The sequence below is a fragment of the Leucopleurus acutus genome (assembly GCF_964270905.1).
Source record: "Leucopleurus acutus genome assembly, chromosome: 13".
Classification (NCBI taxonomy): Eukaryota; Metazoa; Chordata; class Mammalia; order Artiodactyla; family Delphinidae; genus Leucopleurus; species Leucopleurus acutus.
Window position 1 is genome coordinate 66,078,555 of NC_139155.1, and position 60,948 is coordinate 66,139,502.

General features: G+C 44.6%; 1 protein-coding gene across 2 annotated transcripts; it reads right to left on the reverse strand.

Annotated features, from left to right (window-relative positions):
* Window positions 1-6,227: 6,227 nt before the first annotated feature.
* SLC5A1 (solute carrier family 5 member 1) lies at window positions 6,228-58,419 on the reverse strand (the record flags this gene model as incomplete). Of its 2 annotated transcripts, XM_082852875.1 has the most annotated exons (15): window positions 6,228-7,067; window positions 10,226-10,331; window positions 11,853-12,068; window positions 16,368-16,536; window positions 18,336-18,486; window positions 22,253-22,360; window positions 23,763-23,898; window positions 24,145-24,365; window positions 26,038-26,118; window positions 27,203-27,308; window positions 35,090-35,194; window positions 36,368-36,427; window positions 37,032-37,136; window positions 56,518-56,589; window positions 58,285-58,419. In XM_082852875.1, 15 exons carry the CDS (start codon window positions 58,417-58,419, stop codon window positions 6,850-6,852), a joined length of 1,989 nt encoding a protein of 662 aa, XP_082709001.1. In that variant the 3' UTR covers window positions 6,228-6,849. The 2 variants fall into 2 exon arrangements, with proteins under 2 accessions (XP_082709001.1, XP_082709002.1); XM_082852876.1 differs by lacking the exons at window positions 37,032-37,136; window positions 56,518-56,589; window positions 58,285-58,419 and having other exon boundaries at window positions 6,228-7,064; window positions 36,368-36,409.
* Between the last annotated feature and the right edge of the window lie 2,529 nt (window positions 58,420-60,948).

The window sequence follows — 60,948 nt, forward strand, 5'->3', positions numbered from 1 at the left end:
GTTGAAAGAGAATTTTTTGTTGTTTGAACAACACTGCAGCAAAACACAAGTCAACGACTATATCTAGCTCTTAACTAATGAAACAATGAAATATTCTGACACTAGAGCAAAAACGGTTCTTTCCAGTTTTGTTTTGTTTTGTTTTGTTGCAGTACGCGGGGCTCTCACTGTTGTAGCCTCTCCCGTTGCGGAGCACAGGCTCCAGACGCGCAGGTGCAGTGGCCATGGCTCACAGGCCCAGCCACTCCGCGGCATGTGGGATCTTCCCGGACTGGGGCACGAACCCGTGTCCCCTGCATCGGCAGGCGGACTCTCAACCACTGCGCCACCAGGGAAGCCCTCAGCTACTGTTTTGATAGAGATTTCCTTGAGTGACAGAAGCTCTCCCAGTCTTTTAAAGTTGACTCTGCTGGGGGCCTCCTTCAACTCCTAGCCAGGCTTGCACTGGATCTGACCAAGGTGAAAGCTTAGGGTCTTCTCAAGTCTTTTCTAAGCATGTGTCTTACCCTGGTCATAAATATGGCTTTCTAAATTCCCCATTATATACAGTTGTTTTTGGATGTCTTAATTTCCCAGAGACACTTTCCCCAGATTTTGCCTTAGGCAGTCCGTTGTGTTTTGACAACACAAGAGTCTTTGCAAGTTTGGCTTGCAGTGTTTTCAAGATTTTCCAGTCTGAGTTCAGAGTTAGGTAAAACAGAGCTGTACCTAGTGTCAGTCCTTCAGGTAGCCTCCCAGACAGGTTAGAAGAGGCATACACAATAATTTGTGAACGTGGTCTGCTCTGCTCCCTCTGGAGCTAGGGAAATGGTTCCACACTGGGGACATGAGCTACCCCTACTTTAAAACTGGTGCCAATTTATGACTGGTGCTGCTTTAAAACTGCCACCACACAGCGAGAGGGTAAGGGAAGGGCAGTAAGATTGCCACAAAATCTTCCTACCATTTTGTAGTGACTTTTTCTTGATTCCATGCTTGTTTGGTCGCTATAAACTTTTATAAATCATTTTCCATAATTCTCACAAAATTGGTTCTGACAGTTTCTGCTCATTTTTCTTTCTTTTTTTTTAAACATCTTTACTGGAATATAATTGCTTTACAATGGTGTGTTAGTTACTGCTTTATAACAAAGTGAATCAGTTATACATATACATATGTCCCCATTCTGCTCATTTTTCAAAGTTTCTATTGGAGGATGAGAGTTTGGAGTGGCCTACTCCACCGTATTGCAGACATCATCGTTTTTATGATCTCTTCCTGATTTCTTTTTCTTTGAAGACTTTTTAAATTCTTTGTCCTTTTTTCCCTAATAGTTTCCTGCTATCTTTTCCTCGTTGATTCGCAGGAATTCTTTGAATAGTCTACCTACCAACTGCTTGCTATTTTTTGTATTACTTCCTCACTTCATGTTCTGCCTACTCTCTTTCTGGAACGTCAAAGAGATGAATGTTGGCCTTCCTGGGTCCATGTCTTCTGAATTTTATTTCACAGTTTCTATCACTTTACCTCTTTTTAGTACATTTTAGGATAATTCATGGGCTTCATATTTCCATCCACTAAGGTCAGTTCTGTCCATTCTGCTATTTAGCCCATCTTCCAAGTATTCTGTTTCAACAAGTTAAATTTCCCTTTTCAATATCTTTGGGTAGATAGTATAGTACAATATTAACAAACTGGAACTCAGAAGTCAGGACCCTGGCCCTGGAGCAGTCAGAGTTGTGGTGTGAGAATGAGAGACAAGGAATGTAAGCCTGTAAAAACAGCTTGTGCTAACTAACATCGTGGACATGGTGTGAAAACTTGTTCTCTAAAATCATAGACTGAGAAGCTTGGCTATTTGAAATGATATCAGTGAGAATGAAATAGTTCACTCTTGCCTGATGGCTCTGAGTCACACAGGTCACTAACAGAGAAACAGCCTCACTTTCCAACCCAGGCACAGAGCTTCAGATAGGGGCCTTCAGACATAATATTCCACATTTAACTTTGAATTTCCAAGATAACAGGAACCCTGGGTCTGTTTCTTAGACCAGCCTGTATATTAACCCCTTTACACACTCTCTCTGTTTTACTTTGAGCCAAACACAGTCTCACCTAAATTTTCCCTAAACTCCACACTTCCTCCAAATCCCCTGGTAACTCTATCTCTTCCTCTATTTGGTAAGAAGCTGCACTTCTGCTTGATTGTCTCCCTTGCTGAAGCAAGTTGAATCAACCTAGCTTTGTGGGGCCATAGGTGTGTTCCTGGCTTCAAGAGGGGTCAGAAAGTGATGAAAAGTGGTGTTGGGTTCACTGAGTAGAAAAAAATGGAGTCTGCAAGATGGCTGGACCAGGTGAATGACTATTGAGGAGACAAGAATGGAGACAGAGAGAGAAGAAGAGAGGGTGAAGAATAAAGGAGGGTTAAGAAGAAGGAAGGTTGAGAAGAAGACAGATAGTCTTGTAAGGAAATGGAAATGCAATTCCTGATCAAGAGTCTGTCTGATGGTGCCCTATAGACCTTTGAGACAGCTATGAGAAGTGGATCTGTTCTAATAATGTAGGTGTGGGGTATGGTATGGTGAAGTCGGTGCAGCCACAAGAGAAGAGAACCAGGCTTGAAAGGCAGAAGTTTATTATAGTCACAGATCCCAAAGAGGAGGGCACTGCATGCCATGCAGGGCCACAGGGGGAAGCACCACTGTCAGTCAGAAGGCAGAAAGGAGCAAGAGGAAGGCCTAGGCCACAGACTTTATTGGGGTTTCTGCAGGAAAGGCAAGGCAGGGCAGGTAAACAACTTAGGATTGGCCGGTTTGAGTAATTCTGGTGCGCTTTGGGCTATTGAGGTGGTCTCTAATTGCCAAGTACCTGGCCCTGGGATGATTTAGGACAGAGGAAATATTGCCTTGGTGTGTGAGAGTTAGATAAGGAGGTGACTGGTGTATAGACATGATTGGTTGATCAGTTTATGACAGATGTGATCCGGAACAAGCACTTTGCCATCTCTCCCCAGTCTGCAAGGCCTCCAAATGCCAGAGCATCAAAGTACAGAAAATAGGAAAATATAGTTAATATACTTGACCCTGTGATAAATGCCTATCAAACTGACAAATACAGAATCTAAGAAAATGCAGAACAGGATCTAATCCCCTTACAGATTATATTAGTTTGCTAGGGCTGCCATAACGAAGTACCACAGACTGGGTGGCTTAAACAGCAAAAATTTATTTTCTCACAGTTCTGCAGGCTGGAAGTCCAAGACCAAGGTGTCAGCAGGGCTGGTTTCTTCTGAGGCCTCTCCTTGGCTTATAGATGGGCAGTCTTCTCCCTGTGTCTCCCCATGGTCTTCCCTCTGTGTGTACCTGCATCCTGATCTCCTCTTATAAAAACATCAGTCATATTGGATTAGGTCCCACCCTAGTAATCTCATTTTAACTTAATTACCATTTTAGGGAGCCTATATCCAAATACAGTCACATTCTGAGGTACTGGGGGGGTTAGACTTTAACAAATGAATGCGTGGGAGAAGAAAACACAATTAAGCTTATAGCACAGGTAAAGTTAATTATGCATCTTATGGATTTCCAAGTCATGGGTTCCTGTGGAAAAAATAATCTAAAGTGGATGTCATGCAGCAAAAGGAAATAGAATTACAAACTGAACATATAGGGCCTGAGGGTGAAGGAAGGCAGGTGGGGCAGCGCCTTTGGGTGGCTGGATCACAGAGGTTTTCAACAAAGAGTTAATGAGAAAGCATCTGCTGCTCCCAGGACTCAGGCACCTTGACTCCTGGACTATCAGAAAATAAAGCGAAGCACCAGCATTCTAATTTGAATTTTCTCCAATCTGAAATATCTAGTGTTTAGTTTGACAATTTGGCCTTTGAGTGTGATCTAGGAATGCAGGTCCACTCAAGGACCAACTTCTCTCAAGCTGGGGGTGCCCTAGAACCAGAAAGCATCATTATCCATGTCCTGGGAGTCTTGGAAGAGCCCTCATAGAAGAGCAGAAGCTCCTCTGACAGAAAAAGCTGGCTGGGTCAGGGATGCAATGTGGAACTCGGGGACTGAACAACACTCACCTGAATCCTCCAGAGCTAGTCAAATAATGCTGCCCCATTAACCTCACCCACATCTCCCTAATTCCATCCCCACCAACCCATCAATGCAACGGCATCTCATTCAAACAACTTGGTTCACTGAAATCCAACTTGGAGTTTAGAAGGAGTACTCTTAGGGCTGAGTTTGGGGTAATGTTAAAAAAATCTCTCTCCTGCAACTAAGTACACACATGTTTTTCTCCCAAGGTTTGCCTTTGTGAAGCAGAACAAGCTGTAGCATATCTTTTAGGAAATGGTGATTTCAGTACTAGGAAAAAGTGGGTTCTAGTGAATTTCAGAGGTAGAAATTTTTTCACGTATACACCAATGCCTGACTCAGTTATATGGAAGTAAGAAATGCTCCCAGGTATGTCAAAGGCCCCAGGACCAACGTCACTCTGCAGAGAAGGAGCTTTATCTTCTCATTTTGAGAGATTCCTTTTAAAATGGTCATCCATACTTAAAGAACCTTTATTCCTGACAGTGCATGGTTTTTCAGTTCTAAAAACTGGCATTAATGAGCAATCACTCTGCACCATAACACACACCTTCCATCTGAGGAAACGAATAGCTCTTTCCTGCATCCCTGAAATTATTCTAGTATAGTTTATTACTTCCTGGGCCCTGGTTACCCAAGTGGTTCAATCTGTTCTAATGGGACATTGTGCATTGAAGGTAGTTACTCACCTCATGTTTACTAGTGGTTTTCAAGTGGAAATCATCTCCAAACTTTGCTACTTGTTGTTAAACTGTTCAAGTTGTTAGATTCTATTCTCAACTGTCCTGGCTCCTGCTTCCTAATCCATATCTTGTACCAACAAATGCTCACCACAGACAAGGTCAGTATTTGTCTAGAATCTCTAGAAAACAGGAAATCAGGATGTTATGGTTTTTTAATGTTTTTATTTTTTACCAAAGTAATAAATTTTAATGTACAGGACTAAATGCAGCTTAATATTACATCTGCTTGGCATCTTTCATGTATGTATCGCTCATCCTCTTTTCAAAGTGAACTCGTCACACCCAGAGGAGGTAGGCAGATGCTATGAGCACCAAGGTCCCCATTTTTCAAAGAGAAAAATACAGAGTTGAGACAAAATGATTTACCACAATATATATAGTGAATCATTGACAAGGTCAGAAACAGAATCTAGGACAATCTAGATACTTTATGATGCTCCATCCACTAGCTTTCAATCCTCTCCCTTTATCCTCTCAAAGCTCAAAAATATCACAAACTCCCCACAAAACTGAGTACTCTGAGTAATACTAGCCATGTGAAATTCTCCACTTTTCCTTGTTTTCTGCCTAGCTTAAGGGGAATATGAGGGCACATCAAATATTTTCTTTTCCTTTCACAAGAAGAAGCCATTCTTTACCTGTTGAACCATTTTTATACCCAAGGAACCACTCTCAGCTCTTTTCTAAGCTAGCCTGAAATCAGTCAATACTAACATCATGACTTCCACAGGATTATATTACAATATGATTAAGATTCCACAGGTGGAACTAAAATAAATAAATTAATTAAATTTAATTGTAATTTAAAACATTTCTCCCTAGGAAACAGGCAAAACAAGAAATAAAAGTGTTGAGTGCTACCACCTGGAACAGAGACCACCCACCCCAAACTTGGTCAATGGATGACCACCAATCAAGACACCTAAGAAAAGAAGAGCTGTGGTCACATGAACTCACAGGGAGGAGGATCTCTGGCTAAAAGTTTCAGTGTTTCAGGAGAGTGCGGCTGCTTTGAGATGACAGATGCCCCCAAGAGGCATATGTGCTCTATTTTGTGACACTGAGTCAGTTACTAAGCCTGTATGTCAATATCAGCACCATGAGGAAGAGGAGCCTCTGAAAAATGCACCCCAATTCATTATAGTCACCAGAGTGTGTACTCTGTGCAGCCATAAGGTTAACCAAAAATAAAGCAAGCATTTATTAACAAATACCCACATCATTCATTCAGTCCACAAACATTACTGAGTGGCTAAGACAGTCCAGGCACAGGAAATGCTAAAATGAATGAAATCTCAACACAAAGAACTGGCAATGGACACTTTTAAGAAAACCAGAAAATCCCCTTGACTCGGAATTATCTGCTTTCCCCGCTGGCCTGAGGCTGGAGCCTAGGTCCCTCCCTTTGGTGTTAGTACTGCCATGTCCAGGCCCCTCCTTCAAAGAGCAAACACCCAGGACAGGGACCCCATCAAGTTCACATCCTCAGCTTCAACGTGTTCATCAGTTTATCAGATTGATCTTTCCTGTGCCAGGAAAACCTTGACAGGGATATCATGGGGGGGGAGAGATTTTTCTTTTAAAAATAAAATGAAGGGGGAAGTTAGATAGGGAAAGTGGTAGGAACCAGGGAGACCACAACTCTTAAAATAATATTCAAGGGTCACAAACAATGTTGACGTGCTGAATCTACCTGAGACAAACTTGCATCAGACATCATGGGCTTCTGTTTCTTAGTCTGCCTTTTCCTAGACATCAGACTGCCTTTTCCTAGATATCAGACTGAGTGGAATTTCCTTCTGCAGCTCCGATATGTACAGATGATTGTATCACACTGGCCTCAAATACATAAGTTAACAGCAAAACAGCAATTTTTCTCTAGCTAGCCTGTAATTACAAATGTACACATTTATCAACTGGGCAAACTTTACAACTAGCTGGTGTCCCTTCAACACTGCAGAACGGGATTAAAAGGAGACAGAATAAAGATCCCAGCCTTCACAAGCACAGCCTGCAGCAGAAGGCAGGACTCAGGCAAAATACCCATGACAGAAAACGGCCACGGTCAGCAGGATAATGCCATTGATGTTCACTATCGTCCTCCACAAAGGCTTCTCCGAGGTGTCTGTCATCTTCAGCTTCATGGCTGCCTCCTCTTCCTTTGTCATTTTGGGACCCTTCTGCTGGTCCAGACCACAAAACAGGTCATAGGCCCGCCTGAAGCATCCTTTTTTCTCCTCAGGAACTTCTGTGTCAAGGGCAAAGCATAAAAAGATTGTTGGATACAGAAGTAGGAGGCACCAGAAAAGGTTTCCAGGGGAGATGCCATTCCATGAAACATCTGCCATTTTGCAGACATTTCCCAGTTTTCTTGTTTGCAGGAATGAAAATGGTACAAATTTATGTTTGTATAAACATAATTATAAGATGATGTTAATAGATGGATTCTACATCCTTATGATCAGCTTGCCTACGTTTTATCTCTGTTGGGCCCAATGTAAATACATTTTGATTTAGAACAGTCAGAATCAAACAGGAAATAATAGTTTATGAGAGAGAAATGTTAACAATTGGCTGGGGACTGTGACGTATGAAGAACATGGAAAACCCACCTCCCAAACACAGAAACTCATGTCTGTTTGCCACATCACTGAAAAGCAATGAGATTGGCATGACTCAGGAGTGCACTGGCTACACCTGGAAACTCCAAGGCTTCACAACAGATCCAGCCATGTGGTAAGGATTGGTCTGAATAGTCCCTGATACAAGGCAGCAGTGATCAACACTTCCAGGGCTTAAGATCTGATACTGCTGAGTCGAACCACTCAACTGACCTTGCCATTCAAAGTGGATGCCCACCAAGGGAACTAATTCTATCTGCTGAGCCCAGGTGTGGCATTAGAGGTAGGCAGACCTGGGTTAGAATCTCAGGTTTGTGACTCACTAGATACAAAATCAAGCCCACTGTGTTTTCAGCACCATGGTCAGGGACCACTGCTCTCCACTCTCCCAGTTCTAAGAATCACAGACTTACTGAATTGGAAAGAACCTCAGTGGTCAAGCACATACATGTGTCAGAACTGGAACCAAAACCCAGCTTTATGGCCTTCTTTTTTTTTTTTTTTTGCTTTTTTGAATTTTATTTTATTTATTTTTTTATACAGCAGGTTCTTATTAGTTATCCATTTTATACATATTAGTGTATATATGTCAATCCATTTTATGTCCTTCTTAATTCACCTCTCATATTCAAGTATACGTAAAGTTGGATAAATAACACCTTCTTCATTAATAAGATTTCCTGAGAGAGTGCCCAGTGTGTAGTAGGGGTTAGGAAGTGTTAGTCCCCTTCCATTCCCTCTCTTTTCTCTCACACACATAAAAAAGATAGACAAACCTCCTTGTACCCCTCCATTTCAGTAAACTCTACCAAAATAGGAGAATGGGGAGGGATTAGCAAGGAGTTGGGCTCACTAACCAGCCCAAGTGAGAAATGCCTGGTTATCTGGGTCAATAAAAAGTTGGGTGGCCTTGAGAAAGTCTTTATGTCTCATTTTCCTCATCTGTAAAATTGGAAGACTTATACTTGCATTATATGCCTTATAAGTATGATGCAGTGCTAAAATGTATCACTAGACTAAAGTATTCATAATTAAAATGTTATGATCATATCAATATCAGTCATGATGACAATGGTGCTGGTGGTGATGATATGGGGATGATGATGATGCAGCTGCAAGTTTCCTCATACTGCCATTTCTCAGAGAATGTTGAGGGTCACACCTATTGCCTGCAAAAGCCCTCAAGAGATCTTCATTTTCTGAACCTTAATAGGGCAGAGTGTTCAGTCTGATTTCACCATGAGTTCAAGAAACAACAGAATTCAAGTGCTGCCAGGAACCTCAGAAGTCACTAAGCCAGTTCTCTAGTCAGTGTAGGAGTCTCCTCTATGGCATCCCTGTTAGATGCATACTTGCTGCCCACCAGACAAACACAGTTAGAAAACTCTTCCTTAAGTATCAGTAATGACGGTGATAACTATAGCCAATTCTTATAGTGGAGGATTATGCTTATAGTGGAGGATTATGCTATGAAGTGTAGCCTATCATTTAGAATACTTTTGTGAGGAACTTGACCTTTAGAAAAATGGAATCTCTTGCCCAGGGTAGTAAGTAGAGAATTCAGGATTCAACCTCAGTTCTCCCCAAATCCAAATACCACACAGTTTCTGCACTATCCTGCCTCCATATTTCAAGTTAAATTGGAAGAGTTCTTTCCACCCATCTGTCTTAAGCCTTCCCTGTGGTGCAGAGCTAATCTCTTCTTCCACATTAAAACATGCAAAATATGCCTCATCCATGTTCCTTTCAAATCTGATATTCTCACTCAATGTGGAGACATTTTGAGGGGTGGGAGAAGTAGGGGGCATGTTCACACCTGCCTGTCCCAAGGAAGCAGGAAGGGGCAGCCTTTTTCAATACCATGGCCAGCTGCCTATGGCTCTAGGTTCCTTCCAGCACTTGCAGGGTTACATTTCAGAACTGAGAGGTCTTTAGAGATCTCAGAGCAGACTACATCAGAGCTGGGACCATAGGCAAAGCCTCTCCCTTCCTGGGCCTCAATTTCCATGTCTGTAAAATGAGGTGATAAGACCAAACAATCTCTAGGGCCCTTTCCAGAGCTAGTTCTATGAGTTTCCTGATGGCCAGATTCAGACCTTGTTGTGCAGCATCCATGCTCCCCTTCAGATGGAGTGATGAGACCTCCAGCCCAGTACCAGGTAAAACACATATGACCTGGTGCTACCACACCTCTGCACACCGCACATCACCACAACCATCCTCCATGTGTGCACCCCTCCCATCTAGGGAGGAAAAGCTGCAACACAGAAGTTGAGGAAAGCATTGCTCCATGATCAGGATAAGTCTCTTGGCATTGCCTAAGCATTATCTTACTGGACTTCCAGGGAAATTTGATTTTTTAAATATGATGTGGTAAGCTGGTAAGACACAAGACCCTACGAGCCTCTATCCCATCCCCCTGATATCACTAGAACTGACCATAGCTTCGGTTCCGACTTCTTTCAGCTCACAGGCTATGTCCCTAGCCAAGCCCCAAACCAAGTCAGGGTGGCATGTATCTCACCCACGCTTACTCACTGAGCACTAAAAACCAAGGACTGAAGAGCTGGGACGATTTGGTATCCCCTTCCTCCCCTTGACCAGACCTTGAGTAAACTACTCAAAACCCACTTATCCATCTCACCCCACACCCCACTCCTCACTCCCCTCTAGTAGAAAGATCTGAGTTTTGATGAGGCACTTAGTGAAGGCTTCAGTAAGGTGGTCTTGCTGTTGGAGGAGTAACTCTTTAGGGCTTGGGAATAGGCTCTGAGCCACAAATCACCTATTTCAATGGTCTCCTCTGAGGTTTCTTGAATGTCCTCCTCTTCTGCATCCAGGTCAATACGCTCCTCTTTGCTGTTACGCAGGCTCCAGCACAGGCGGTAGAGCTGTGGAGAAAGCAGAACAGGTTAGCAGAAAGATCCAAACAGTGTCTTGGGCCAAGAAGTTGAGAGAACAAAGAGATGTACGTCAAGAAAGGAAAAGGAATGTGGCTCTCAATACCATCAAGAACACAGATAACAGTTCCCATCCACAGCACTATCTCTAAATATGTTGGGAATGTGGATATAAATCTTACACACGTGCACACCAGCCCCTATGCTATGTGAATATTCAGAGGCTATGAGACTGCCTTGAACATAGAAATGTTTTGAATGAATGATCTCTTGTTACATATGATAAGTGAATTTGTTCCATTTAGCACTTGTGCTGGGAAACAAGGCTAGACACCCATTTATCTAGACCAGCAGTGTAAGATCAGGTTTTCTGTACTATATTATGGGGGGAGAATTGTAGACTCTTAAGCCATTTAGAACAGGGAACAGCTGGAGGTGCAGTTTCTATTGACATAAAACCAGAAACTACTTTACTTCAAGAGGAAGCATGTTATTAAATGTGTTTGGGGCTACAATACTTTCAAAAACTGAGACATCAAGAAGCAATTAATACAACGTAAAGTGAGCCTGTGACAGATTTGGCCACTAACCATGATGGCGGTTCTGCTGCTATAAAAGCAATATTTGTTTGATATTAAGGTTGGTCACAGTTTTGAAAATTTGGCAGTGAGACTGAAGGTCTCTCAGGGATTCCGTAAGCCCCTGTATTTGTCCACGCACCAGAAAGGGATAAACAAAACCCTTTCTCTTTCTCTACAGACAAATGCGATCTTGGGTTAACTCTCTAGCTCTGTTCCTTGGAAAACTGAAAAGGATAGAATGTCACCTGTGCTGGGTTATCAGACTATATTGCTTATGGTAAAAATGACCCATAATTGGTAATCTTCATCTGCATTGGGAGGGCTGCGAACATACCCTAAACCAAGGGTGACATCTAGAGTTAAAGAAGAGTACTTGCGATTTTTAAAGTCTTGAATCAATTAGACTTTGATACTATTTGAAATTTCTTAAATTCTATGGGCAACTGTTTGGAGGCTTAATTGGGAAAAAATAAAGGGTAAATCATACTTCAGATTTCCCTCAACGTGGTGATTTTTATAACCAGGTATGTCCCTTGCTGGGACCCCTGGAAGCTATGACCAGGAGACTGTTACAAGAAATATGTGTTGCTATCTGGGGCATAGCATCCAAGCCAGGGTGACCCCTGTGCCTGCCCATGTGATCTCATTCCCTTGTACCGAGCTGTCACTTGGGGAGCAGGATCCAGAGAATAGCCTCTGGAGTGAAATGAGGCCTGCTGTGAGGACTCCTGCTGAAGACACACTCTTAACACTGCTCTACTGGGAAACCATGTTTTCTGTCCTGTATCCTTCTACATGACACCAAAAGCAAGGATGGCCTATTTTAGTCATGTGAGTTGGTGACGTCTGATTGAGCCAAAGGCAACCAAGATGGGTGTTGCAGCATGAACATGAAACCAGGGCAGGACAGGTCTCCCAGATGGATACTCACATGCACATCTGGAATGGGCTTGGTGAAGAGGGAGACAGCCAGGATGATGATGAGAGAAATGACAAAGAGGATGATGGCAAAGTACAAGTAGTGTACACCACAGATAACTGTGGGACAGTTGCTGGGCTCCATGCAGCTCCCAGTTCCATAGGCAAACTCAGCAATCATACGGGACACCCCAATCACAAATCCAATGATCAGTCCCCAAAAGGCTCCCTGTGAAAGAAAAACCTGGGTTAAGAAACACTGTATACAGAAAACAGCTGCACATTCACTGTGGGGACAGAGGCAAAAGAATAACAGTGAGAGAAATGAGAGCTCCAGGCTATCTAAAACGGAAACAGTGGAGTTCAGAATATGGCTAGGAATGTTACATCAGGCCTTCAGTGGTTGCGTTTACCACGTTTCAGTAATGTGATTTTACGTAAGTCATAAAACAAGGATTCACAAGATAATGGAGTAAAGTGTCTAATAACTGGTTAGAATAGCAACCTAAGGCCTTAATTCCAAAGGCCTTAATTCCCTTTAACTTTAAAAATAATTTGAATTTCTCTACCTGCAGCTACTTTTACCATCAGCCTCCAGATTTAGGCACATTCAGATGTACAGCAATTACTTGTGAAGTAATTTGTATTCCTTGAAGACATGGAAAAAGAAATTGGGTCTTTTGGGGACAGAGGAGAAAGGAATTTTCCATCACCCCCTTTTATAGATCCAAAGTCACTGTTTTTAATTTGAGAACATAAAATTATACTGTGTGTTTTTACATTAAATTTTGGGTTTACATATTAGAATTATGGAAAGCCCTTAAGAGACTAGTAACATTGGGGGACAATTTTTCAGGTTTTTAAAAAAACCCTTTCTTTCCTCCCTCCCTCCCTCTCTTCCTTCCTCCCTCCTTTCCTTCCTTTCATCCTTCCTTCTTTCCTTCCTAGAGGACAAGGTCTGAGTCTACAGGTCATATTTTAAGAGGACCAATGACAAAGCAGAGTGAGCACATAGAAGGGTGGCCAAAAGGAGCCTTCGTGATTTTGTCAAGTGTTGGTCTGAACAGCTCCTTTGCTAGCCATCTGTACCCCGACACTGTATATTACAGGTGTGCTAAATTACCAGCTATTCTTTAAACGTGTCATGTATGTTCATGTCCTGTCTCTTTGCACAGGTCATTCTCTCTACCTAGGAGGGCACAGGTTTATCCCTTCCTGGGAATCTTGCCCTAGCTGGAAGGTCTCCTCTCCTTCTGCCTAGACAGAACTGGATGGGTGCATCCTCCTTGCTGTGGCTGCAGCACTGTGGACACACCTCCACACCAGCACCGACCACACTGCCGTGTAATCATGCATTCGCTCCTGTCTCCCCATCTGAACTGGGAGCTTGCCCAGAGAAGGAACCAGGATTCATTCCCTGCGTGTTGCTAATGCCTAGCCCTATGCTGGCATCTGGAAGTGTCTGCTGGATGAATAAATGAATAAGGAAGAAGAAAAAGATGTTCCGTTTGTCCCTCACACACTTTTTCAGTAAAAAATTTATTTCTTAATTTTAGTTTGTGTGAATAGTATTGATAAAACTCGCTTAGGTTTTCCTTTTCTTTTGGCAATTAGTCTGCTCTTATTCCTTTAGTCTCTATTCTCAAGAGGCTCTTGAAAAATCTGGGGGACTTCCTTGGCGGTCCAGTGGGTAGGAATCCATGCTCCCAATGCAGGGGGCCTGGGTTCGATCCCTAGTGGGGGAACTAGATCCCACATGCATGCAGCAATTACAAGTTTGCATGCCGCAACGAAGATCCCGCGTGCTGCAACTAAAACGCAGCAACAGCCTAAATAAATTAATTAATTAAAAGTAAAAAAAAAAAAAAGTTAGTGTAGCTTAAAATTTATTTAAAAAAAAAAGAAAAAAGAAAAATCTGGGATCCTTTGAAATTTTCCTCAAGACTTGGTCACCCCTCAGCAAACAGAGTGCGAGATGAGTCCTGAGAATCACTTTGCAGTTTCTGTGTGCTACTCTCCAGAGACTCTGGGCCAGGGCTTCTCACCCTCAGCACTGTGACATTTGGGCTGGATAATTTTTTGTTGGGGGAAGTGGGGTAGGAGGGTGTCTTGTGCATTGTAGAATGTTGGTCTCTACCCACTAGATACCAGTAACATTCTCCAAATCATAACAATCAAAAGTGTTCCCAAATGGGAATTCCCTGGCCATGCAGTGGTTAGGATTCCGTGCTCTCACTGCAGAGGGCCCTAGTTTGATCCCTGATCAGGGAACTTTAAAAATCCCACAAGCTGCACGGCGTGGCCAAGAAAAATAATGTTCCAAAATAATGAAATAAGGGCTTCCCTGGTAGCCCAGTGGTTAAGAATCTGCCTGTCAATGCAGGGGGCACATGTTCAAGCCCTGGTCCGGGAAGATCCCACATGCCGCGAAGCAACTAAACCCGTGCGCCACAACTACTGAGCCTGCACTCTAAAGCCTGCGAGCCACAACTACTGAGCCTGCGAGCCACAACTACTGAAGCCCGCGTGCCTAGAGCCCATGCTCTGCAACAAGAGAAGCCACCATAATGAGAAACCTGTGCACCGCAACAAAGAGTAGCCCCCACTCGCCGCAACTAGAGAAAACCCACGTGCAGCAATGAAAACCCAACACAGCCAAAAATAAATTAAATAAATAAATTTTTAAAAAAAATAATGAAATAAGAGAATGTTGCATTTATGATGTGAAAATTAGTCATCTCATTTCCTAATTAAAGAGATGAATTTAGTGCACCATTAAAAGAAATGTTCCCAATACAGTAGTTATTGGGTGTTTACATACCCAAAAAGCACTCCCTTTAATAACTTGGAATACTTCTGAAGTTAGTTGAAGAGTGGTTATAAATAACTGCCAAATGAAGGAGAACAATGCAAACAAAATGTGTTTATTCCTTTCAGAGTGTCATAGACATGGACATAAAGATATATAGCTATATCTCCTACCAAGGAAATCAAAATAGTAGGATAAACTGAACCTTTCCTTAAGGAATTTTGAAATGTAGGTAATAATCTGGATTTGGGGTATCAAAGCAATTTCTGTTTGACCAAAATTTTAAAATATGAAATATAATTTTAAAATTTTCACAGATACGAAAAAAAATGTTCCAAGACATCACCAAATATCCCCTGGGAAAGGGAAAAATTACCCCCAGTTGAGAACCATGACAATCTATTCCAATTCTTAGCCTTACTTTTTTTTTTAATATTTATTTATTTGGCTGTGCTGGGTCTTAGTTGCGGCACACGGGATCTAGTTCACTGACCAGGGGTCGAACCTGCGCCCCCTGCATTGGGAGCTTGGAGTCTTAACCGCTGGACCACCAGGGAAGTCCCTAGCCTTACTTTTTGAAAGCTCTGGTCCATTGCTGAACTGAGTCTGCTTGTGGCCCACTGCAATACCCAGCTGGGCTTCTAGCCACACTTTCCTTACCTGAATTTTAGAAATCTCCCAGTGAACCAGTTTCTGTCAATCCCTATTGAAACGTATTCCAAGATGTGTGCCAATTTCCCTAACTTGCCAAGATCACTTGCAGGTTTAATTCTGATCTCTCAAGGCCACTTATCCATGCACCCAGTTTTGTGTTCCCAGCAAATCTGGACTATGTTCCTAATGGCAAATGACAAAGGAAGAGAGACACGTGTTGTGATTCACACACCTCAACTCTGGGTCACTGCAGTGAAGTGTTTCCCTGATATATATCTGTCTCTGTCCTATTGAGAGAAAGGGGTTGTCTAACCAAAAATACATCATTGTTTATATTGTTTCAGACAGTCAGCTACATAGTCAACACCCCTGCCCCTTCCCAATCCTTCCCAGGCATAGAGATGGTTGGATACAGAGACACTGAGCAATATCCCAGTCAGAAGCCTTATCCAAAGGCATCCTTTTCGTGGTGCTTCAAAATCTGCAACGTTGCCCCACTGATGGCCCAAATTCTTCAGCCTGGCTTTCAAAGGGACTGTGCCTAGTCTAACCTTAACCTGCCTTTCCAGCTGAGTCTTCCATTATCCACACACACAAACTCTCTCAACAGGTGAGATTCCTGACAGTCCCTCATCCCTATCCTGCTTGAGTATCACTACTTAGTCCTTCACTGGGCCCTGAAAAGTGCTGGCTGGAAAATCTAGCTCACTGCCGAACCAAGGAGGTAGCCTGTGCTAGAACTTCCTCTGGAGCTGCTCACCCAGGGGCTACAAACTTCCCAGGGAGTGCCATGCAGTTGGGTCAAAATCACCAGGAGTGGATGGAAAACATACATCATTAGTTGGGAATTAATTTGGAACCTGCAGCAAAGAGAAGAGGGAAGTCCGAGAGAATGTGAACCCAGGAGAGTCCCATGGTCCCTGGAGGCTTTTCCATATAAACCGTCAGCAGCACATTCATTCCTGCTTAAGATCTCTGGGAAATAGAATCCCTCCCAGAGAATATACAAATCCAGATGGGAATTTCTCTTCCAGAATGATTTTTCTAGACATGTATGATACCTACCTGCTCATTGACTCTCTTGCAGAAAATAGCAAGCAGGAAGACAGCTGCAATGGGTGGTCCCAAGTAACTGGTGATGGACTGGATGTAATCAAAGAGCTGCCCACTTTGTGCTGACTGCACAATGGGGACCCAGGCAATGCTGATGCCAATCAGCACCAGCATGAACAACCTGAAATCAAAGCCCCCACAATAGCGTGTCAATAAATGCCTCCACATGAATAAATATATATCACTGTGTGTATATATATATATAGATAGATAGATATATACATATGTGTGTGTGTATAACTAGCAAATATAGATGTACACATAAAAATAGATAGATAGATAGATATAAAGTTTTATATGACCACAGCAAGGAAAAATAATTAGCAAATTCACTGAGACTCTTTTCTTCTGTATTCTGCTTCTTCAGGAAAATCTTCTTCACCTGTAAGTAAAATGCACTTGATTTTCAATAGTAAAGTAGACCCAGTAACCACCAGGAGAGAATCCCACTTTGAGAGGCAGTGGAGTATAGGAACAGAGGTATGGACCTTGGAGCCAGCTCTCCTTTTTTTTCCTTTGGCACGCCACGTGGCTTGCAGATCTTAGTTCCCCAACCAGGGATTGAACCTGCGCCCTTGGCAGCGAGAGCACAGAGTCCTAACCACTGGACCACTAGGGAATTCTCTAGCTTTCCTCCTTTTGAGTTTCACTTCAAGTCCTGAACAGATTGGAGGGTTCCTTATAACCTCTGGATTTAAATAAAAGGAAGGCTGTGATTCTCTTATCTCTCCTACCTGAATTTAAGGCAAGAGTCTTAAGCTAACCTTTGCGGGGCAGTGTTTTCACTCACATATTTCTCCCTCTAAAATGCCCTTCCCACTGCCTCCCATTTACCCAACTCTTATCCACCATTTTGGATGCTGCTCCCCCAGGAGCCTTCCTCAGCTACTGCATGGTGCACTCATCTATCCCTTCTCTGAGCCCTTGATTGCTCTTACAGGTGCCACAGCAAAGTTTGGAATTGTTTCATGTAACTGTAAGTTCATCTAGGACAGGGACAAACCCCTGGGCAGCAGTCATTGGATGCACAAAAAATATATGAGCCCCAACATAATCTCAGGCCAAGAGGTCCAGCCCTGAGCAAAGCAACAAAATGGTTTTCTTCCCCTGTTGCATCTTGAGCCTTATAAATAGCAGAAAAACACCAGTAAACTTCTTTCTAAGGAAAACCCAGTCAGGGTAACCGTGCTGCTTCCGGTGAAGCAGAGTGGTGGACTCTGGCCCAGTGGTCAGACCTCCCCTGAGTGCCAGGTGTCTCATCTCCTGAAAGTGGCCTGCCATTTTCCTTTCCTTCCCTTGCCCTAATCTTGCTCATGAGATTTATGAGGTGGCAGCATTCCCTGGGAACCTTTCCCTTGACAGACATCCCAGGGACTTTTTCCACCTCCCTTGAGGAGGTTGGCCTGCCTTAGCCCCATGGAGAGACACAGCAGAGCTTCTGCTAATCCTCTATCCAGAGCATCTGCTCCATGATAATCGGGATAATGGGCACACCTGACCCATGGATTAATGCTTACTGCATTACTGGAGGCACCTGGGTCTAAAAGAAGTCCAGTGAGGAGAGCTGCAGTGTGGAGGGCTGAGAAAGAAAGCGTGAGACAGCATAAAGGGCCTTGGACAAGGACTCAGTTGGCCATGGGTTCCAGTCCTGCCTCTGCTTCCTGATTTGGGCAGGACAAGCCTCATCTTGTTTATTGATAAACTGAGGTTAGATTAAATGATCTCTGATGTCATTTCCTGCTTCAGAAGGACATTGTTTGATGCTCTCTAATTTAAAGTTAAATGCCACTGAAAGCAAATATAACTTGCCACAGAGGTTACTCCCATTCTACCCAGCATGTACCAATCTTCCCCAGCTTGAGGGAAACTCTCTGATCATTCAAGCTTTCTATGGTGCATGACAGGGGGAGCTGAACTTACCTTCCTGCAATCATGAGCTCTTTCTCAGATGCTCTCTTCCGGATCTTGGTGTAGATGTCCATAGTGAAGAGGGTGCTGGCGCTGTTGAAGATGGAGGTCAGGGAGCTCATGAGAGAGGCCAACATGACTGACAGCATCAGGCCTCGAAGTCCTGAAAGAAAAGGAGGTTCTGAGTGGTACATGGAGAACCTCAGCTCTTTTGTGCTTGGAAAGTGTGAAGACTTAGAAAGTTTTTTGCCTTCTTACACCACACCATATTCTCTGATTTATCTCTCCAGAAAGATTAGAACTTTAAGGAATGGACTGTAGCTTAAAAATACATTGTAAGCCCACAGCAGTCAACAAAGAGCTAGGGACAAAATACACATGAGGTAAATGCTTTGCTGTTGGGTGATTGATGGTGGTGGCGGTGATGGTGGTGGTGGTGATGGTGGTGTGTGTGTGTGTGTGTGTGTGTGTGTGTGTGTGTGTGTACGTGTTTCCATCTGAGCAGACTTTTACAAGGTCTCTCACTCAAAAGATTAATGATAATGAAGAAATAGTTAAACTAGGATTCAAAAGACAAGGTTTCAAGAAAGTGAAAAGACAGCCCATAGAATGGGAGAAAATATTTGCATATATCTAATAAGGGTCTATTATACAGAATATATAAAAAATTCCTACAACTCTATAATAAAAAGACAAATAACCTAATTTAAAATGGGCAAAGGACCTACATAGACACTTTTCCAAAGAAGATAAAGTGGCTAATAATCACATGAAAAGTTGTTAAGCATCAGGGAAATTCAAATCAAAATCACAATAAAATACTTCTTTGCACCCCCTGGAGGGGCTATAATTTTTAAAAAGACAGATAATAACAAGCATGGGTAATGATGTGGAGAAATAGGAACCCTCATACATTGCTGGCAGTAATGTAAAATGGTACCACCGCTGTGGTAAATATTTACTCAAATAGTTAAACATAGAGTTAACATATGACCCATCAGTTCCACTCTTAGGCATCTACCCAAGAGAAATAAAAACATAGGTTTGTACAAAAACCTGTACATGGGTGTTCATAACAGTATTATTTATAATAGCCAAAAAGCAGAAACAACACAGGGTCCATCAACTGATAAATGGATAAACAAAATGTGGTATATCCATCCAGTGGAATATCACTTTTAAAAAAGGAATGAAATACTAGTACATGCCTACAACATGGATGAACCTTGAAAACATTATGCTAAGTGAAAGAAGCCAGACACAAAAGGACAAATATTGTACATGATTCCATTTATATGAAATGTCCAGACTAAGAAAATCCATAGAAAAAAAAAGTGGATTCGTGGTTGCCTAGGGCTGTGGGGTGGCTAGGATGAAACATAGAGTGATTGCTAACGGGTACAAGATTTCTTTGGGGCATGACGAAAATTGTCTAAAATTGACTGTGGTGATAGTTTCACATCTCTGTGAAATACTAACCAAGGAGAGCACGAGGTTGTCCCTACTGAGGCTAGGAGGCCAGGCCATGCTGAGGGCCCACTATTGAGAGTACAATCCCAGAAGTAAAGGTAACCTTAGGGGTCACCTAGGCCTACCACCCATCTGATACACAAATCCTTTCCACAGCTTTTCTTCTGCCTAAACCCTGCAGCAACAGGAGCCTGCTCCCTCTTGGACAGTCCTAACTAGGCAGATATCTGCCTGTTGATAGCCTCAGCCACCCACCAGAAGCAGTATTCCTCTTCATCCACTTTTCCATCTTTCACATATTCAAAGACAACTCATATTCTCTTGAATTCTCTCTTCTCCAAGCTAAACATCTTCAGTGTCTTGTACTATCCCTGTATAATAGAACTTGACATATATCTCTACTAAACTTCAGCTGGTTAGTTTTGAGTCAACATTCCTGCTTCTTGAGATCTTTTTGGAACATGGTTCTGTCACCTTCTAGGTATTGTATCTGTAAATAATTTTATAGCTGTGTTTTCATCTACAGCCTCACAAGAAGAAAAATAAAGGTTGCCTATGCTGATTATTTTGTCATTTGTTGGGACATTTTTTTTAATGGTCCCACTTGAGTGTCTATCATGTAGACTACAGACTATTGGAGCTATAGTAGGAGTTATAAAGACCATCTCATCCAACTATCTCATTTTTCAATTAATAAAACAAAGATCCATTTCAAGGAGTTAGTAGGTAAGGCTTCAAGTCCTAGTTCTGCCATTCGCTCGGAGTTACTTTACCAGTTACTTGCTCAGCTGGGATAGAGTTTTCTTCCCTCTGTATGATACTCTTCTCAGACTCACATTCATTTATTCACACAACAAATATTTGTTTAACATAATTTTAGAGCAGTCCAGGCAACAAGTAACGGTATATCAGAGTAGAGTGATGGAGATAACAAGAGAAGGAGGTAGATGAATATAAGAGATACTTAGGAGATAAAATGGACAGAATTTGGTGATGGATTGGTGGGGGAATATTTACTGACTGAGTGAAGGAGGCTGAATCTGCAAATGAGACAAAAAGGAACAGCTGGAAAGGATGGGGGCAGGGGGCGGGGGGGAAGACAAACAGAAGAGGATAGTGTTATGGAATCCAAGAGAAGGGAATAACTCAAAAAAGATGAGTGATCAATAATGCTGAATGCTACTGAGGGTCCAATGGAAAATATCTATTTGATCTAGCATGGAGAGGTCATTGGGGAATCTGGTGTTTACAGAAGCCAGATTCCAGCCAAAAGTGAGGAACGACAATGGTACATGAAAAAGCAGCATTTTGGTGTCCTATGTGCCACACAGCTTTCTGTCATGTACAATCCACTCTAGCACAGTATTCAGAGCTACAGTCCTCACCCAGGATCTGCCAGTCTAAGGAAATAGCATAAGCACGCCACAGAGGCCAGAATCCCAGCCAGAACTCTAAAAGAGCCATGATTCTTGTTAATTGCAAGCTTAATTAATAAGCAACCCAGCTCAGTGGAATAGTTAACTATTACTCCCATTTTTATAGAAGTTGAATGCAAAGGGTTTGCCCAAGGTCATCTATCCAGTCTGTGGTTTAAAAAAAAAAAAAATCCAAATTCCTAAATTCTAGTCTTCAGCTGAGTTAACCATGCCAGACGCTGAGTTACTGTGTGGCCTTGGAAAAGTCACTTTCTCTCTGTAGGCCTCAATTTCCCCAACTGTAAAATGAACAGGTTTGACTAGATGATCTCCATGTTTCCTTTCAGTAATAAAATTTTATGTTTATTCTAAATTTTCCTGATCAATACTTTTGAATTTTTTGTCTCCTGGGACCCCTAACCTAATGAGATTTCCATCCCTTAAGCCAGAATTAGATTTTTCTTCAACATGAAGATGAACAGTAACCATACAGGTCTACCCCAAAACTAACTATTCTGGACTCTAAGTATTCACTTTCTTAGGACACCACATTCTGTATAATGAGAAACCCCCTTGTATCCAATCTACCTACTGCCTTGAACTTCCTCATTCTAGAGCTAAAATTGCTCTTTGCCTTTCTCTCCATGTTTTTCTTTGGAACAGCCTGGAAGTCAATTCATTCTCCAGGTAAAACTCCATTTAGTTCAAGCCTCATGTTAATGTCTGTTGGAGAGCATCGAAAGACTTTCTAGATGAGCATGAAAAAGTCGTGTTTTTCCCTAACATGTTTTCAGATCATCTCCTTTCCATGCCTGACTGATGGACAAGTGCCAGGACTCATGGAGCCCAACCAAGCCAGATGTCTCCTCCCTACTAAGGCAAGACCTGCTCAAAAACTGAGGACGCCCGGAATGAGGCTTTCCCTACTAGCACTCCAAGCTCAGAAACGGCTTTGCACCAGAAGGCCCACAGACCGCTATGTAGATAGAGCCCAAGCCCAATCAGCCTCCCAAGAAAGACCCTGCCAGCAGGGACAACTCTCACCATTGGGCATGAGCTCCACCACCAAGGTCGGGTAGGCCATGTTGGTACAGCCAACCTTGGTGCCGCAATATTTCTCACACTCCGAGGGCACAGTGCAGGCAATTTTTTCTGAGGAGAGATGAAGAGTCATGTCAGCAAGCAGACATCCGGGAACTATTTCCAAGATTCACCTTCTTAAGACAGGGCTTCAAATAGGACGTTCCTGCCCATGGCCCTGACATGGTTCCACAAAGAGCACAGCTCCCACTAAGCCCTTCCATGCCATCCCCCTGCCCTGCTGGTCCTGACCATTCCCAAGCTCTGCCTGGGGAGGAAAGACAGTTCCTAGGCAGATGAGGGAGAAGCAAAGAAATGCTTACGTAGGAAAGGAGAGGGCATGGTCCTCAGACTTTAGCTAGCTACTCTGCTCAGCAGTGACTGTGTTCTTGTTTCTCCTGAAGATCACAGTGACTTGCTGTTCCTAATTTTGAGGTTTGTTTTCAACAGCTCTTGCAAGTAGGGTTGAACATCTAGACAACTAAGGGAATTCCCCAGCGGGAGGAATGTGGGGTAGAACTTCCCAGATGTGGAAAATCTGGGCTAGAAATAGAAAGGCAGTAACCTGGGAGGGGAAGGGGACATGATCTAGAGACTTGGAGGAAGTTCTAAAAACTTCTATAGAATTCAGATCTACACGCATTTATTAGGTACCTACTACAGGTAGGTCATTTAGTGCTGCCCCATATAGTACCAAATCATCACAGCACCACCTCAAATATTTGTCTGTGTGTTATATCCATTATACTTTAAAATCTTCAGTTAGATATATTTTTCTCGTGACAGGTGAGCCAGTATAGGAGGGTGAAAGCACTATTAGGAGCATGTAGCCAACAGCAACAAGTGGCCCCAGACTATCTTGTCTTCATTTTGGAAGGTGCTCATCAAACTTTCACTCTGCGGTGCTCTCTTTTTGCCATTATTTTATATTCCAGGGAACAGTTTGGACCTATGATGGCTGACCGAAAAACACACGCAAACGGAAGTGTAGGAGAGGCCACAAACAGGCCAAGGAAGAATCTAACACCCTGGATAGCAAAGTGCAAGGCTTGGGGCCCCTTCACAGAAATTGTCCAGGAAACAGGGCAGCAAGCAGTTAGAGACTGGCTGCGGTCCTTTGACATTAAGGGCATCATACACACTACTATAGCCTGGGGGTTGGGGAGAAGACAGAGCAAAAAATAAGTAAATATTAGCTAGAAGAAGCTATAGTTGGAGGCACGTCATGACTTCAGAGAATTTGCAAAAGGGGAAAAATAATTGCCAATGTAAAGAACCAGGGAACACAACTCCACACATTCTGTGGCCTCAAGTTGCTCACTGTCTGGGGCAGGGGGATACAATAATGCTTGGTAATCATGGCAAGAAAAGAAGAGGGCAGAAAAAAAGAAACAGGGATCTACAGGACTTTAGAAGTGACTTGGAGCCAGGAAAATGGAAGAGAGAGGCCAGCAAGTCCAGCAGAAGGCATCACCTGTGTATAGGATGCGGCTGATCATCCCTGGCATCACCATGAGGAACATGGGCAGCAGCTTCAGGTACCCACACATGATGCAGCCAGCCTTCACGTGTGACATGTTTTTGGCCGAGAGGCACCGCTGCACAATGACCTGCCCGGGAAAGCCCAGCTGAGGGAGGGGTGTAGGCAAGAGACCCCGCAATAGGCTCTAACCACCCCAGCTTCCCCCACCATCCCGGGTCTTTGGCCTGGCACTCCGATGTCACCGAGGCTCAGCAGCCCTCAGACCACGTGAGCCCTGCCCTACCTTTCCCAGCCCCACAAGCCACAGGCAGACAGGAGTCTCTGTAGCACCCTGGGGAAGACCCTCTCCTCCCAACACATCCAGCATGGGTACCTGATCTGTGCACCAGTACCACAGGGCGAGGATGGACAACCCAAAGATGAGCCCAGGCCACGGCAGGTCTCCCTTGAGAGGATCTCGGAAGATGTGGAAGGAGTCAGCCCTTGGGGTGTAGCATTCTTTCTTGATGGTGGTGTTTCCATCAGAAATCACAGTTGGAATGGCATTCATGTATTTCGTCATGAGGGCATCATACCCTCCCACTTCGTGAAAAGCTGGAAAACAGTGGTAACATAAGTCAACATCATGAAACTCACAACTCTTCATAGCAGTTTCTTCCTGTGGATGCCTGAGAAACCCACAGCCAGAGCCCTCACTGTGGGGTCTTGGGCAAGTCATTGTCCCATTCTGGGCTTCAGCTTTCTCATCCATAGAATGGGATTATTAACCCTGCCCAGCCCCCTCAGGGGACTACTGTGAGGGTCCAAAGCAACAACCTGTGAAAGTACTCCAACCATAAACTTCTTTACAAAGGGAAAGTATTTGAATTATTAAAAGAAAGACCTTGCTTTTGAACCAGATTCAAAGACTCTGTTTTTCCCCTCACCCCCTGCTATCAGCAGTGGCCTTTGGGATTCTGGACACAGACACAGATTAGGCCCCCAGTCCCAGCAGTGTGGTGGGATGGGAAAGAATGGGTGAGGAAGTCTGGAGCCCTGCCACCTCTTGGCTGTGGGAATAAGGCATTCCAGACCCTGTGCTGCAGAATAAGGCATTCCTTTCCCCTGCTCCAGACCCCTGAGGACCACTGGGGAAAATCAAATGGAAGCTCTTGGAAAACATAGCATAGAGAGAGGATAAGAAGCTTCAGAGGACACACAGAGAGCATAGGCCCCCTTAAAAATAAAATGGCATTTTATGTCCTCCCATAACAAGTACCTCTATTTGTAGGGTTTCCAGTCTTGTCCTTAGGATTTCATAGACAAATAAAATTTCAAAACTGAGAGGACGGGGATTACAGAGTGGCTGATATTTTTTTTAACATCTTTTTTGGAGTATAATTGCTTTACAATGTTTTGTTAGTTTCTGCATATAACAAAGTGAATCAGCTATATGTATACATATATCCCCATATCCCTTCCCTCTTGAGCCTCCCTCCCACCCTCTCCATCTCACCCCTCTATGTGGTCACAAAGCACCCAGCTAATCTCCCTGTGCTATGCAGCTGCTTCCCACTAGCTATCTATTTTACATTTGGTAGTGTATATATGTCCATGCCACTCTCTTACTTCGTACCAGCTTCCCCTACCCCCACCCCCACAGTCTTCTCAAGTTCAGTCTCTACATTGGCGTCTTTATTCCTGTCCTGCCCCTAGGTTCATCAGAGCCTTTTTTTTTTTAATTCCATATATATGTGTTAGCATACAGTATTTGTTTTTCTCTTTCTGACTTACTTTGTGGCTGATTTTTTAAATTTTACCAAATCAGGAAATAAATAAGAAAATGGTCATTCATAAAAGAAAGGACATTTAACATCAAAATGTAGATGACATAATCTGAGATTTAAGATGCAACATTTAAATATATTTAGCCTAATAGATATTTAGCCTTATCCTTTTTAAGTCCAGTTTCTCTGTGGAGAGAAGACCTCTCGTGACATCAGCGGCCCACACTGGGGCCCACTGGCCCAGACTGTCTAGAGAGGGCAGCAAGGAGTCCAGGTATTGTCTGGGCTGGGCCCAGCCTGAAACCTCCAGGGCTAGGGAAGGTGTCCCTTGCACACCCACAGTGACTGCCAATCTAGGCCAGTCTACTCCCCTGGGGAGAGCAGAGCATATCCAGCTCACTGTCTAGGACAGCAGCAGACAGGGAGGCAGGACTCGTTTTTTCTCCCTGGGCCTCTACCTCTGCCCCCCGACCTCCTCAGCCTGCCCCAGCCCCACTTACCAAACCCAGTCAGGATAAAAGACCCCACCAGCATGATCACCGTCTGCAAGGTGTCCGTGTAAATCACAGCCGCCAGGCCCCCTGAGCAAGCAAAGGAGACAAGGCATCTAACCTCAGGTAGGAGGGCAACCTGTCAGCCCACCTCTTTTCCCCACCCTCACCCCCACCCGCACTCCTCTCCCTCTGCACACCTTCTGCACCCCTCAGTCTGCCTTCCTTTCCTTCCCTCCCTTGTCCTGTTACAGAGGTCTGCCACCCAGCATGTTCCAGTATCTCCACTTTTCACAGAAATGCTGGAAAGGCCTTGGGGAGAGAACGTTTCTCCCTATTTGAGGACGGAGAGCTTGATGTGACCGCTTTAAGCCAGGAAATGGCTATGGTGAGAAGCATCTGTGCAAACAAAGGCAGGGAAGAGCAAAGAGCTGACATCTCTACAAGATGTCTGGGGACATAACCAAATCAGTCCACTCTCTCTTCTCTCAGGCCATCTGAGTAACTTCTTATCCCCAGCCCTATGGGGCTCCAGCTGGGCAGCAAGCTCCATCGCTGGCCCTGGCGCCCCTAACTGGGCAGAGCAACCTCTGCAAAGGTGCCCCATGGTCACTAGTGCCGCCGGCTTCTCCGGTCACCTCTGGAGCCTTCCTCTAAGGTCTCTGTGTGTCACTCCCTCCCTTCCTCTCTACAGTGCCTCCCAGTCCCTGTCACATCAAATCCAAGGCCTCTGTCTGGCTTCCAAGGCCCCCGCACTGTGACCCCACTTGAACTATCAGGTCTTGGCATCGTCTACACCCCCCACCCTCAGCTACCTCCCATTGATGCCGCTCCTCCAGCTGAACTCATCTGCTTGCTCACCCTGCCCCGGCACTGCCACTCCCACTCCTGACTCCATTCCCTTGCTCACACCTCTCCCCGAGCATGGCACTCCCTCCCTGCTTCTCCCGACTCAGCCAAGTTCTCTCCACAACCTGCAAAGCCAAACCCTGTCCCACCTCCTGTAAGAAGCTGTCCTGACTGTTCCCACCAGCACTGGATTTTTCTGGGGCCACCTACAACTGTTTCCTCGAACTGTTTCCTGGGTGGATCTCTTCCTTGAGAGGAGAAGCCACGTCTTTACAAGTGCTTAACCCCAAGCTGGGCTTGGGCTGAGTCATTCGAGGGGACTCACCTGTGATTGTGTAAAGGGCAGTGATTACCAGTAAGATAAAGATGGCCAGGTACAGATTCAGGCCCAAGGCCAGGTTGATGAATATGGCCCCAGAGAAGATGTCTGCCTGGAAGGAGAGAAGAGGTGGGGCTGGGGAGAGAGGGGCCACTGGCTGCAGGGTGCACGGGGCCTGGCTGAAGCACGTCAGCGGCAGGGACGAGGGAGGAGAACTTGGAGGGGTTAGCAGAAGCCGACTCCCAAGTAGTGCCGATGCCTGTGACTTCCGAGGCTCCACGTTGGCCCACACCACTTTGCCCTTTGGCTGAACTCCCATAATTAGAGGTTCATATTTTTATCCCCAGTTGAGAATATGAAAGACAAGTAGTGTACAATTCCATGTATACGAGGTTTCTAAAATAGTCAAACTCATAAAATCTGAGACTGGAATGGCTGTTACCAGGGGCTGGAGGAAGGGGGAGTTATTAATCAACAGGTATAATGTTTCAGTTAAGTAAGATGAATAAGCTCTAAAGATCTGCCATACAACATCGTACCTAGTCAACAATATGTATTATACACTCAAAACCTGTCAAGTGGCTAGAGGGCAAGCTAAGTGTTCTTACCTCAATAAAATAAAAATAAAAACAAAAGGAGGACTTTCCTGGTGACACAGTGGTTAAGAATCTGCCTGCCAATGCATGGGACACAAGTTTGAGCCCTGGTCCAGGAAGATCCCACATGCTGCAGAGCAACTAAGCCCATGCACTACAACTACTGAGCCTGCGCTCTAGAGCCCATGTGCCACAAATACTGAAGCCCACGCACCTAGAGCCCGCGCTCCGCAACAAGAGGAGCCACTGCTATGAGAAGCCCATGCACCACAACGAAGAGTGGCCCCCGCAAACCGCAACTAGAGAAAGCCCGTGCGCAGCAACAAAGACCCAACACAGCCAAGAATAAATTAATTAATTAATTTTTTAAAAAATGATATGAATACCTGAGAGTCATGCTCTATTCCTAAATTTCCCAACAAGATTTATTCAAGATGATAATAGATATTACATGATAAAAAAAAAAGAATTCCATAGTCAAAGAGGTCTGTGAAATACTGGATTAAATAAAGTTAAAGCAGTTTCTTTACCACACAACTTCTCTGAGCCTCTAATATACTGTGAATCCCCAGGAGGAAAACATAGTAAATGACCCTTCACAAACTTATATAACTATGGAACTCTGTTTGCCAAGGAACAACTATTAACACCTTGAGGTTCCTCCCAACCCACATTGTAGACTGCTGCTCTAGGCTATTATCCTTCATTTACACCTCAGTGTAAAAGGTTTATCTGATCTATTCCCAAAAGCAAGTTTGAGTGCTGGAGTCCATGAGAGGGAAACCCCACCTCACCCTGGAGTGGAGAGAGATGTTAGCTACATCATAATTTTATCTCCTCTGCACAGATGGGATCCATCTTGACTCAGACACAACCAGAGCATCACCACGAACCTCTTGTGTGGCAGGCTTGTTGATAGGTGGTTTTATCTAGATTATCTCATGTAAATTTAGGGAGAATTGCTCCCTCTTCACCCCCAAATTCACCAGTTCTTGATGCAGTTCTTTTTCTCCCTGCCTCATTTAGCTCCATAAAGAACCTTCTACTTGGCTGGATGGATATATGGCTATACACACATCATGTAGTAAAAATATTAAAAAATAGACCAGAAGAATACATACCAAGTTCAAGATAGTGTTTACCTTTTAAGAAGGAAGGAAATAGGGTCAAAAGGGTATAGATAAGCCTTATCTGTTATGTTTTATTTCTTTTTTTAAAAAATGATAAGCTGTTTAGATCTACAGAATCCTGGTGGTGGTATTAGTATAGTACTTTCCTGTATGTTTGAAGCATTTCATTACTTTTTTATTTATAAAAATCAGGGACTGGATAGGGAATATACCACCAACTTTGATATAAAAGAACTCTCCTCTAATCCTATAAGATCATTTATTTCACAGCTCATCTCAGATTGCTCCTTCTCTAAACTTCTCTTAGCTCTTAATAAAGAAGAAAAAAAGGAAAGAAGGAAGGAAAGAAGGGAGGTAGGGGAAAAGGGAGGGAGGGAGGGAATAAGGGAACAAGCAAATTTCCCCAGTGCTGCTAAGCAAAACTAACTTGAAGTGAACTAAACAATTATGGTCCTCTAGGCCAGGGGTCAGCAAACTTTTTCTGTAAAGACTCACTTCATACATGTTTTAGGCTTTGCAGGCCATACAGTTTCTTTCCAACCTGCTCAAGACTGCCTGCCGTTGAAGCTTGAAAGCAGCCGTAGATGATACATCAATTAATGGGCATGACTGTGTTCCAATAAAACTTTATTTACAGAAACAGGAAGTTGGATTTAGCCCACCACTTTGAAAGTCTGGCTGAACAAGCTCCATGGAACTCACAGGGGACAATAAATATAGATCCAGTTGGAAAACCTCTTAGAGTAACAGTCTCTGACCATAAGCCTTGGGTAGTTTGTTTAGTCTCAGCTCTAATGTTTGAAATCCTGGGATTTTACATGTGTTCATTTGCTGCCCATTCTAGTCCTAGTTGTATCTGAGCACCCAGTAGATCTTGCCTGGCAATGAGGTTTGAGATGGAGAGCCCCATTACTCAAATTTCTCTTTCCATTTGTGAGTGAATGAACCAGGTGATAAGCATTCAAAACTTAAGCAAGCTCCGAAGCTCTTATTTTCACCCAAGGATCCAAAACAGATAGCATAGTTGCTATAAAAGTTTATTACAGTTGTGATCTGTGATAATAGGCCCAGGAAATATAAATAGGGACATTTGGTCATCACATGTAATTCATAAAATCTGAGGCTTTATCTCAAGTGATTGTGCACATTTGAATAAGACAGATAATGCCAGGAAATTTTACAGAACAGAATGCTTCTCCGAACTTGGTAAGGCAGGGTGCTGGGGTGGAGTGGGTGGGCGGGAAGGAGCCTATAAAATTCAGGAATTACACGGAGGAATAATCAAGTCTGGGTGGAATAATCAAGTCTGAGTCTCAGAAACCAAAAGGACATAGCCACAAGATGGCAGCCATAGTCAAGACTCCACACCACCCCTGTTCAATGGCCTGGGCCACATCTGGGACTCTCCACCTGAAATGCATTTCACTTTTTCTCTCCTATCAATTACATGCCCACTGGATCCCTGCATCCTCCCAAAGCCTTCCTGGTAGGTCCCTGATTGTTCCCTGTCTGGACATGGATATCACAAGGCCACTCCTCTCTTCTTACCCATGCCTACACACACACACAACAATAGTGATTAATCTCTGTTTGTGTGCAATGTAAATACTTGATTACCTTACTTTGTTAACTAACAATTCTTTCCTTTTGTTCATAAGCCCTGAACTCGTGTATCTTAATGTGAGCTCCTAGCAAGTACAGTCAATATCAGTGTAATCCTTTTAAAGATTTCATGCTCTGTGACCCATGGTGAACCTGAAGTCAGCCAAATTTACAAAGTCTTGCCTGTCTGACCCTTCCCTGTCCTTCCCCACTGCCTAGATGTCCCACCTGCAGATCCTTTATACACCCAGTGTGCAGCTGATGTTCTCCCTTTACAGTCCTCTCAAATCCTACTCTCAGAAACTCATTTAAATTGGAAGGTCACTTAACTGGCTATTTAAATTTTCCCCAAGGTCTTGAATTTTGACTTGTTTGTACTGGACTTAGAAGGCCAGGGGACATAATGTCAAAAGGTTTTGATTCAGTATCAGGGACTCTGCTTCTCAATCTAGTTCTGCTACTGTTTGACCCCACAAAGCCCCTTCTCTTCTCTGTAAAAGGGGAGCATAGATCATAGAACTAGATGATCTATCCTGTTATCCTATGCCTTCATCCCATCCAAGCACAGAGCAGAATTGTGAGAACACAGACACTGGGACTAGAGAGACCCAGACTCCAGTCCTGGCTTTGCAATACACTAGCTATGTGATTTGGGACAAATTACTTAACTTCTCTGAGACTCAGTTTTCTCCTCCATCAAGTGGAAAATTAAATAAAAATCTTCACCTGCACAGAACTCTTATGAGGACTGGAGATGGAATAAGTTAAGCCCCTACTGGAGACTAAGTAAAGCTATTGGCACCAAATAAAAGGCAGCTATCATCCTTCGTGTGCATTATTCAAGGGTTTGCTGGCTCTGGGCAGCAGGTGGAGCTGGTAGGACATTGGGCAAGGCCTCCAGTAAGGAACCGCAGAAATCACACAGAAAGGGGGCAGACCATACTAAGTACTGTTCAAAAGTAAAATTCAGAAAAAGCCATCTGCTGGGGGATGGACTCCATCAGGGTCTGAGCTGAGGGAGGCTGCCCCTCAGGTACCTGGGGGCTCCCAAGTCCAGGGAGGTTTAATCAGTAACCTGAACAATAGGTGAGGTAATTGGGAAGGCAGGCAAAGATGTTGAGCAGTAAGATTATTTTTATGACTACTGCTACATCAGCTCCAAGGGCAAAGCTCAGCCAACAGACTTTCACCGACCTGAACTGTGGACTTGGAGAAGGCTTGCTTCCAAGAAAGGGAATCCCAGTGCCCTCCTCTACATGCTTAGTAGACAGGTGCTATCTCACAAGCTGAACCAAGGAGCAAGGAGCAGTACCCTCACCAACCTCCACTAGTGCCAGGGTCACCTCCCCACCCTCCCACTCACATTCCTTTTCTCCTCTTGCACCTGACCTTCCCTGCCTCAGGAAGCCCGATTTCTCTACCCCTCCCAGCAACTCCCAGTCCAGGCTATGCACACCAGTCTCCAAGGAAATAAGACTGAAATGCCCAGGGTTTTCATCTTGTAATTAAAAACTACCCTGAAGGAAAGGAGGAGAAAGTGAAGGAGGTGGAATCACCACATAGGCAGGGAAAGCACACAAGCACCAGTCAAGGGCAGTAGCACTTTATGTCAGGAAGCTGGGCAGGGAGGGAGCAGTAAGGCTGGGTGTCAGTCCCAACTCCAAGACAAAGCCCAATCCCGGAGCACATGTTCCCACTGAGACCATTCAGTGGGGACATGAAAGTCTCTTCAACAAATGGTTCTGGGAGAACTGGACTTTACTTCACATCATATACAAAAATCACTCAAAATGGATCAAATATCTGAATGTAAGAGCTAAGACTATAAAACTCTTAGGAACAAACCTAGAATTCAATCTTCATGATCTTGATTTGGCAATGGATTCTTAGGAATGACACCAAAAGCATGAGCAACGAAAGGAAAAACAGATAAATCAGACTTCATCAAGATTTAAAACTTTTGTGCATCAAAGGACACAAAAGAAAGTGAAAAGACAACCTACAGAATGGGAGAATATTTGCAAATCATGTATCAGATAAGGGTCTAGTATTCAGAATATATAAAGAACACTTTCAACTCAACATCAAAAAAGACAACCCAGTCAAAAAAAAAAAAGTGTATGCATGTAGAAAGTAATAACATAAAAGTGAAAAATTATTGTGGTAGGCTGAAGATATATATATACATTTCCTCTAAAGAAGCAATAGTCAAATGCATTGTGTAGATTTCATTTGAATCCTGATTCAAACAAATCAACTGTAAGAAGACATTTTTCAGATAATCAGGAAAATCTGGATATGGACCAGGTATTAAACTACTTAAATTAAGAAATTACTATACATTTTGTTAAGCATGATAATAGCACAATTGTTAAGTTCTTTAAAAGTTAAAGGTGCATTCCGAAGAATTTACAGTGAAATGACATGATGTCTGGGATTTGACTTAAAATACTGTTGGAGAAAAAAGGTGGAAGGGGAGAGATGAACCAAGAATGGCAAAATATTGTTCATTGTGAAAGCCAAGTGATGAGAATTAGGTCCATTAGTACTCATTATACTATTCTATCTCTGCTTGTGTATGTTTGAAATTTTCCAAAATTAAAAAAATTGAAAATATTATCTAATATTGTTGTTTTCTCACTTTTAAGTAATCAGGGCAATAAAAGCACGAGCTGCTATTTTTTCATTACCCTACCTAACTAGAGGAGAAGGCTCCGTTCAGATCCAACTGACTCAGATTTCAGCCAGGGCAGATCTTTTACAAGTGCTGAGATTGGTCCAATCTCACCTTTAGTGCTAGATGAGGAAGGACAAGAAAAAAGAGGAAAATTGACGATAGTCAATGAGATAACCCCTCTGATAGAGCAGTGAGTACTTTGTAACTGCTGGCTAAGGGGGAAAGCTGGAACCACTTCCTATGTGAGCACAGAAAATGCCCTTTCTCTCTCTGCCCTTGGATTTGGCAATGGATTCTTAGAAATGACACCAAAAGCATGAACAACAAAAGGAAAAAACAGATAAACTAGACTTTATCAAGATTTAAAACTTTTATTCATCAAAGGACACTACCAAGAAAGTGAAAAGAATGGGAGCTAAACCTAAAGAATGGGAGAAAATATTTGCAAATCATATATCTGATAAGGGCCTAGTATCCAGAATATATAGCCTTCTTCTCTAGCTAGGTTAGGGTGCTGAAGCAATCCAGGGAGCTTCTTACGGGGAGCGTCGATGGTTCTCATGTTCATCATCACCATATCTTACATCCCAAAAACGCTTCATGTTTTCAAGAAAATCCATTTGATCCTCACTACCACCCAGGGAGGTAAGCAAGGCAGAATTTTTATCCCCATCCTACTCACAAAGAAGCTAAGCTCCAGAGAAGTAAAGCAATATGCTACTGGCCCCAGGTCACTGCTGGCGAGCAGTAGAGCAGAAGCCCAGCTCCTCCACAACCCCATGCTTCCTCCAATTATTCTCCTAGATAGTTTTCTTATCAAGGTCCTATTTTCTTTCTGTTATTCTTTATTCACATTTTCCTTCTTTAAAATTTTTTTTTCCACTGTTGCTTTAACCTTTATCAGACTGACAATCTCCTTAGGGGTTAAAAAAAAAATTCCAGGCAAGACCTATAAGCGAACTTTTTTCTTCCTGCCATCTTTTGGACTGTCAGGGGGAATATATCTCAGAACTTCAATGATTTCCTGGGTCTTTCACTTTGTTTTGTTTTACCATCAAAAGGAGTTGACTTGAACATTTTCAAGAAAGGAAGAGAAGTAAAGAAGGAATTCAAATCTTGCTCCAGTGGGTCAGCCAAGAGCTCTGCACAGCTTTCAAACACACCGCAATGGCCAGCCAATCCCTGAGAAATCTCAGCTCTGCATATTGGGGCCTGCAGCTCCAGGTTGGCAGGGAGGCAGGCTAAATGGAAGGGGGTCCACCCCAGTGGTTGGGTTCAGAGAGAGCAAAAATCCCCTGGAGGGTTAACAACTAAAGGCCCAGGGAGCTGATTCTGAATGAATATAAGAAGGCTTGTGCAGTGAAAAGGACAGTGAGCTGGAGCCAGCAGTCTGGGTTCTACTCCTGAGCAAGAATCTCCATGCCCAGAGTTTCTGTTTCCCTGTTCACGAAGTAAGAGGGGGAATCTCTGAGTTCCCTTCCAGAGTTGCCACTGACTGCCCATGTTTAAGCGCCTCAGAAATGTCACTTGGAGCCAGATTCTGACCCTGACAGGGCATAAAGGCTTACAACTACCTCTAAGGTCGGGGCCAGCCCTCAGGCATCCCTAACTCCCTTTTAATCTTCTGTTAGAACAGAAGAACAGCTTTCACTGAACCTTCTTGAACCGTTTTTTTCTCCAACCTTCCCCACAGTAGAGGATAAGGAGTTCCATGTGTTCACTCCTTGATGTGTGAAATAGGACTTTACCCTCAGAAGCAAAAAGGCCTAAGGGACCGAGTTAATGGAAACATATAGCACTGCCCTTCGGTGGGCCAGCATGTGGTGAGCAGCGAGGGTAGGCAGGTTCTGAGACAGCCAGTGCTCAGCCCCTAGGGCGGAGGACTCACCGAGATCTTGGTGAAAACGTACAGCAACAGGGACAGAACAGAGAGGTAGACCTGGATCCGCTTGCCTCCAAATCGCTTCCGCAGGTACTCTGGCATCGTCACCACCTGCATGGGATGGAAGGGTGGTCACTGCCAGTCTGAGTGATCAGAAGGCCCAGAGCAAGCAGAGCAGAGGCATCCACCCCGGTGTCAGAGGTATGATCAAGGGTTAACCTTCATTGGTCAGAGAAGTCTGCGAGGTGGCCAGATGTCCCCATCCTCCATCCATTTGCTCATCTCAATCTCACATGCCCTACCACTGCAGAGGAAGCTGGGTATCATCCCAGGACATAGAAGGGCCCAATAAACAATTTTTTAAATGAACACATGCCTGCACATAACCAAGAAGGCAGATCCTTGCCCTGAAGGAGGAGGGGATAGATAAATAGATAGATAGTCCTATACAAAGCACCTTCTGTGAACAAGACATCATAACCACGGTGGTACCTTTCCAGTGCACCAAAAAAGGTGTCCAGGCTGGGTGTGTGCTTCACCCTGCTCTGCACATAAGCCTTGCCAAGGACTGTGGCTGCAGGCCAGCTCAACTGCTCTCCCAGTTCCTTTCTGCAAATTCCAACCACACTCTGTCTCATGTTCTCAACCCTGAGCCTGCTGTCTCCTGGAATCAGACATGTATCACCAGCAGTCCATGAGCCTCCAGAAGATGCAGAGTCTGCCTGTGCCTCTTTCTTATTGATTTCAGCTCCTAATGTATAGACGTACACATGGTAGGTGCTCATTATATCTCAATGGACAGATGTTGCTAAAGCTCTCTTATGTAAAATGTCAGAGGTTTAGTCAAGAGACCGAGCATGCATTTGGTAGTTGAGTACCAGATGCACACTCAGCAAACAAAGGCTGCTGATGTTTTTAAATAAAGGGAAAATATGGTTCTTTTTCTCATGTTGCTTCTGTTCCAGGGGCCGAGGCAGACAGTTACGTATCATGTGCAAATGCACGACAGTGCCTTGCAAGTATTCACCCAGACCGAGGGGATGTGATGCTTTCATGCTGAATAGAGTGAGGTTGCTTAGGAGGGCTTCCCAGAGGGACAAGTCGTGGCCAAGTAGATCTGTTGAATGCCCCTGAGAGCAGTCAGGAACTTTATAACCCAGGAAAGAGAGACAAGTCATAGGCTCTTATCCCAGAAAGTCTCCTCTGCCCTCCAGGAGGACCAAGTTCACACAGATATTTGCCAGCAGGAAATATATATTACATAATAACAGAGCAAATACTTACCCCTGCCTTAATGTAAATGGGGACAAACACCCAGCCCAGCAGAACCACCAAAAAAAGGGCCTGAAACCAAAAAAGAGGTGGAGTCAAACCAGGAGGAACCTTAGCCCATCCTGCTGCCTGCAGGGCTTGCAGCTGCTGCAGACCATCCACCCAGCATTTTCTCTTTGGGCTCTGGGCACAACTCCCTAAGTGGCCATCAGTGCTTGGAGAAGGCCTTTGATGCCTGATTGGTCCACAGGAACAACAGTTGGGCAACAGTGGAGAGGAACCCGGGGGGCTACCCACTGACATCACAGCTCCTTTTGCCTCTTCCCTGGTTTACAGGAGTAAAATACCATTTAGAGAGCTTTTAAAAATAATAATAGTAATAATAATAATGGAAATCTGGTGGTATTTCCAAACCTCTGATATGGCTGAAAGGGTACAAGAGGGGTTGGCTTTTTAAAAGAAGAAAGAAACATTATCACCATCAAATCAGTGATTTCTCATGGGGGAAGGGGAGCAGGACCCTGGGGTTCCTGAAGCTGTGCCCCTCATCCATCTGTACTCCAAGATGGCCCTGGGAGGTTCTCTAACATCTAGAACATCTCTGAGTGTAGACTGAGCTGGCTGACAGCTAGAGATCCTTCCAGCTCCAGGACACAGTGTCTCTGATGTTACTCACGTTCCATTCAAAGCCCCCAATGGCGATGCCTGCAGCTGCTCCCGTTCCCGCCAGTCCCACAAAGTGGCCGCTTCCGATGTTACTGGCGAACAGAGAGGCTCCAATCTGGAAACACAAAGAGAAGGTCGGGTAAGGACTCCATGCTTCACCAGGACTCTCAGGGGTGGACCAAAGATAGAAGAGACATGACATCCAAGAGAAGGACAAGAAAGAGCAGAGGCCAGCCAGAAACTTGACTATGCTGGAGTCTGCCGGGACCACTGGTTCAGAAGGCAGATGTGAGGACTTGGGTAATAGCAAAGATAAAAAGGAGAGGACTGCGGAAGGAGTCGTGGGATGTATCCCCAAATCAGATCTCTGTGAGTCCTCTGTGAGCCCAATGCGCAACAGTCAAGAAGGCATGGGAAGCTCCACAGCCCGACCGACCTCCTCTGGAAGTCTCCCCAGCGGCGGAGGGCTCAGGAGCAGGACCTATGCCATTCATCTCTGTGTCCCCCAGCACTCCTGACTTGAGACCTTGACCAATACGGGATCTCAGGAAATGTGGACAGTTTTTTTGAAAGAAATCATTTAAAAGGAAGCTTCTGGACGTCAGTTAGTTGTCACTTGTCAAAGAAGGCAGGGGGTAGAGCCAATAATTTCCAAGTGACTCTTAGCTGTTAAATTCTGTAATCCCATGAGCTCCCAAGTAACAAGAGATGCTAATAATAACTCTCTAAGTCGATATAGTAGTTATTTTGGCCGCACCACGTGGCTTGTGGGATCTTAGTTCCCCAACCAGGGATCAAACGCCGGCCCCGGGCAGTGGAAGCATGGAGTCCTAACCACTGGAACGCCATGGAATTCCCTCGATATAGTATTTTTATTTTTTTACAAAGGTCCTATGGATACATGCACAAAACACTGCATTTTTCAAAGATATACATATGTCTATAAACATAGGTTAGAAGACAAATTGGAAGGACATATACTAAATACCCAAGAGTTGACGCCTGGGAGAGGAAAGGAGAATGGGATTTTTGAATAGGAGATGAAGGAGAAAGTATCGGGTGAAACAAGAGAGGGATTTTGAACTGACCAATCATGGTACTGTACCATCAACTCAACCGCCTCTGAGGTCCAAGAGAACTCCAAAAAGTTCTAGAGCTCTTCTGTACCCAGGAGGAGAAGGCATAGCAACATTTGATGATCATCAAACTAGTATAATTATCCCCAGTCTTGCTGAGCAATTGGGGGAGGCTGGTAGTTATTTGTCTAATATCCCCAATATGGTTCAAATTTGGAACAAAACACATATTTCCCAAAAGGCAGATTACTCCAAGAAACTGTCCTAACTGTTCCTCGATATAAAACAGTGGGTGCTTAGTGCCATATGCTAAGTCAGAGGAGAGGGAGATCTCTGAAGGCTGGGCCAGGAGGTCTCCAGAATGATAAGGAGACAGTGGTGTAAGTGCCTTCATTCATTCACTCAACAAATATTAACTTAGCACCTACTCAGTGTGTTAAGTGCCATTCTAGACACTGGGGATTCCTGTATGAAAAGCACCACCACCAACAACAAAAAAGATCAGAGAGTGGTTAAGTGCTGTGAAGAGAATAGAGAAGGTGTGATAGATAGAGTGACTGCTTTAGTCTGGGAAAGGTCCCTCTGTGGGGTGACCTCTAAGCTGAGATCAAGATGATAAAAGAAGTCAACCATGCTAAGATCAGAGGGAAAGCTTTCCAGCAAAGCAAAGACCACCCCCCCACACCCTCCCAAGTGAGAAGGTCATCATGGTTGGGAAGCAGAAAGAAGGCCAGAGTGGCTGGAGTGTGATGGGTGGTGTGAGATGAGGCTGGAAAGTTGGGAGGCGATACATCACGTAGGTCCTAGCAAGCCAGGATAGGAGAGTGGATTTTACTCTGTCTGATGGGAAGCCACTGGAGGGTTTCAAGCAGGGGAGGGAAAGGATCTAACTTGTTTTTAAGTATTGCTCTCAAGCATGTGGAGAGTGTATTGTTGGGGGCAAGAGAGAAAACAAAAAAACATGTGGAAGGCAGTTGCTGCCTGTAGGTAACAGGGGATAGCGGCTTGGTCTCAGGTGGTGGCAGTTGAGACAAAGACAAGCATAGAGATTGGGGTACATTTTAGAAACAAAGTTGATGAGCCCTGTTGATGTATCAGACGTGGGAAATGCAGGAAAGGGTAATCAACGGTAACCCCTAGATTCAGGACTTTAGTAACTGGGTGGACGTCATTCATTAAGAAGGGAAACTGTGTACTTTGATTATTGCTGCTTAAGAGTTTAATCTTTTGTTATCTGTACTTTAAAGTGTGTTGTACAACATATGCATGCTTGCCTTTGTTAAAAGAATAGGACCCAGTAAGCTTTGCATAAAGAAGTAAATAACCATTGGCTCTGACCATAAGTGGAATTCTCATTGTGTAAAAATTCTATTGATCTAGACTGCATTTCATCCTCGTTATAGCACAAACAGTAAAATGCTTTGTGATGCAGAAGAAGAAGGAGGAGGAGGAGGAGGAGGAGGAGGAGAAGGAGAAGAAGGAGGAGGAGAAGAAGGAGAAACTGAGAGGAAAGCAGGCTGTTTAAACACATCCACCTCTTTCCTCTCCTCACAGCTTGGTGGGGATAAGAATTCACTTTTAATCAGGATTCCCTTTTGCATGTAGCCTGCCTGTCATTACACATTATCTTTTTTTTTTCATTTATCATCTCTCACTTGATAAATTATTAAGCCTAATGTTATACTATTAAGAGCATAATTACTAGTAATGATTAACTGCATTAGATTAACCTTAAGTTCAAGAATTTCTCTCCAAGATCCCCCCAAAGGGGGACAGTGGGCTTTAAGCAGTTGTAGGCTTTCCTGAGGCAGCCCTTCACCATCTGATGGAATGGGGGCCAGGGGAGCTTTGCGGGTATTAGTCCAGGTTCAGTTCATTTCTATCATGGTCACTACTGTTTTCCAGTCACTCACCTTGGCCTCATCCGACCTCCCCCGCTTCGCCCCGTGACCTGCACTCAGTCATTTACAAAACCCTGACTCTGCCTTCACAATGGCATAGGCAGCTAGCACTTTTTACATCACCCTTGTACAGGCTGTCATTGCTTCTTAACAGGCTTCGAGGTGCTCTCCAGTCTCCCCCCACCCACATGACCTCTCCAAAACACAACTCTGATCAAGTCACTTCCCTATTCAGAGACCCTTCCGGACCCCCAAATGAGCCTGCCAAGCAGTCTTTCCTGGCAGTTCCGGGTTTAAAGATGCAGTCCCAGGAATTCAGCAAGATTTCACACTAAAGTTCCCTCCAGTGAGAAGGCAGCATGAGCTTAAAAATTAAAGTTTGAATGCTCTCTTGCCCTCTTCCAATCTGGGTGATCATAACATCTGCAAGCCTCAATCTTCTCCCATGACAGGGTTGTGCAGGAGTCAAAGGAGATTATGAATCAGTAATGACACACTCAGCGGGCCCTCAATCATTGTCCTTTCTTTCCTCCAAGAGGACAGTCACTTCACCCTCAAAGACAGTTCACAAGAGCTACAATGGACACTGTTATGGACTGAACTGTGTTCCTCCAAAATTTATATGTTGAAGTCCTAACCCTCAATGTGACTATATTTGGAGATTGGGTCTTTAGGGAGGAAATTAAGATTAAATTAGGTCATAAGGGTAAGGCCTAATCTAATATGACTGGTCCTTATAAGAAGAGGAAGAGACACCAGTTCTCTCTATGTCTCCGTCTCTCTCTCTCTCACTGAATGTGCACAGAGAGAAGGCAGCCGTCCACAAGCCAGGAAGAGAGGTCTCACCAGAATCAACCCTGACAGCACCTTGATCTTGGATTTCTAACCTCTGGAACTGTGATAAAATAAATTTCTGTTGTGCAAGCCACTCAGTCTGTTGTGTTTTGCCATGGCAGCCCAAGCGGGCTAATACATACATACATCATTGCTTTATCACCTACACTCCTCTGACAGGTTTTCACACCACCCTTCCTCTCACTGGAGCTTGTTAACAATGCTTTCATCACTCTGACTTCCCAAAAGCCCTCTCTGTCCACACCTCACCCATGTTCATGTCCACTTGGGAATCATGCCCCATCTAGGGAGTGACCTATGAAGCATCTTGTCCTTCTCTGTAATTTCCTCCCACATTCCTTCTCAGTTCAGGATTTCAGACTTCCTCTGAAATGTTCCCAGCTTGACCTTGCTTCTGACTAACTTCTTTCCAGGCCTTCCTCATTCTCTGATGGGGCTCAAGAAGCCATTCCAAGTATTTAGATGGTTTGCTGTCACAGTGCAAAATGTGCTGGGTCTGACCAAACCCAACAGGTTTCGCAGCATGGTAATTGGGGAATAATGTAATGTCATTACATTACAAAGAGAAAAAGACTATGTTCTCCTTTGACTTTAGGGAATTCACAATCATACTTTACTGCCTAAATTTCCTATCCTAGATGGTTGGCAGGAGGGAAAAACCTAGGGAGAAATTAGAGAATCACAGAATCTTCCAGAACTGGATGGGCCCATAGATGTCACAGCTTGAATCCCCTCGGAAACACTCCCTCCCCCCTCCCCCCGCACCAAGTGAAGGTCAGCTTCTGGATGCGTGCCTCTAGTGACAGAGAATGCCCCACCTCACGAGGCAGCTGAATCCATAGTGGAACAACTCTAATGGTTGCAAAGTCCTCCTTTACCTTGAGCTTAAATCTCCCCATTTAGTCCTACTTGTGCCCTCTACAGTGCAACAGAACAAGTCAAATCTCTCTTCCACAAGCTAGTCTTTCCAGTATATGAGGACAAGGGTTGTACCCACCCTCAAATCTTCTCCAGGCTAAGCTTCCTCTTCTCATGTGTCTGCTCCTCACTGGTGGCCCTTGTTGCTCTCTCTGTTGCCCTCAGCCCCACCTGTGTCCCCAAATAGGTCTCAGACCCTGGGCCTCTAGACCAGTCCAGACATGGGTTGTCCGGAGCTAAGCAGGCTGCCCTTCTTGACTTACCATCTGTTTTTAATATCATGTGGCTTCAAATACTTTTAAACCTGCCTCTCAGCCATGGGTCTTGGCAGTGCTGAGGACGAAGCCAGTCCCTCTTATTCCCATCACTGTCAGAGAATCTGCCTCAAAATTATCTGGACCATTTAACAAGAATAGATTTCCTCTCATTGCAATTTAGATTCCTGATAATGTGGTTTGCCTTAACAATACAGTGGCTCTATCACTTATATTTTTTTCACTTCAATCCCTCCAGGGTTTGGCACAAATCTGATGTTTTCCCATGAGCCTTCTCTAAAGGGACAACCACTTAAACCACAAGGAAAACCTCTGGCCAAATTCATTTCCCCATACCAACTATTAATGTCTGGAGTTGGAAGCTAGCAGGGACTGCATCTACCTCTCAAACCAAAGGCAGACATCAGTCCATCTAGTGATCGCTCCTTCAGTGCTTAACTCAGCCCTAGAAATGGGCTCCCTAAACCATGCTACTCACAGAGTGCTCTGCGGGCCAGAAGCACTGGCTTCACCCGGGAGCTTAGGAGAGCTACAAGTGGTCAGTCCCCACCCCACACCTACTGAATCAGAGAAGTAAGGGTAGTTCTTACACACAGTGAAGTTTGAGAAACCTGCCCTAGACTGCACTGAAAGTCACTGTTCCTCCTTAAACTTGTTTTGACCTCTCTTTGGGAGCAGAAGCCAGCGACTAACTACAAACTTGGGATGCTAAGATGAGAACAAAAAGTTTGGGGTGAAAGAGGCTCTCTCTCCAAAATCCCCTACTGAACTTCCGGAGTTTACCATGGCATTTGGGCCACCCAGTGGGAGACACTGTCACTTCTCTACATGCCAACATATAGCACATGGACTGAAACAAGCTTTGACCAGTCTCACTGGTGAACCCCAGACCCGGCAGGCTCAGTTAAATAAAGACTTCCCAAGTATCCTCATGCCATAGCAAAGTTACTGAGACATTTCATATGGAAGTCTACAGAAGCCACTTAAAGGCTTTGTGGGAAATCCTTCGACAATTTGTCTCCTCAAGAGAGGGGGTTATAAGAGTTCCCAGAGGATGACCTCAACCACCAGAGTCAATAAATATTGCCGACTGGAGGGCTCCTCTGCCCTGCCATGGCATGAAAATGGAAAGAGGAATTACAGGCTCTCAAGGGTCTCTGCAATCTAGCCTCATCCTCCTTCTCCAATCCCAGCAGCCCCTCCACACTCTTCCAAGTCCTGTATGCTCTAGCTAAATCACACAGACCCAGCCTCCTGGATATGCCCTGTGCTTTCCTACCTCCTGCTTTTGTTTACACCATTTCCTTCTGCTTGGAACTCCCTCTCCATCAAGCTCTACCTGCAAAAACACTGTCCCAGTGACCAAAGGGAAGCCCAGTCCCATCTCTCTGCTGACACCTTCCAGAACCAATCTCTTCCTCCTCTGACCTCTTACCCCACCTGTCATCTGTTGCACTCTCCTGGTGCCTGTCAGGCCCTATTTTGGTAACTGCTTCCGGACAAGTGTTGTCCCCCAAATATCCTCTAGCTCTTGAAGAGCATTTCTGCTTCCACTTAGCATAGGACCTTTCTTGCACATGGCAAGCACTCAGTAAAAGTCTGCTGAGTGAGTGAGTGAGTGGGTGGGTGAGTGACAGGAAATCCTTGGAGTCTCCTCTTGGGGAAATGACAGGAACCATGGTGACCAAATGCCTTTGAGTTGCATTTATTCCCACTGGCTGCATGGACTCGGGACTCTTAATGGGGACATGCCAAGGACGGCTCTCTCCTGAGGAAGAGCAATAAACCTGTCCTGCCAGGCCCACACGGGGCCCGTTAAAGACAGTGGGGCTGACTAGAAACTCTAAACTGCTCTGAGATGTCAAAAGGGTGACCTGTAAGCTCAGTGTTAGTGAGATCAAGACCTCAAGGGGGATCCGACCTTGAGGGTTAGTCTATCAAATAGGCAAAAAATTTTAAATGATAATATTTGGTATTGGCAAGTAAATAGTCTCTCCCACATAGTTCTGATAGAAATGTAATTCTGGAAAGCAGTTTGTTGGCACAAATCCAAAGATCATCTCCTTCCACCATATGATCCTACTTTTAGTATTCTATCTTAAGAAATTATCAGAGATGCAGAGAAAGACTTATACGTAAGGATTTTCTTAGTATGTTCAATGCTACCTTATTTACAATACAGGAAAGTTGGAAACAACATCAATGACCAACAATAGGAAAACCACTGGATAAATTAAGGTACATACTTAGGATGAAATATTACACTGCCTTTAAAATTATAGCTTTGAAGAATTTTTTATGAGGAGATGATTGTGACAAAAATGTCAAATAAAAAAACATACAAAGTTATATACCATATGATCCCCAAATTTTTAAAGATAGATAGATAGATATAGAGAGATATCCAAATTAAACAGTGATTATCTCTGGAAAAGAAAACACTAAGTGTGTTTTTGTATTTTTCTAAATTTCCCACAATGAGTTTGTGTAATTTTATAATCAGAACACAATTCTTTAATACCTTTAACAATAAAGGGCAACAATTCCAGGGTGGTCTCAGATTAACTTGTAGAGCCTGAAGTCTTAGAACAAAGCATGCAGGGAAGTTATGTATTTGTTTTTGGGGTTGTAGAAAAAGACATGAAAATATCATTGAATGCTAATTGAAAACTATGTTTTATATGACATAAAATAGAAAATAGGAAATATATGGGAAAGCCTATTACTTGCCAACACTCAGTCATCTGATGTTAGAGCAGGGATTACCTTGGAAATAATTAAGGTCAACCCTATTCTTTCAAGTGAAAACAAAATTAAAGCCCAGAGGAAGAAAGTGATTCAAGTTTACACGTTCATTTTTTCTTTACTTCCGCACCCTTAGCAAAGTAAGATAGTATGTGAACACTCAGGACCACGAGCTGAAGAGTCAAGAATTGCCTAAAGCAACAGACAATGGCTCTGTGTGTGTTCCTAGCTTTACCATCAGAGGTAGCCACTGGACTGAAAAAAGAGTGCCCTGTATATGCCTTGAAAGCATAGTTAAATGGTGTGCCTGCCCCCCACCCCACCTTCTTCCCCTCCTATTAAGCACACTGAGAGGCTTCCCACCCAGTTCTAATCTTGGTCCAGTGGTTAGGACTCTGCGCTCTCACTGCCAAGGGCCCAGCTTCAATCCCTGGTAGGGGAACTAAGATCCCACAAGCCATGCAGTATGGCCAAAGAAAAAAAATTCTTGGCTCTGCCAGAACAAATTATGTGACCTTGAGCAAGTCATATTACTACCCTGAGCCTCAGTTTTCTCCACTATAAACTGAGGATAAGAATCCTTCTTAGCCTATTTCACAAGGGTGTTCTCTGGCTTAAATGAAGTGACACGTGAGAAATCTTTAGGAAAGTTTTACCCCACAAAGCCATACTAATCAGAAGAAATATTAATGATGCTTTTACATAGCCCGTGTTTTGATGGAGTTCCCTAAATTTCCTTAGACAGAGTGGTCATTTTCTCTTGGAGGGAGCAAGATCTTCATAACTCAAATGGAAAATGCACTCAGCTAATTTCGGGGAACCACTTTCTTTGTTAATGGATCATAACACCCAGAATGTCCAGAGCTCTGGAGATGGCTTCCTGTTCTCAGCTTCTGTCTTTCCTTTAAGGAATGCTACCAGGATATCTCAGGGCCTCCTCTCCACTACTCTGGGCTGTGCTGGATGCCTCCCTCGAGATATCCTCAGACAGTGGTTCTCAAACTTTGGCATGCACCACAATCTAGACTCAAAATACAGGATGTCCACTTAAATCTGAATTTCAGATAAAAGAATACATTTTTTAGTAAAAGTATGTGCCAATATTGAGTGATACATACTTATACTAAAAAATCATTCACTGTCTGAAATTCAGAGTTAACTGGCCAGCCAGTATTTTTATTTGCTAAATCTGGCAACCCTAGTCAGAATCACCTGGAAGATTTGCTAAACCACAGATGGCTGAGCCCCATCCCCTCAAGTTTCTGATACACTGGTCGAGGTTGGGGTTGGAAATTTTGCATTTCTAACAAGAACCCAAGTTTTTTTTGTTGTTGTTGTTGCTGCTGCTGCGGATACCACACTTTGAGAGCTCCGTCCTAGGAGAATAAGAAAGGGAGAGAGGATGACTAACTTACAGTGCCTCTTTGGAGGCCAAGTGTTGGGCCAGGCACTTCATTCACCTTATCTGATCATGCTCACAACAGTCTGGGAAGTGCATATTGTTCTCATCTTCATTTTACAGGTAAGAAGTCTGAGGACAAGAGCAGTGACGTGATTTGCCCAAGGTCCCACAGCCCAATGTGACTTCTGTCCAAGGGACAGAAGAAGAGGCCAGAGCACCACACTGTCTTTCCCCCTTCCTCCCCAGACATTCCCTTCTGAACTTCCCTGAAGGGGCACAATGCAGTCAGACCCCCCAGCCCACCTCATTGACTCATTGTAAATTCAGGAACAGCATGTGTGTGTCTGCATCACACTTGTATTTCGATACTTCCCTCATCCTCTGGGGAACTGGTCTTTAATCTAAATTAACATCTTGGGTCAGGTGGTGGTGGTGGGATGAATTGGGAGATTGGGATTGACATATATACACCAGTATGTATAAAATATATAACTAATAAGAACATGCTGTATAAAAAAATAAAATAGAATAAAATTCAAAAAAATAAAATAAAATAATTTTAAAGACTCCAAAGAGTTTATGAGGATTATATCTATCTATATTTATATTGGAGATATAAAATGAGAAATTGAAAGAATATGTATTTGTGAAATCATTTAAAACAACAATAATAGACTTATTATATGTTAACAAAAAATAACATGTATTAATAAAAAGTGACTCTATTTTCCAAACTAAAAATAAATAAGTTGATTAATTAATTAATTAACATCTTGGTTCCCTTAGTAAGGAATCTTTTCACAGGGGAAGTTTGAAAAGGTTTAATCTTTGACCCTTGCCATCTCGTAGGGATGACATTTCCTGGATTGGGACAGAAGAGAAGGTGGGGCTTACATATTCAGGCTATTTAATTTTGGAGACTCGTAAATATTTAGACACAGGCATTCTCCAGAGTCATCATAATCTCTGTTTACCCTGTGTCAACTCAAAATGGACAATGGTGGCCTTTCACTTATTTTCTTCATGAACTCTCTATTTGCCCCAACAACCAAAGGGGCGTGAAATCAGGAAACGACTGCCAAAGCTGGCATCTTCCCACAGGCTGTTGGCACAAAAGGGGGGTGAGGTCTTCTGTTGGCATTTATAGGTCAAGGAGGCTGAAGACCAACCCTCTCACCAGCTCAGACGGGCTCATCCTTGGGATCATCAACAACTCAGGGTCGCTCACCAGAAGGGCCTGATCAATATGCATGGTCTCTCCCCTATGCTGGCCCTCTTTCAGTTCCCAAGTATCCCAAGCTCCTCCTCACCTCAGGCCTTTGACAATTCTGCTCCTTCTGCTTGGATCGCTCTTCCCCCAGTCTTCACATGGCTGCCTCCTTCTCATCTTTCAGAGCTCAACCTAAATGCCCAATCCTCAGAAAGGCCTTTCCTGATCCTCTTATGTACATAAAGATTCAAATACATTTCCTTCTTAACCCTCACCGCTATTTGTAATTTCAGATACATTTTGTAAGAATGTGTGTCACACACACACACGCACACACACACACACACACTCAAATATATGCCAGCGCCTAACACAGAATGTGGCACATAGAAGGTAATCAATATGTAAATGTAGAATGAAATAATAGCAATGCATATATGGATAAATGATTGAATTCACACTTTAAGAAGGAGCATCTGGGGACTTCCCTGGTGGTCCAGTGGCTAAGGCTCCGCGCCTCCAATGCAGGAGGCCTGGGTTAGATCCCTCGTCAGGGAACTAGATCCCACATGCTGCAACTAAGAGTTCGCGTGCTGCAACTAAAGATCCCGCATGCCTCAATGAAGATCCCGCCTGCAGCAGTGAAGATCCCGCGTGCCGCAACTAAGACCTGGAGCAGCTAAATAAATAAAAAGAAGGAGGATCTGGAGATGAGATACAATAATAAGGACAATGCTGATGATGATGATAAGAATGTCCAACTTGGGTAGTACTAACTGTATACTATTCTAAGAGATTTACATGTATTAACTACTTTAATCCTCAAAACAACCCTGTGAGGTAGGTGCTATGACCTCTATTTTGAAGTTGAGGAAACTGAGTCAGGAGAGGGTAAGTAACTCAGCCAAGGCCACAGAGATAGGAATGGATGGAACTGGGGTTAAGACCAAGGCAGCCTGGATCCAGAGCCTATGCTCTTAACCCCAACTCCAAATCACCTCCCTTGCATACAGTTTATCCAGAACAAACATATAGCTGTAGCCAACTCAAAATGTGCCATGCCACTAGTAGACAGGGAAAGCCCAGACACATTTCTAACATGAACAATCCAAAGACTTCATCATGGCTGATAGTTTCAGCACTCTTCTGACCTCAACCAACTAGAGATATTGATTATAACTTACTTTTCCCTTTCTCTGTTGGCAGAATTGCTAGTGTGTTAGAGAATGTTGGGAAGACAGCCAGAGGGAAAGGAGAAGCCAGGAGCTTAGGTACAAACTAGATGACAGGAACTTGGCTACACACAGCCAACTGAGGCCGCGGAACACAAAGGATACATGGGATGGTGAGTGCCTGTGCATGAATCAGAGAAACTCCTCAAAGGAAACCAAGCCTTGAAGAATTGGAGGGAAATGGGTCCACCAAAGAGAGAGAGGGAAGGATGAGGGGGAGAGAGCAAGAGGAGGAGGAAGGCAGGGGGGAGGAAGAGGAGGAGAAGGAAGAGAAGAAAGAGGAGGAGGAAGAGAAAGAACTGGTCCTTCGAGAGTAAGGCAGTCACTGGCATGCTAAGCAAAAAACTCTCACCACAAATGAGACACAGATATATGGGAACTGACAAGGTTTGCAAAATCTTGACTTAAACTGAGAGAAACCAAATGTTTGAGATAGTGAGGAAGCATGGCCACACCAGACTTTACCAAGGAGTCCAATCTGGGCTGAAATCAGGCACCCTAATTAGGGCCAGGCTTGGTTTTCCAGTTTTACTACCATGAGCCAAGAAAAAAAAAAAAAAACCTAAAGGAAAAAAATGTTCTGTGTACATAGGAACAGAAATGTGGAGCACTGCTGCAAGCAGCCTTTCACTTGGACTCAGCACCCTCCTAACCTCCTGAATTCTTTCCACCACCTACACAGTGTAGTCACTGCACCAGAGAGCAGAATGCAGGCTGAAGGCTCAGGTGACATTGACAAAGGGATCCAGTATGAGGGTCTGGGGACATATCCCTCTTCTCCCTCTCATTCCTTTAATTCAGCACATACTAGATGCAAGGCCCTGGACTAGGTGGTGGAAGAGATTTAAAAAAAAAAAAAAAGATTAAGAAAAACACAGGCTCAACCCTGGGACAAATGAAAGCACACACAGCTACATGCAATCAGAGCAGGAAGACAGGGCCACCTGGACTTGGCAGTCACCCGGGCTTATGAAGGTCAAGTACTTGTCTGTCTCCCATCTCACATCTTCCCAACCCTTGCTCCCTTGGTGAGCTCTCTGCCTCTCCTATGTCCATTCGCCTTGTTCCTGCTCTTCCTCTCTCATTCATGAGTTCTCACCTAGGTATTAGGCCTGCCAGGCTGTTCCAGGCCTCCCGGTGGCCACTCCAGTAGCATCCTAAGTGACTGAACTTTGATCTGATCATTAGGTTTTAGAGACTTAATCAGATACATTTTACTCAAAAGAGTCTAAGAAGTATGAGAAGCTGTCCTCTTTCCTCAGAGAAAATTTCCATCAGGGTCTATGGTCAAACCTTAATGAAAGATTGTCTTGGTTTTCAGAGAAACCTGTAGACTGTACCTATAGATCTCATAAATTTCCATCTCAAAGGATAAGGAAAAAGAGACCTGAGTAACCAGAAGAACAGGGAGAACCCTAGCTCTACTGTTATCTTGTATGAACTTGGGCAACCCATAGGGTTAATCGTCATTCTTGCTGGATCACTGAGGATTCAGTCAGATAGATGATTGAAAAAAGAACAAGAGCTAAACCTGAGAGTTTGTGTGCCAGGTTCTGTTCTGAGACTGAGTGTGCATCCTCAAAACAACCTCAAGTAAGTACTGTTATCTCTGTTATAAGAAAACAAATGTAAGGCACACAGATGTTTAGTAACTCAAACAGGGTCACACAGCTAGTAAGGGGCAGAGGCTGCATTTGAACCCAAGAAGCCTGGCCCAGACCTGAACAAGAGGTCAACAAACTAGAGTCTACGGGCCCAATCTGGCCATCCTCCTGTTTTTATAAATAGAGTTTTACTGGAACACAGCCATGCCCATCTATCTATGTATTGTCCATGGCTGCTTTCATGCTACAGCAGCAGAGTTTAGTAGTTGTGACAGAGATATTTACTTTGTGGGCCTCTGCAAAGGAAGTTTGTCAACCCGTGACCTAAACCACTGTGATATACTCCTCTCTGATGATTCTTTAATAGTAAAGGAAGGAAAGAAACTGTGGCTATTGAGAGACACACAGCCATCACATTTCCACTGGCAATGGACTGGCTCGCACGTACACACCCATTTCCCCCATGCTTGTTCCTTCCTCTGTGGTGTGAAATCTCAGCATTTTAGTACTGGAAGAGGCTTTGAGATCTCAGTCTTACTGTTTCCCACACTGAGAAGACTCTCTGAGACTCAGAGAGGCTGATGATTTGCCTGACGTCACAAATCTAGGACAAAGCAAGTCCTCTGGCTCCTTGTGAGGTCCCCACTCCCTTTAGAATACTTACTTCTGAAGTGTTTGAAAATGCCTTGGGGGTTGTTGAAGGGTTGGCTCAGCCCTGTTGTACTCGCTGCTCCCATGGACCTGGCTCTGCCAGTGGTCCTGGCTGGTGTGACCAAACTCTCTTCCAAAACAAAAGTTCTCCGTGGGGATGTGTACCTGGGGCTCTATCTCTCTAAGTAATTTCTGCTGCCACTAGCCAAGGCATGGAGAATTTCCCCTTCAAAGCTCACTTTCCTGCTTTCACGTCTCCCACATCCTCAAAGAATCATTATAGCACAGCACCCAGGCAGCTGTTCATCAAAGGCACCAAACCATGGTGCCAGCCCACAATTACATAAGGTTTCATTTCACTCACAAGGTTTCGTGTTTCTCAGTTGGCTTGGCTTGCCTCAATGTGACGTAGGTTTCTGGGGCCCTCCCTGCCTGGCCCTCTTTGTGAGTTGACCTTCCTTTACCCAGCCCTGGAGTCCTTGCTCCTCCTCCCAATGGTCCCTCACTTTTATCCCTAGGCCAAGCACAAACTATTTCTCCCTCTTGGCCTCATTAACTTTTTAAGAACGGGGTCCTTTTCTAGAGTGCCTGGATCTCCACCTGTTACAGGTCACAACTGCCACATTCAAAGTCACTGAAGCCCCCAGGAATGCCCCCCAACTGGCGTCTCCTTTATCCAATCTTCTTTCAGATTTTATGAGCTCTGATTTCCACCTGCTTTTCTCATGGGTGACTATCCAAGCCCTCGGGGCCTCAGGTGTATCAATCCAAGGTCAATACAAGTCCTTTCCTCCTAAAAATCCCCTGGGACTATCCTTCCGAAGTTTCTCTGGTTGCTCACGCATCCTACAGCACAAAGCAACAGTGCTAAAGGCAGATGAAGGAGGCAAAGTGTCCCCTTGGAGGCTGAGAGAAATGTCAGCTCCAAGAGCCTGTGGCCCCTGTGATGTCCTCCTTGGGCCAGCACATTTGAGGACAGATATTCTGGTTATAAACTTATAGACCGAAGACAGGCTTAAACTGACTTTGTATTTTAATCCAAAGGGAAATTTAGAAGCATAGTTTTGTGAATTCCCTGGCAGTCCAGTGGTTAAGACTCTGCACTTCCACTGCAGGGGACACGGGTTCTATCCCTGGTCAGGGAACTACGATCCCGCATGCCCCGCGGCCAAAAAAAAAAAAAAGAAAGAAAGAAAATACAGAATGTCTTGGCAGGCCCCAATTATCTGCACTACCTATTCAGGTATTTTCCTCTGAATGCCCACCCAGAAGGATCCCCTCCAGCCTGGCCAACATTAGCACAATGGCCTGAGCGAGGACAAGGACGGCTGGGAGAGGCACGCATCCACCCAAGAGAGGTCCCCAAACCTCTCCTCCCCACCAGGGTGTGGGTCCCTCAAATGTCCCTAAAACCTTGGGGGGGTGCCCCATATTTCCCACGCACGTGCTTCTCCTTTGCACCCAGAAGTGCAATTGAACTGGTCAAACCACACGTTCCAATTTGGGGACTGCAGAAGGCAGCCGTATCCATGTAAAAAAAAAAAAGAAAGAAATATATTCTTTCTGAAATATAGTTTTGATGCAGTTTAAACTATTTTTCAATTTTGGAGAGAAAGTAGTTTGATTTGCATTTTCTTGCATGCCTTGTTGTTCTTTCAAGTGTGTACTACAATAGTTTTAAAATCATTTTAAATTTTAGAATGGAAATCATCATGCTTATTTTTCTTCTAAATTAGCAGTTTTTAAATTTTGTAAGTCAGCAGAACCTTGCCCTCAAACAAAATCTTAGCAGATTCCCCTCATATAAAATAAATAAAAGACGGGTTGCTGGGAAGGAGAGTGAGGGCAGCCCCTGAGGCATTTCTACAGCGCCTAAGAGTTGTAGTGAACATATTTTTAAAGACTGCTACCAGGGAGGGGGAAGGGTAAGCTGGGACGAAGTGAGAAATAGCACTGACATATATACACTACCAAATGTAAAATAGATGGCTAGTGGGAAGCAGCTGCATAGCACAGGGAGATCAGTTCAGTGCTTTGTGACCACCTAGAGGGGTGGGATAGGGAGGGTGGGAGGGAGATGCAAGAGGGAGGGGATATGAGGCTATATGTATACATATAGCTGATTCACTTTGTTATACAGCAGAAACGAACACAACATTGTAAAGCAATTATACTCCAATAAAGATGTAAAAAAAATAAAAGATAAAAACTACTACCTTAGAATATAACCATACTTTACTGAATCAAAAACACCAACTATTGTAAGACATACCACAGAGCACGAAGAAGAAAAAACATTGCCACTTAAAGTATGGCATGCCACTAACTGTCAGACACAGTCAATCTCAGAACTGTAAAAATGCGGTCAATGTGTAGCTGGAATTGATGACTTACAGTAGTATAAATAAATTACATATAAATCGTGTTCATATACTCACACAATGTGAAAGTTAAATTTAAGTGATGTGGTAGCAATATCTTCACATAAATGCTAGCTTCCATTTACTGGGCACCAGACAAGTGCCAGCTGGGGCGTTGCCCTGACACTCTTTTTTTTTTTAACATCTTTATTGGAGTATAATTGCTTTGCAATGCTGTGTTAGTTTCTGCTTTATAACAAAGTGAATCAGTTATACATATACATATGTTCCCACATCTCTTCCCTCTTGCATCTCCCTCCCTCCCACCCTCCCTATCCCACCCCTCTAGGTGGTCACAAACCACCAAGCTGATCTCCCTGTGCTATGTGGCTGCTTCCCACTAGCTATCTATTTTACGTTTGGTAGTGTATATATGTCCATGCCACTCTCTCTCTTTGTCACAGCTTACCCTTCCCCCTCCCCATATCCTCAAGTCCATTCTCTAGTAGGTCTGTGAACATTAACAAATGGAAGGAAGGTTAAGAGCGTCAGGGCATCTTAGGGGTAAGATGCCCTGATGCTCTTAACCTTCCTTCCATTTGTTAATGTCCCCATTTACTGAGCACCTGCCAAGCACAGTGTTGAGTGCTGCACATGCATAATCTCATTTAATCCTGACAAGAACCCTCCAAAGTACATATTATTCTCCTATTTTATAGAGGGAGGAACTGAAGCTCAGGGAAGTTCAGTGACTTCCCCAAGGTCATACAACTAGTAAATGAGGCAGGTCAGATGAGCTGACTTCAAAGCCCATACTCATTCTACTCTAGAATTTTCTAGAATTAGAGCATTTTCAGAGTTGGGAGGGACTTAGAGGTCATTGTATCCCCATTCAAGAATCCCCCTTGCCAGGATCCCTAATAGATGTTGATATTCTTGGTAAATCTGACCATATAGGGAAAAGTCTACCCAAACCAGTGATTATCAAGCCTGCCTGATCATCAAAAGCACCTGGTAAGCTTTTTTTAAATGCAGATTCTTGGGGCCCTCTTCCAAGGTTTTTTCATCTAGTAGGTCTGGAGTGAGGCCCAGGAATCTGTATTTTTAGAAAGTACATCCAGGTGACTCAGATACACGGGCAGGTTTATGAACCATTAACGTAATCTCGTGAAACCTTAGATGGAAACTGTTGTTGGAGGAAGAAAAGTCAAATTTCAGCCTCATCAAGGAAACAGGGACTTCTGCACAAAAGCGGAATGATGTCATGTTTCTCTGTTGGTTAGAATAATCCGAGACATGAGTAAGGAAAACAACACCCACCGGAAACCCCACATTATCTGTTTTGGGTGGGGCTAATCCTCTCATCACCCAACTCTCAGCCCAGATCCAAACCCAGGTGCCATCAGGAAGAAAGACATCATCACTGGTTAAGATGTGATGTGTTCCCATGCCTAGCCCAAAATGTATATCTCCTACGGGTGGTTCTGCCCCATGCCTCTGCCTTCTTGTTGGCTTCTCCAAGACCCAGAGATTGGAAGCTAAGGCCTTATCCCCAATAAATCAGCCCTAGAAAATTTACATGAAGAGATATGAGTTTCCTGTTAAAGAGGGAGGAAGGAAGAGAAAAGAGGTCAGGATGCAAACCAAGGCTGGATAAACATCCTGGATGGCAGGCTTACTCTTGGGGGCATTGAAGCATTAGATGGGGTGGGGATACACTGGTTTCTTAACAACTAAAGTAAACTTCAAGGTCCTATTCAGTTTTCTAATTCAGAAAATCTCAAGTCCACTGAGATTTCATGCCAGCCTTGGCTGTGAAATCTGTACAGCAGCACTGTCCAATAGAACTTTCTAAAATGATGGAAATTTTCTAGATCTGCAGTGTCCAATATGGTGGCTACCATCTACATGTAGCTATTAAGCACTTGAAATATGGCTAGTGTGACTGAGGAAACAAATTATTTATCTTATTTTAATTTTAATTTAAAAAGCCAATGTGATTAGTGGCTACCATATTGGACAGTGCAGTTCTAGAGGAACTACTCCAACCTTGCCTTGAACTTTGTGATCAGAGCTGCCTATCCAACACCAGCTTTTAGGAAAGCACCAAAGTCCAAAGCATGAGAAGATAAAATGTGTCAGGAGAGACCACCATGAGGGACCCAACACAGAAGTCAGCATCTGCCCAGTATTCTTGGCCAAGGGTAAAGCAGAAATGACTTCAGGGATAACATTAGCAACTGTGAAGATGCCAAATATTAAAATCCATCCCCAAATAGCTGATCAAAGGCCAAGTGCAGGAAGTGGCATGATTTCCTCCTACCTTCCCTCTGTTTTGTGTATACGACAGTGACAGTCTTCACTTTCTTGCTTCTCTTCCTCCATAGCTGTCGCTCTCTTCTCATTGTATGTACATTTCATTACCCCTGCCCCTTTCACCAGTCAGTCCTGCTTGTATCTTACGCCCAAAGAATTTCACAATTTGGCCAATCTGGTCAACCAGTAGTTTCGATGAGAACTCTGGATTGAAATAATCATTGGGCTGACTGATAACCCAGCAGAGCCCTGTGCTGTTAGGATGGAAGGGCCCTTCCAGTTTCTCTTCCACCCATGCACACGTCCTTTGATTGGGGTACTTCTGCCTATGTGCAAGTGTCAGGGAAAACACCTCACGTTTATACAAAATACAAAATCCACCAAGAGATGAGGAAAACTGTAACTGGGGACAGTAGGGGGCTCCTTCTCCAGCCACTCTACAAATGTTTATTGAGGGCCTCCTGTGTATCAGGCACTGTGTTAGGCTCCTGAGGTAGGAGAGATAAAGTCTCTCCTCTGTGGGTCTTAAAGTAGCAAAAAGGTAGCAAAAGAGCTACTATTTATTGAGTTTCCACCCCACAAGCAGTCTCCGCTTCTCATCATACTCCTGGAAGGCAAATATTACCAACTCCCATTTTATAGAAAGAGAAGTGGAATCTCAGACTTGCCCAAGATCACCTCGGACTGTGTGCTCTTTTTGCTTCTCCACGCTGTCCTCCTTGTGAAGTCTTTCCTCTGTTTATCCCTTGAAAAACTTCCAAGTGTTATTTATTTAAAGGCTATTCCCTTACTGCAAGAGATTAAGGGTGCCCAGAGACCTGGAGAGCAGGTGCCCCATTATCAGGGATCTAAGGCAAGAAGAAAGAATAACCATCACCCAAAGCCAACAAGAAAATGGCCTCCTATGGGGAATATCGTGGTTCAGCAAATAGTATTTCAGAGAAAACTTACCGGCCACCACACCATACTTCGTCCTGCCAGGAAGAAGCCTCCAACAGTCCCACGATTAGTGGAAAACATGGCCTGGGGAGGAAGTGTCAAAAATTTAATAGAAAACTAGAACGGAGTAACCTTGCCAGCCAAGAGGATCACCCCCATCCCCCATATACTTGCACTTTCTTCAACCCACTTCACTTTCTGAAACACTTCCACATTCCTTACTTCCTTGAAGCTCAGAAGACGGAGGCAGGAACCTATATTTGACAGACAATTAACACAGATTTGTTGAGCCCCCTGTGCCCTAGGCAGTGCCAAGGAGAGCATGACTCAGATATTTCTGGACTCCTGGCAGGGAGCCTTCCATAGGTCATAGTCTTAGGGCCTCTGTAGTGGTTTTCCTGGGAATAGCAAGGGGACCAACAGCCCCAAGGAGCAGGGGAGGTAGCTAGGGCTGAAACAAAAAAAAGTTCCAAGGAATCAGGCTCTGAAAGTTGGTCAGGGAAAGACCATTCTGAAGGTCATTCTGAAGACTCTTAGAGTCCATAAGGAGCTTTCAGATACATCTCTGCAGATCCTCACAGCCACGTGGGGTGTCATAAGAACAGGTAAGATTGTACCCATTGCACATTTGAATAAACTGAGACTGAGTGGGGTTACCAACATCGCAAGGCTGGCATGTGTCACAGCCAGTGCTAAACCTGAGAACCCTGGCTCCTGGCTGGACTTTCCACCATGTCTGGGAAGCTGAGAGTACTGAGCAAGAATCAGCCACACAGATTCCTTGTGACACTTTAGGCTTTCAGTCACATCTGGTTTCTACAATTATTTTTTTCTTTTTAAAAATCAACACTTCCTTTTATCTCTAAAAAAACCTCTTGGCCATGAAGGGGTTAATGCCCACCCTCCTCTACTCTAAGTCAAACGACTTCAACCACCTGCTAGCACCTCAGCCTCCTGGCCTGCGGTCCCTCATGAAAGCCTTTGAGAGTGACTGGAATATGTTCACACTTAAAAATACCTCTCTTCCAGTTGCTAGGTGTGCCGGCGTCTGTCACAAGTGAAATTTCCAAGTTCAAGACTGCTAAGAACAAGTTTCTCTGGTTTGGTGTGTCCCCATAGTCCCAAAAGGGAGCCACACGCATTTCCCTCTCCCCAGCACCAGGCCACCCTCCAGTCTTCCTCCTCCTCCTCCTCTTCCTGGGCCCAGCTTTTCAGCTCTCACTCACTCCAGCCCCTAGATCCCAGGGCATAAGACCTCTCCCAGGTGGGGGACGCAGGGCAGCCCCTCTGCCTTGGGCTGCCCCAAAGCACCTGCAGCTGGCAGAGGCTGGTGTCCTTCCGGATCTACCCTGCTTCTTTCCCCTCTGAAACTGGATGACTAAGAGGCAGGACAGTAGTCACCTTCCTGGGGCTCATTTCCCAAGCCCTGGGATCCTTCCTGCAGCTACCAGCTGGTCCTCTCCTGCCCCTCACACCCCCAGCCCCCAGCCTCTCCAATCTCTCACTCTCCTTCTCTGCTCACAGAGCCGGGGTGGGGGAGCCTCCTCAGGCACTGGCCAGCACCCCCACTTCTGCTCACCCTTACTTGGCCCCTCACCTCACACGGTGCCCCCTGAACTCCTCTCAAACATTTCCAAGTCATTTCCACCTGGCTCCACACACCCTTCGGCCCACCTTCCCCTCCTTGCAGTTCACCAAGGCGGTGGCTCCTCCGTGTGCCCCCTCCTCTCTCCCCTTGGCCCTTGCCCCCTCAGCCCGCGTTTCAGGACCCCTACATACCCACAGCCCGACAGCCATCACCACCGCGAAGTAGACAACAATGACAGAGATGTCGGCCGCATTGCGGATGCGCTCATAGGGCTTGAGGGGCTCGGTGGTGGCAGTGGTCGCAGGGCTCCAGGTGCTACTGTCCATGACGGCGGCCACAATGCGTCCCTCCAGCCCAGGCCGCTCACTCCTTATATGGTCTCCGGGTTAATGATCAGTCCCGGGGAGGGGACCCGTGAAGTCTGGCAGCAGTGCTGTCTTGCTGTCGGGGAGCAGCTCTGAGTGCACAACAAGGAGGAGGTGGCAGAGTTTTGGCGGTGAGGTGGGCGGGTAGATAAGCACTCTCCCTCAAGCGGGGTGGGGCCGGCCAGGGAGTGGTGCCCTCCTAGCACAAAGGCCCACTGTGCTCCCGCACCGGCACCGGGCATGGGGCAGCTTCACCTGGGCTGCTGTGTGGCAACACCCCGGCCAGGGCTCCAGCGGCTCCATTGAGGAGCCAGGCTTCCTGGTGCTGGGGGCCTAGAAGCTTCAGATCACCTGCCACCTGCTGTTGGACCAATCTTGTGTTCTCTGTGGACCTGGCTTCTCCATGTGTAAAATGAGTGCAGGACTGTTCCAGGAATCAGCCAAGTTCTTGGTCTCCATGGAGAACATTCTGGTGAGAACCAGAAGTTGCTGGATGTTGCTGGAAGAAAATTCAGCATGATGGCAGTATCTTGGCCACTCATGGGTGAGTGGGATGACCACTCACCCATCCACCTTTCTGCCTCTCCCTCTACAGCCTGCAGCGCCAAGGGGCACTGTTACCCCTGCTGTAAGGAAGAAGGAACTGAGACTGGGGAAAAGGATCCCCCTGGGAGCTATTTCCTTGCCCTGTGCCTCACCCAGTAATGTTATCTGGGGCCCTTCCAAGGCAGGTGGGAGAGAGGAAAGATACTACAGAATCCCTTCCAAGGAACTCATCAAACCCTAGCCCTTTCTGGGGGCTCAGCCTACCCATCTGGAAACACATGTCTAATTTGGAAGTCAAGGCTCAGAACAGAGATGACTGTGAGAAGAGGCACAACTCACCAAAGGTCACACAGTGAGCCAGTGACAGAGGTGACCATGCAGCCCAGACCAAGGCAGCCCTAGTTCAGAGGAGGGTTGGGATGCTCTCAGAGGCTGGTGCTGGAGGCCCCAGAGCAGCCACTTTGGAGAGGGGACCCTTGCTAGGTGATGAGGTGAGGGAGGGGGAAGGACCATCCAAACCCGCCAGGATGCTATTCTGCCTCAGGCCCTCCCTGCCCACCACCAGACATCCATCCACTGCTTAAAGTCAAGCAGCCCGTTCCTTTGCACCTTGTTGCCTCTGAGGGCCACTGCCCTCCTGCCTCTTCAGTGCTTGTTTGTCCCCACTTCCCCCACCCATCCCCCAGGACTGTAAACTGTATAAGGGCCCATCATAACACCTGCCCACAGGAAGAAGAAATTCCCCATTTGGAGATCTTGGAAGCAGGGGCTCTTCACTGTGGATGCCTCCCATGACCTAGAGCTCAGCAGTCAGCCACAGCTTGGAGCAGCTTGCCTTCCATCTGTGTCCACTGGTTCCCGCATTCAGCAAAGCTTTTTCACCTGACTCTGCCAAGCAGAGTCCCTGCCCTCAGGGAACTTCCAGTCTGGTCTGGAAGTGAGCCCACCCACAGGAAAAGTCCAGCATTTAACCACCAGCTGCAGGCTGCCAGCCCATGCCCGGTTCTAAAAGTGAAGTCTGTGGAAATGAGCAAATCCAAAGCGTGAGTGGGAGGAAGGCTTGGAAGTGCTAAAGGACCTCAAAGGAGGGACCAAGCTGTTCTTTGATCTTTCTAGGACAGCAGAACATAGGTGGCCAGAGAAGGAAAGGGATGGGTGGCAGCCAAGGAGAGACCATAAAAGGCATTCATTCATTCATTCACTCTTACAACAAAAGAGCAGCTTCTATGTGCCAGGTCATGTGCAATGACTCTAGGGATACAGCTGTGAACAAGACTCACAGGGCTCTTACCTTCCTCACAGGGCTTCCAGCCCAGTAAGGGAAACAGACCATCATCAAAGATGAGACAAATCATATACCACAATGTTCATTGCAGCTCTATTTACAATAACCAGGACATGGAAGCAATCTAAGTGTCCATCGACAGATGAATGGATAAAGAAGATGTGGCACATATATACAGTGGACTATTACTCAGCCATTAAAAAAACGAAATTGAGTTATTTGTAGTGAGGTGGATGGACCTAGAGTCTGTCATAGAGAGTGAAGTAAGTCAAAAAGAGAAAAACAAATACCATATGCTAACACAGATATATGGAATCTAAAAAAAAAAAAAAGGTTAGGAAGAACCTAGGGGCAGGAGAGGAATAAAGACGCAGACATAGAGAATGGACTTGAGGACATAGGGAGGGGGAAGGGTAAGCTGGGACGAAGTGAGAGAGTGGCATGGACTTATATACACTACCAAATGTAAAATAGATAGCTAGTGGGAAGCAGCCGCATGGCACAGGGAGATCAGCTCGGTGCTTTGTGACCACTTAGAGGGCTGGGAATAGTGAGAATGCGAGGGAGACGCAAGAGGGAGGAGATACAAGGATATACGTATATGTATAGCTGATTCACTTTGTTATAAAGCAGAAGCAGAAACTAACACACCACTGTAA